At 37.5% G+C, this 72089-nt stretch overlaps 1 long non-coding RNA gene across 1 annotated transcript; it reads left to right on the forward strand.

The window, feature by feature from the left end:
• The first annotated feature begins 29466 nt into the window (after positions 1–29466).
• On the forward strand, positions 29467–50296 carry LOC128778676 (uncharacterized). Its single transcript, XR_008424416.1, has 2 exons — positions 29467–29591; positions 50084–50296. It is a non-coding gene; the product is annotated as an uncharacterized LOC128778676 (long non-coding RNA).
• The last annotated feature ends 21793 nt before the right edge of the window (positions 50297–72089 follow it).

The raw sequence follows: 72089 nt of genomic DNA on the forward strand, positions 1-72089 counted from the left end.
AACTGGAGGAAAGGTGAGCGACGTTCAACCACCAAGAGTTCAAGATATGACTGGGTGGATGGTGTGTTAATAGGTAAGGAAATTCAAGGTACTGAAGTGTATACTATTGCTAATTTTATAGAAACACAGAATATGTGGCTTTGCCTATCACTTTAGTAATTAGTCCTGTAGAATACCCCCAGTTTTTATTGATGATACCATCAGCAGAAAGCAGTGGGTGGGATTTACAAACTGGAACTATTGTATAACATTCATCAGGTCCTTAACTCTCTAAGTTCCTTCATCTGTAAAATAGAGCTAATAAAAATACTTATCTCTCAGCATTCTTTTGAGGACTAAATGCATTGAAAATTATCTTTAAATATAAAGCACTATAGATACATCAGTTGTTTTTTAGTACAAGAAATACCTAGAGAAATATGCAAAAGTAGAAGAGCTCAAAGACCAAACTCAGCAATTTTTCCCTCTAGAATAACTATGGACAATGTATCTTTTTCTTGTAAATACCCTGAATTTCAAACAGCATTCTGTCTTTTAGGAAAATTAATTGAATAATATCAGTAGCTGGAGCCTCTGATGGAAAGTGACAAATGACATGAGAAAACTATAAGCAAAGATTTGAAGAGTTCAGAGAAGCAAGGGATCACTTTTTTCTGAGGCCATTGGGGCAGGTTTCTTTGTGAGGCAGTACCAAGCAATTTAAAGTGGGTTTCTATGTACTGGGTGGATTTTAACAGGTAAAGATGCCAAGAGGAGGTGGGAGGGCATTCCATACAAAAGGAGGAAGCTGAATAGATGATGGTGGTGAGCACAGACTCTTGTAAAAGTCAAAAGAAAGAGAACAATGGTTTGTGATGATAGCAATCCTGAGATTCCTTATTTGGGAATTTTATGGGTGTATTTAGGAGTAGGAAGGAAGGAAAGAATGAAAGTACAAGAGAGGCACATGTGGTAAGAAGTGAGAGGAAAGGGGGGATCATAGGTAAGGGGTGCCAAATAACAAAGCAGAAATTAAAGGAACTTTAAAAAACAAAGTTAAATCTATTTGTCAGGCAGAGAAGAAATTCACTGAGTGGACACAGAGGGGGAAATGTGTTCTAAAGGAAGTTTCAGGTAGTTGTGTTAAAGATTGAAACTAGCACTCTTGGGGCACCTAGGTGTCATAGTCGGTTAAGCGTCCAACTTCAACTCAGGTCATGATCTCACTGTTTGTGAGTTCAAGCCCCACCTCGGGGTCTGTGCTGACAGCTGGGAACCTGGACCTGCTTCAGATTCTGTGTCTTCCTCCCTCTCTGCCCCTCTCCCACTCGTGCTCACTCTCTTTCTCTTTCCCTCAAAAATAAACACTTAAGAATTTCTTTTAAAGGAAACTAGCACTCTGGATAGGGTAGAATATTCTTTGGTCTGTGTGTGTTTGGTTGAAATAGTCCTTTTGTCCACTGGTCAGGAAAAAGTCTTTAAATAAGTCTAGAAGAAAGTCTGAAATTCTGGGGTAATTTAGAGTTTATGGTCATTTGTCAACTTCAGTTTGTTAGAGCCAATTGTGATAATGCCCAACATTCAATTTCGGTATCTTCTAAGCAAATGTTGCTGAAGGCAGAAAATTTGCTTTTGTATGGGTTAGCCAGAGGAAGGATGAGTGAGATAGCTTGGTGTGGAGAGGAACATAATTTTGGCTTGCCTTTGTTCTCTCTTGCCTCATGGTATGTCTACTTTGATTCTAGGCCAGTATCTCAGAATGACCACTGTTAAATTCTATGCTCCATGCATTCTTTTTTAAAAATAGCTTTATTGAGATATAACTCACATACAGTACAATTCACCCATTTAAAGTATACAGTTCAGTGGTTGTTAGTATATCTGAAAGGGTCACCAATTTTAGAACATTTCCATCACCTTGTAAAGAAATCTCATACCCTTTAGCTATCACCTTCTTATCTCACCATCCCACCTTCCTAGCCCCCTACTCAGGCATAAGCAACCACTAATCTACTTTCTATGTCCATAAATCTCACTGTTTGGACTTTTATAGGAATAGAATAATATACTTCTTTGTCTTTTGTGACTCGCTTCTTTCACTTAGCATAATGTTTTCAAGTTTTATTCATGTTGTAGCATTTGTCAGTACTTTATGTGGCCAAATAATATTCCATTGAATTGATGTACCACATTTTGTCTATGCATTTAGCAGTTGATGGACATTGAGTTGTTTCTACCTTTAGGCCATTAAGAATAATGCTGCTATAAACGTTCATGTCCAAGTTTATGTGTAAACATATGATTTCGTTTCTTTTGGATATATATCTAGGAGTGGAATTTCTGGGTCATATGTTAACTATGTTTAATCATTTGGTAAAGTCCATACTATTTTCCAAAGGGGTTGTCCCATTTTACATTCCTACTGGCAGTGTGTGAAGCTTCCAATTTCTTCTCATCCTTGCCAATACTTGTTGTTATTCAACTTTTTTAAAAAAGATTTTATTTTTAAAGTAACATCTACACCCAATGTGGGACTCAAACCCACAACCCTGAGATCAAGTGTCATATGGTTCACTGACTGAGCCAGCCAGGTGCCCCTTTCCAACTTTTTGATTCTAGTTATTCTGGTGGGTTTAAAGTGGTATCTCATAGTGGTTTGATTTGCATTTCCCAGATGACTAATGATTTTGAGGAACATTTTTGTGTGGTTATTAGTCATATGAATTTCTTAATGCAGAAATGTCTATTCAAATCCTTTGCCCACATTCAGTTGTGTTATTTGTGGTTTTTAATTGTTTAATTGTATATTCCTGTACACAAGAACCTTATGAGGTATATGATTTGCAAATACAGTTGTTTCTAACTATTCATGGATTCCATATTTGCACATTTTCCTACTCACTGAAATTTATTTGTAGCCCCCAGTCAATACTTGTAGTACTTTCACATTCAAGGACATGTAGATGTGCAGAGTGGCAAAAAAAAAAAAAAAAAAAAAGAGTTGCCTGGTGTGTACATTCCCAGGTGAGGTGGCATAAAGCGGACTTCTGCTTTCTTGTTTCAGCTCTCATATTGTAAATAAGCTTCCTTTTTTTGATCTATTTAGTGACAGATTTTTTTTCTTCTTTTTTGTGCTTATTGTTGGTCACTCTGCTGTTTAAAATAACTCTCAAGTGTAATGCTGAAATGCTGTTTAGTGTCCTTAAGTACAAGAAGGCTGTGATGTGCCTTAAGGAGAAACTATATGTGTTAAATAAGCTTTATTCATGCATAAGTTATATTGCTGTTAGCCATGAGTTCAGTGTCAGGGAATCAACAGTATATATTTAAAATGTTGTCTTTAAACAGAAACACATTCAAAAGGTTATGAATTCATTGGTTGATAAAAATGCTGTGACCAAAGGCTTGCAGAAAACTAATCCTGTATTTTCCTTAGGAGCAATGATTCCCTATTTGCTAATTCAGTGTTTGTAGTAACTTTAGTAACAGAGTTACTATGAATAATGAGAATAAAATATATTTTCTCTCAGTTTTTTCGTTGCCTTTCACTTTCCTGATGGTATGCTTTAATACATAAATATTTTGTTTAATTGAAATTCAAGTTTGTTAATATACAGTGTAGTTACAGTGTAGTCTTGGCTTCAGGTGTAGAACCCAGTCATTCATCCCTTACATAGGCCATCCAGTGCTTATCCTAAAAATTGCCCTCCTTAATGCCCATCACTGATTTAACCCATCCCTCCACCCATCTCCCTTCCAGCAACCCTCAGTTCTCTGTATTTTGGAGTCTCTTATAGTTTGCCTCCCTCTCTGTTTTTATCTTATTTTTCCTTCTCTTCCCCTATGTTCATCTGTTGTGTTTCTCAAATTACACATATGAGTGAAATCATATGATATCTTTCTCGGACTGACTTATTTCACTTAGCATAATACACTCTAGTTCCATCCACGTTGTTGCAAATGGCAAGGTTTCATTCTTTTTCATCGCTGAGTAGTATTCCATTGTGTGTGTGTATGTACGTGTATGTACATATGTATATATATGTATACATACATCTTATTTATCCATTCATTAGTTGATGGATATTTGGGTTCTTTCTATAATTGCTGTTGTTGATAGTGCTACTATAAACATCGGGGTGCATGTGCCCCTTCAAATCAGCATTTTTGTATCCTTTGAATAAATACCTAATAGTGTAATTGCTAGATCATAGGGTAGTTCTATTTTTAATTTTTTGAGGAACCTTCATACTGTTTTCCAGAGTGGCTGCACCAGTTTGCTTTCCCACCAGCAGTCAAAAGTGTTCCCCTTTCTCTGTATCCTTGCCAACATCTGTTGTTTCTTGAATTGTTCATTTTAGCCATTCTGACAGGTGTGAAGTAGTATCTCACTGTGGTTTTTATTTGTATTTCTCTGATGATGAGCGATGTTGAGCATCTTGTCATGTGTCTGTTAGCCATATGGATTTCTTGAGAAAAGTGTCTATTTATGTCTTCTGCCCATTTATTCACTAGATTATTTGGTTTTTAGGTGTTGAGTTTGGTAAGTTTTTTCTAGATTTTGGATACTACCCCTTTGTCTAATATGTCACTTGCAAATATCTTCTCCCATTCTGTTGGTTGCCTTTTAGTTTTGCTATTGCTTTCTTTGCTGTGCAGAAGCTTTTTATCTTCATGAGGTCCCAATCGTTCATTTTTACTTTTATTTTCTTTGCCTCTGGAGACCTGTCAAGTAAGAAGTTGCTGTGGCCTAGGTCAAAGAGATTGCTGCCTGTTTTCTTCTGTAGGATTTTGATGGTTTCCTGCCTTACATTTAGGTCTTTCATCCATTTTGAGTTTATTTATGTGTATGGTGTAACAAAGCGGTCCAGATTCATTCTTGTGCATGTCACTGTCCAGTTCTCCCAGCACCATTTGCTGAAGAGGCTCTTTTTCCATTGAATACTCTCCTTTTTTGTCAAAGATTAGTTGGCCATGCTATTGTGGGTCCTTTTCTGGACTCTCTGTTCTATTCTACTGATCTTTGTGTCTATTTTTGTGCCAGTACCGTACTGTCTTGATGATTACAGGTTTGTAATACAGCTTAAAGTACAGAATTGTGATGCCTCCAGCTTTGGTTTTCTTTTTCAGCATTATTGGCTATTTGGGGTCTTTTCTGGTTCCATACAAATTTTTTGTTTTGTTTTTAGCTCTGTGAAGAATGCTGGTGTTATTTTGATAGGGGTTGCATTGAATATGTAGATTGTTTTGGGTAGTATCAACATTTTAACAATATTTGTTCTTCCTATCCAGGAGCATGGAATCTTTTTCCATTACTTTGAGTCTTCTTCAGTGTCTTTCATAAACTTTCTATAATTTTCAGCATACAGATCTTTTACCTCTTTGGTTAGGTTTATTCCTAGGTATTTTACGGTTTTTGGTGCAGTTGTAAATGGGATTGATTCCTTGATATCTCTTTCTGCTGCTTCATTATTGGTGTGTAGAAATGCAACTGATTTCTGTACATTGATTTTGTATCCTGTGACTTTGCTGAATTCATGTATCAACTTGAGCAGTTTTTTGGTGGAGTCTTTCAGCTTTTCCATGTAGACTATCATGTCATCTGCAAAGAGTGAAAGTTTGATTTCTTCCTTGCCTATTTGGATGCCTTTTATTTCTTTGTCTTGTCTGATTGCTGAGATTAGGACTTCCAGTACCATGTTGAACAACAGGGTGAGAGTAGACATCCCTGTCATGTTTCTGATCTTAGGGGGAAAGCTCTCAGTTTCTCCCCATTGAGGATAATATTATCTGTGGGTCTTTCATATATAGCTTTTATGATGTTAAGGTATGTTCCTTTTATCCATACTTTATTGAGTGTTTTTACCAAGAAAGACTTTGTGTTTTGTCAAATGCTTTTTCATCATCTATTGAAAGGATTATTTGGTTCTTATCCTTTCTTTTATTAATGTAATGTAATGTATCACATTGATTGATTTGTGAATATTGAATCAGCCCTTTAGCCCAGGAATAAATCCCACTCGATCAAGGTGAATAATTCTTTTAATGTACTGTTGAAATATTTTTTAGTAGTATCTTGTTGAGCATTTTGGCATCTTTTTAGTGGGATCTTTATATGGTTTTGGAATCAAGGTAATTCTGGCTTCATAGAATGAGTCTGGAAGCTTTCCTTTCATTTCTATTTTTTGGAACAGTTTGAGGAGAATGAGTATTCACTCATTAAATGCCTGGTAGAATTTAAATGCCTGGGAAGCCATCCAACCCAGGACTCTTATTTGTTGGGAGATTTTTGATAACCTATTCAATTTCTTTGTTGGTTATGGGCCTATTCCAAAATTCTATATCTTCCTGTTTGAGTTTTGGTAGTGTGTGAATGTCTAGGAATTTGTCCATTTCTTTCAAATTTTCCAGTTTGTTGGCATATAATTTTTCATAGTATTTGCTTATAATTGTTTGTATTTCTGTAGTGTTGGGTGATCTCTCCTCTTTCATTCGTGATTTTATCTATTTGGGTCCTCTCTTCTTTTTGAGAAGTCTGGCTAGGGGGTTATCAATTTCGTTTATTCTTTCAAAAAAACCAGCTCTTAATTTCACTGATCTGTTCTACTGTTTTTTGTTGTTTTGGATTCAATGTCATTTATTTCTGCTCTAATATTTATTATTTCCCTTTTTCTGTTGACTTTGAGCTTTATTTGCTGCCACTTTTCTAGTGTCTTTAGGTGTAAGATTATGTTATGCATTTGGGACCTTTCTTGCTTCTGGAGATAGTCCTGAATTGCAGTGTGTTTTCCTCTTAGGACTGCCTTTGCTGCATCCCAAATGGTTTGGACTGTCATGTTTTCATTTTCAGTTGCTTCCATGTATTTTTTAATTTCTTATTTAATTTCCTATTTAACCTTTTCATTCTTTAGTAAGATATTCTTTAACCTCCATGTATTTGAGGACTTCCCAATTTTTTTTATGGTTGCTTTCACGTTTCATAGCATTGTGATCTGAAAATATGCATGGTATGATCTCAATCTTTTTGTACGTGTTGAGGGCTGATTTGTGACCCAATATGTGATTTATTCTGGTGAATGTTCCACGAGCACTTGAGAAGAACGTGTATTCTGTTGCTTTAAGGTGAAATGTTCTGAATATATCTGTTAAGTCCATCTGGTACAGTGTGTCATTCAGAGCCATTGTTTCCTGGTTTTCTGCTTAAACGATCTTTCCACTCCTGTAAGTGGAGTATTAAAGCCTCCTACAATAATAGTATTATTATCAGTAAGTTTGCTTATGTTTGTGATTAATCAATTTATATATTTGGGTGCTTAAAGTTGGGGACATAAATATTTACAATTGGATAGACCCCCTTAATTATGACATAGTGCCCTTCTTCATCTGTTGTTACAGTCTTTGTCTTAAAATCTAGTTGGTTTGATATAAGTATGGTTACTCCAACTTTCTTTTGATATCCATTAGCAAAAACATAAATATTTTTAATTATGATGAAGAGCAGTCTATTTTATTTTCTTTTGTTGCTTATGCTTTTGGTGTCATATCTAAGAGTCCTTTGCCAAACCCAAGGTCATGAAGATTTACTCCCATGTTTTCTTCTAAGAGTCTTACAGTTTAAGCTCTTACATTTAGGTCTTTGATCCATCTTGAATTTATTTTTGTGCATGGTGTGAAGTAAGGGACCAATTTCATTCTTTGGCATGTGGGTATTTGGATGTCCTAGCACCATTTGTTTGAAAAACCTATTCTTTCCCTATTGCATAGTCTTGGCACTGGTGTTGAAAATCAGTTGACCATAGATATAAGAGTTTATTTCTGGATTCTCAGTTCTTTCCAACCATCTATGTCTATTCTTATGCCAGTGCCAAACTGTCTTATTGACTGTTGCTTTATAGTAAGTTTTGAAATTGGGAAGCATGAGTCCTCCCACTTTTCTCTTCTTTTCTAAGATTGTTTTTGGTATTCTAGTTCCTTTGCAATTCTATATGAATTTTAGAATAAACTTGACAATTTCTATATTAAAGTCAGCTGGAATTGTGATGAGGGCTGCATTGAATCTGTAGACTGAAGGAGTATTGCCATCTGAACAATGTTAAGTCTTCCTGGTCATGAACATGGGATGGTTTTTCCCAAGTAGGTAAATCTACTTTCTGCAATGTTTTATAGTTTCCAGAGTAAAGTTTTATACTTCTTTTCTTATATTTATTCCCAAAAATAAAAAAAAAAATCCGTTTCCTAATTTTTCATTGTAGTCCATCCATTCTTAATTGTTTATACTCTTTTAATCATTCTCTGTTCTTTCATGTCTCTGGACCCTTATAATACTTTTCCCTCAGGTGACTGGGTAGCTTAGTTGGTTGAGTTACCAACTCTTAATTTCAGCTCAGGTCATGACCCCTGGGTCATGGGATTGAGCCCTGCATTTGGCTCTGCACTGAGTGGAGTCCATCTGCTCCTCTCCCTAGCTTGTGTGCGTCCTCTTTATAAAATAATAATAAAAATACTGTTCTCTCTGCCTGTGAAGTCTTTCAACCTAAGTCTTACTATTGAATTCTTGTATATTATTTAAGATTCAGTTCTTCCTCTATAAAATATTCTATTATTCTTTTTGCCACATTTCTTTTTTTTTTTTTTAAAGGACAAGGAATTGGAGGTTGATTATATTTCCTTATCAAATTTGTGTAATAAGATAGCCTAGCTCAGTAGTTGAGAGCACGGATTTTTTGATCAGTGGGTCCAAATCCCACTTCTACCATCACCTTTAACTTGCCTTAGGCAAGTTACTTGACCTCTCTGAATCTCAGTTTTCTTATCTATAAAACAAGGGCAAGGTGTATAACTTCTTACATCATTTTCCTTATTTAGCAGGCTTGTTGAGAGGATTATATGTATTAATACGTGCAAAACACTGAGAACAGTTCCTGGCCTGTAGTGAGACTTTATTATTTATATCTATTCAGTTGTAAAACCCATTCTATTTTCACCAGTCTATATTGTTCACATAAACTGTGGTTGATAAATATTTGTTATTGGAAAAGCTATGGTGTTGGTGATGGTGGTGGTGATGGTGATGGTAGGGGTTATGGTTGCAGCCATTTTAGCTGGAACTCAGTTTTGAAGGAGAACATCAAATGCCTTTCTTTTCTAATGAAAGTATCAGGATAAGATCCAATTACCTCATCATAAGCCAAATGTCAAGCTTTTCCAGCCATCCTCTGAGAGCTGTCTTGTTGGAAATGACTGCCCTTTCATTAAATACACTTTTATGCTACAATTTCTTGATTTTTTTATTGTCAACTGTACTGAGAATCCAAATGGCTATTACAAGTCAGTAAAATCTATAGACCATAAATGCTTTGAGGTCTAGTTCTGTGTATTATTTACATTCCACAAATATCTTAGTACCTAGTAGTACCATGGACACAATGAGTTTAAAACGTGTGATGATGATTTAAGTAAAGAGCCCTAGATATAAAAATTTTAAGAATATTCTCAAGAACATATCATATATAGGTGCATTGGAAAATATACCTTTTAATAAAGGAAATCAAATTTCTTTCATGGTTTTAATAATCACCTCATTTTCTTAATAAACTTAAAACCTCAGAAAATGTTCTGTGTCCCTGTTCAAATGAGCAAGTTGCTGCAAAAATTGTAACTAATTAAGCTCATTTATAAAATGTATTTGATTTACACTGACTATGTTTGATTTATACCAAGATCTATCAAAATGACTTTGCCTCTTTTTTGGACAGCAAATCACAAGGATGTGCTAAAAAGGGTCTTATCAGTTATGTGCTACAAATATTTTAGGAATGACTTAAAACAACTTTGGAATCAAATTTCAAAATAACAGGGCGCCTGGGTGGCTCAGTCGGTTAAGCGTCAGACTTTAGCCTAGGTCATGATCTCTTCATTCCCAAGTTCGAGCCCCACATCGGGCTCTGTGCTGACAGCTCAGAGCCTGGAGCCTGTTTCAGATTCTGTGTCTCCCTTTCTCTCTCTGCCCCTTCCCCATTCACACTCTGTCTCTCTCAAAAATAAACATTAAAAAAATTGCAAAATAGCATGTATTCATGAATTTAGTAAATACATTTAGGTAAACATTTGCCCACCATTTTCCTTTCCTTTCCTTTCCTTTCCTTTCCTTTCCTTTCCTTTCCTTTCCTTTCCTTTCCTTTCTTTTCCTTTCCTTTCTTTTCCTTTCTTTTCCTTTCCTTTCCTTTCCTTTCCTTTCCTTTCCTTTCCTTTCCTTTCCTTTCCTTTCCTTCTTCCTTTCTTTCCTAGAACTTGAATCTTGTGAGTAGTGTAACCAAGATAAGTAGTTTTTATACTTCTGAGATGTTTTCACTACTTCCTCTGGTACTCAGGCCCATTCAAGTATATATTTCCCTACTCTCCATGCTCTCAAAGTATTCTTATTCACCTAGACATCATTTCCTATGACATTTTTTTCCTTTCTAGTGCAAAGGCTAATTTTACAATGGTCAGGTTAAATCACTTCTCAGAAGGCTACTTGTATACCTAATGTCATATCTTACTAGAGTGTTAACAGCAGTGAGCAGCTAGAACATTAGGTTTTGTCTTATAGTTATTCTTGTGTCCTGGAACAAACTCCAGAGAGTCTATGATGCAGATTTTCCTTCTTTCCTACCTCCCTCCTGCCCTTCCTTCCTTCCTTCCTTCCTTCCTTCCTTCCTTCCTCTCATTCAATCATTCTTCCATCAAAAATAATTATTGTTGTATGTTCTGTGCTAGGTATTCTTTAGGGATTTGAAGACACATTAATAAACGTGAGAGAGATGGAGAACCTATTTAGTTTGGTTAGTTATTTACCTCTAGAGGCCTGTTTCCCCACTAGATTGTATATGTTTGTTTTGTTCCTCCTGACTTGTCCTGCTCCTGATATTGTCACTTTTAAATAATTTGTTGATCGAAAGACTTGACAGTCTGTGGAAAATTTCTATATTTAAAGAACTGAAAAATTAAAATGATTATTCTGTAACTTATTTGCAAGAGGGTAAATTGGGCCCAAAATGGAAACAATTTTATTCCTACTTATTTGTTAAACTTCTTAGCTATTGTTAGTGGAAAACTTAAAAGAGAATATTTGAGCTGGGAGTGTCTTAGTAATCAACTTGAAAATCTCTCCCTCCCTTTCTAGTGAGGCTAGAAAAAGTAAGGTCCCACTGTTGTTATACAACAGATTTGGGACTTTAACCTAGATTTTAAGAGTGCCAGATCTTTGATCATTTTACTCCACTGTGACCCTGTGTGAGGATCACCTCAAAAGAATGATTCTGTTTTATACTTTAGACACCAAGGTGAAATTATATCTCCCTAGATAAAGATATTAACTCTGGAGAGAGTTCCTTAAGCAAATCAGGATAATCAAATGTGGCACATGTTAGTTGGCATCATATTTCAAAAACAAATAACTTGAGTTGGCTGAGTCCTGGAGCTTATACTTGTCTCTTGCATGAAAATGTTGCATGAAAATGTATTGGGGCTTTGACATGTGTGGCAACCAATTCTCAAAAGAGTGAGTCACACCTCCTCCTACTCTACAACTGTCAGTGCTGGCTTCTGGCAAAAGGTTAGAAACACTGCAGTCGTGTGGTTTGGTTTGCTAGGAGAAGAGGCCGTGAGCCAGGGGAAGGCAGCACTAGAGGAAAGTCAGGAAGAGTAAGGGACAAAATGAGGGTAAAAATGGAACCCCAGAGAAGGGACATGGAATCCAGGAAGGAATGAGACTAATCCACAGGTTTTTCTAAGATCTGTCAGCTTTAATTCTTGCAAAGAAGAGATAGAGGTATGCTTTTGACGATGTTGAGTATCTATCTAAAGGGTTTTAGAGTGTGTTGCATTATCCAGGAAAATTATATGCAGGCCAATAAGGGGAGAACAGGAATAGTGCAGGCAAACTGGTTCTAGACAGAAAAATGGGAAGTAAGGTAGAGCCCTTTTAGGGAATAATGCTTTGGGTTGGCCTTCATTGGATAGTTCTTAGGAGTGTCTGGCTATCCCTTTGTCACCTGGAGGCAATGAACTTATTCTACTCTTGCCACTTGTGGGGCACACACTGTTAGGCTACTTTCATCAGGTTCCTTATTGGTTGGTTCTAGGTTAGGGTTATGGCAGAGGTACTCATGCCAAATAGCTAAGGTAAGGCTAGTGTTGTAGGAGCTGACAATATAGCTCAAATAATAATTCTGAAGCATTTTGGAGTGAGGTTTCTATGGCTACTGATTTATGAGATCACCTGAGTTGAGATCTTGGGGGAAAGTATGAATTTTTTAAAACATGAAAGATAGCTATGAACAAGGAAAGAAGTTTGTATATGTACAAAAGCAGTAGCAATGGCAATTTAACTGCCATGGAGCAAGGTGGAGTGGGTAAATGCAAGAGAAGTGAATAACCAAAAGGCAATTTCTATTTATATTCAGTGTAAGCTGTTTTCTGAACATATATTTCTGAGTAGAGCCAGTACATATATATGACTTTTGAAGTGAGAAAGGAACCGCAATGATAAGACTGGATACATAACATAAAAGTAACAATTCACACTTGTGTACTTTCTCTCTTTACAATTGTTTTCATATGCTTTCCCTATTCTTCCTCGTACAAAACATGTGAATAGGTATTTTGTTTTTATTTCATAGATGAGGACATTGAGCCATATGTAATATATGATTATGTATGCAAATGTAGTCATACATGCAAATATTGAATTAGAGCATAACCTCAGGTCTTCTGATCCCAAATTCTGAATTTTTCCTCCTAGATTATACCTTCACTCCAGTGAAGTCTGTGCATTGCTCTGGGTGGTGTTGGCTAGGGCCATCGCTGTCTTGGTCAGTGTCATACCCACAGCCCCTAGTCTGATGCCTGGCATGCAGTAGGCACTTCGCACATATGTTTAAGGGAAGAATAAACAAATAAATGGGGTGAGAAATACAGATGATGTTTAGTGATGATGTGAGTTAGGCATCTGTCCCAGTAAATTCCACTCCTAGAGATAGTGCCTTTCTATCCACCACCACTCTTAGCACATGACTCTCTCCCTTTCAGTTACACTGAGAAAGAGAACACAAGGAGGGCTATGGGCAACTAATCCAGAGTTCAGCTAGTATCTCCCTTTAACTTTGAGTTAAATTTTAGCTCATATTAAACCATATGGATCAACATTCTCTTTCCTACTGTATCACTGATACAGAACATCTGCCAGCTCATATAATATTTTTGTTTTTCTCCCTTTTTCTGTCCCAGTGATCTAGAGTAATAGCTTTATTTATTTTACTAATTCCTTTCTTTATTTTGTTTGCATTAAATATTCCTTAATGCTATTGTATAACAATACATATATTTTTAGCATTTTAAAGTTGTTCTGTGTTGAAATCTCCATGGGAAAAGGAAGCTTGTTTTCTGCTTCTATTTCTCTTACAATTCTGAATACAATGCTAAAGCACTTGGTTGGCTTAAAAATTTTTTTTTAATGGTTATTTATTTTTGAGAGAGACGGAGACAGAATGAGAGTGGGTTAGGGGCAGAGAGAGAGGGAGGCACAGAACCCGAAGCAGGCTCCAGGCTCCGAGCTGTCAGCACAGAGCCCAACGCGGGGCTTGAACTCACGAGCTGTGAGATCATTACCTGAGCCGAAGTCGGACGCTCAACCGACTGAGCCACCTGGGTGCCCCTTGGTTGGCTTTTAATAAGTACCTGCTGACAAAGTAATTTTCTGAAAACAAAGTGAATTATTCTTCTTAATTTTGTTCTTGTCTGTCATTGCATAATAAAAGTTGTGCATGCCATAGATGTATGATTTTACCTATCATGGGAGGAACTTGATTTTAGTATCAGACACAACTAGCTTTTCATCCCTACCAGCACTTAAATACCTGTGGGACTTTGGTAAATTTTACAATACTTGGGAGTCTCCAGTTTTGTCATCTGTGAATGGGAATGATATTTCCTATCTTACAAGGGTAATTATATAATTACATGAGTGAACAGATGAGAATCCACCAGAATACTGTACAACATATAGTAGGCTTTCCATCTTTCTTCCATTCTGCTCTTAAATAGTATTTTATGGGGTGCCTGCGTGGCTCAGTCGGTTAAGCGTCTGACTGGCTCAGGTCATGATCTCGTGGTTCGTAGGTTCGAGCCCTGTGTCAGTCTCTGTGCTGACAGCTCAGAGCCTGGAGCCTGCTTCAGATTCTGTGTCTCCCTCTCTGCCCCTCCCCTGCTCGTGATCTCTCTCTCCCTCTCAAAAATAAACAAACATGGAAAAAAATACTATTTTATGGGAAAGATAGGGTTTTAACCTTGGCTCCCACATTTATAAAGTGTATAATTCTGGATAAGCAACTTGACTTCTCCAAATCCAGTTTTCTATAAAATGAGACCAAGAAAGAGAATCAAACAAAATAGTTAATGAGAATGGATTTTATAAATTGTAAATACTTATACAAATGAAAGATATTTACTATCATCCATATTTTATTGACTATGATGAGGCACTAAGAAGGATTGTGTTTTTAATTTTATTTCTTCTTTGAGTAGAATAAACTTGCCCAGTGATTAAAAGTTTTCCAACCTAAATTAATTTTAGGGAACCTGGCCTCAAAATAGAGTATTTTCCTTTATCTCTTGGTTACGGAGTCTAATTATGGTGAAACCCCAGTTATCATATACATTTTTTAGTGGAAATATTAAATACAATATCCTCCCTTGTTTGCAGCAAATACCATTCTTTTTGGTACTAAATATATTTCCAATCTATTTACATAATTCCAGAAGCACGTTTTCTCTCCCTTTCATCATATCTTCTAAAAATGAATTTTGTAGTTGATCATATTAATGAACACATTTAAGAGCTAATAGACACCAAACGTGCTATAAAACACATGCATTTGTAAGCTTTAATTTCAGGAACAGAATGGTCAACACTCACAACAGTCATAAGTAAGAAACATGAAAAGAAGGTGGATACAAAATGTGCATTTTCTTAATAAGTTACAGGGAAGGCTTGTGCATGATGCAAATGCAAGGCTAGTATTAGGCTTAGCTCTCTTTTTGAACTCAAATGGCAGCGTGAATATTTGGCTTCCATTCACTGAACTTGCAGAACCTCCTTAGCAAGATTTATCTTTTCACATGGGGGAATTAATCAAGGCAAATTTCATCACAACTGTTGCCACACATTTCTTGCCATGTGCTGTGTAGTTAGTTTACCCAGATCCTACTTCAAAGGACTATAATTTCAGTATTTCATCACTTCAGTATTTCATCTGTCATTCTGGAAATATTTGATGCCTCTTTTATCCTTCAGGTTTTTTTCCTCCATATAAACTATTAATATATATGAAAATGCATGTGTCTCTCTTAGACTCTCATTACCATCTTGCCTGCACTGCTAGTTTTGCATGCAGCCTGCAGTAAATTCAGTGTGGATGGTCTTAGTAAGTTATGGAAAAGCCAAATGTGATTGGACAGATTCATAAAATGTAGTCGGGTTGTACACTACTGAATATATATTTCTTTCTCTTTCCTCTACACCCACACACAAGGCAGTGTGTTTGCATATATACACACTCTATGGGAGAAGTCTTGGCCACCCATAAATAAGTTGATAAAGTCCAGGAGTCACATAGTACTTACCAGACATTGAGTTGCAGCTCATGAATCAGCTAGAGCTAACAATAAATAAATGGCCATGGGCTCATTACTGTGCTGGTTATGGGCCTTTTCCAGTGATTGGTTTTTAATCTAAAAATAGGGACCAGTGGGCTGTTTCAAATATTTCATGTCAAAGGAGTAAATGTCCATAATCAGCTACCTCTTTTTTTTATTTCTTGAATCAGGACTTACTGTTAATACATAATGGCTAGGAAAAATGGTTGGCTCTAGGATTTCTAAGTTTTAATGTCACCTCAGATGCCAGAGCACAGAGCCTTATGTGACCCTGCACTAATGATTTATCATCCCCGTGTTCCTCTTTACTCATTTTCTGAAATGAATTTGCAATCATGTCATAATGTCATAAACGTAATCTCAGCTAGTTAGTTGATTGGTTTATTTTACTTTTCCCATTACATTTTTTATGATTTGTAATGTCTGCTTTCTTGTGCAGTGTATTTGTCAGACCTTTTTGGTTGCAAGTGGCAGAAATGCAATTTGAAGTGGTTTAAACAGAAGGAGAACTGATTGACTTCCTTCATCTGATGGTATTACAACCAAGAAGACGGTGTTGGAGAGCAGCCACATGACCTCCCTTAAAGAAGGAGAATCTTTCTTACTCTTTTTAAAATTTACCATTTCTCAGTCTGCCAGGTCTTGTTGTGTGTTCTCCAGAGCTTTTATCCTAGAATAGCCCTTTGTATGAGAACTTTCAGATAGAAAAAAACAGATAGTAGTGGGATAAAGATTTTCCTTGCTTCCTTCTGTGGGAGGAAACCAAACTTCTTTTCATGTTCTAATAAAGGCCTGTTGGGTTTAGATCAGTTAAGCTTATTAAGCACAGTTTGTAAGGGACTAAAAGGCTTTCTCTTTCTCTACCCCTTCTATTTTTATTGTTATTTAAAGAAATGTTTATTTACTTAGAGAGTGTACTCACCAGCCTGTGAGCTGGTGAAGGACAGAGAGAGAGGGAGAAGGAGAATCCCAAGCAGACTTCTCACCGTCAGTGCGGAGCCTGTTGTAGGGCTTGATCTCATGAACCATGAGATTATGAACTGAACCAAAATCAAGAATTGGTTGCTTAACTGACTGAACCACCCAGGCACCACCTGCCCCCTCTGCTTTTAAAATGATATAACCAGAATTCTAAAGGACATTCCAGTTCCACAAGACTATGTGGTTACACCTAGTTTTTACATCTATTAGGATTGTGTTCACTGCCTACTTTATTTCCAAAACAGTTCTAAAAACATAATTTGTTGAAAACAATAATTTTGGTGACTGGTATGCTTTGGTACTCTATTACCTTCCTTCCCTTCCCATACCATTTTCAGGTTCTGTTATAATATTATCTGGTTCATCATGACAGATCAATAGATGGAGAATATACATACCACATGCTTTTCTTCCTTGGGCTCAGTATCCTTTGTCAACAAAGAAAAGACCTCTATCTCCATCTTATAGCTCTTAGTGTTAGTCCCCAGCCTGTGCCTTCACATTGTCTCTTGGTCGGGAGTCACCATTTGTAGCTCCAGCTAAGGAATCCTTCTAGTATGAATAGCTTGTTATAGAATTGTTTCATACCCACTCTTCAAACTATAGCTACTTCACATTTGGACTTTATTTCTGAGACTAGATAATCTCAGAGAGGATTTTGCTTCATCTTGAGTTTCCTTAGGTAACTGAGGCCTTTATATTAATCCAAGTAAGGATTCAGATATATCTAATGAACTGGTGGGCAGCCTCCCAGGAGAGTATTTGGATGGATCAGTTTGGATGAGATTTTCCTTTTTGTTGTTGTTGTTGTTGTTGTTGTTGTTGTTGTTGTTGTTGTTGGAAGATACTGAGGAAGTATATATTTGAGGTAGAAGCCTAGGAAATGAAGGGATAAGGATTACAGCACAAGGTCTTTTTTTTGTTGTTGTTGTTAGATTAATCCCTTGGCCTAGTTGCATGGATGTTTAAGCGTTTTGGAGGGCAGGGGTGCGGTGGTGGGGAAGAGAGGGAGAGGGAAGGATAATAAAAGTGAAAGATGAGCCCTTTCCTTGAGGTCCTCTGTGAGACAAATGGGTACATATTTCACTTTAGTCCTCCTGTGGCAAACAGTGTTGGAAAACAGGGAAGAAGCACAGCCCCTCCACTTCTGTAGAAAGCACACAGCTGTTTCAGAATATTGAAGTCTCTGGGGGAAATTAGTATCATTTTCTTCACAAGATTTTTCAGTCACCATTGCAAGCAACAGGAGTCAGTGTCCTTCCATAGACATCAAATCTTCATGGTGAGCTGCTGCTACATTGAATTTAGTAAACTGCCCTTATGTTATTTTTCAAGCAGTAGACATCAGTGAAGGGGGTTAGGATGGGAAGAACATGGTGGAGCCTAGTTGGTTATATGGAGGACTGCTTGTGAACTCCTATAAGACATGGTTGAGGCAATACTAAGAATTATTGAGTGAGACCTGAGATCCTTTGTGAACAATCTGAACCACTAGTGAAATAAGAGGTCTTACTTTTAATCGGGACACAGTTATACTCTATGAGGTTTGGGAAAATAGTGTACTCTTGCAAATATCTTGACTTCATAGTCCTCTTTAAGAGATATGGTAGGAATTGATGTGAATATCTTGAGGGGAAAGCCTTTAAATAAAGGCAGAGATACTGTTGCCACATCTATATTTCTCAAATAAATTTTGTGATCCACTAAACAATATATACATATACATGTGTATACATAGAGAGCAGGAGAGAGGCACAGAGGCAGTTGATTTTAAAGAATGACTTTAGAATGATGCCAAATTTGGACTATTTTGTTGTACTTTCATCCTTTTATTTACTATTTCTTAGAGACATATGACTTACATAATCATAGGTGTTTGGGAATATTGCTTTCAGTATTAGTAGACTTACACTAGAGTTAATTTTTTACTTTCTATACATGAGATGAGCTATGTATGTTCCAAAAAAACATTCTCTTAATGCCCGAGAATGTCTGTTGAGGTAAACCCCATATCGAAGATCTTCACATGACTGGGATTGGAGAAGAAGAGGTTATTTTTGTTATTTCCCCACTGATGGGAGTTAGGACCATTGTCATTCCTTTTGTTTTTGAATCATTAATGAAGAACTTATAGCTTCACTATACTTCATAGCTTCATTAACTTTATTCAATTTATTTTTTTCTTCTCAAATATCTTTTTTTTAATATGAAATTTCTTGTCAAATTGGTTTCAATACAACATCCAGTGCTCATCCCAACAGGTGCCCTCCTCAATACCCATCACCCACTTTCCCCTCCCTCCCACCCCCCATGAACCCTCAGTTTATTCTCAGTTTTTAAGAGTCTTTTATGGTTTGCTTCCTTCCATCTCTAACTTTTTTTCCCCCCTTCCTCTCCCCCATGGTTTTCTGTTAAGTTTCTCAGGATCCACATAAAAGTGAAAACATAGGGTATCTGCCTTTCTCTGTATGACTTACTTCACTTAGCATAACAGTCTCCAGTTCCATCCACGCTGCTACAAAAGGCCATGTTTCATTCTTTCTCATTGCCAAGTAGTATTCTATTGTATGTATAAACCACAACTTCTTTATCCATTCATCAGTTGATGGACATTTAGGCTCTTTCCATAATTTGACTATTGTTGGGAGTGCGCTATAAACATTGGGGTACAAGTGCCCCTATGCATCAGCACTTCTTTATCCCTTAGATAAATTCCTAGCAGTGCTATTGCTGGGTCATAGGGTAGATCTATTTTTAATTTTTTGAGGAACCTCCACACCATTTTCCAGAGTGGCTGCACCAGTTTGCATTCCCACCAACAGTGCAAGAGGGTTCCCATTTCTCCACATCCTTGCCAGCATCTATAGTCTCCTGATTTGTTCATTTTAGCCACTCTGAGTGGCATGAGGTGGTATCTCAGTGTGGTTTTGATTTGTATTTCCCTGATGAGGAGTGATGTTGAGCATCTTTTCATGTGTCTGTTGGCCATCTGGATGTCTTCTTTAGAGAAGTGTCTACTCATGTCTTCTGCCCATTTCTTCACTAGATTATTTGTTTTTCGGGTGTGGAGTTTGGTGAGCTCTTCATAGATTTTGGATGCTAGCCCTTTGTCCGATATGTCATTTGCAAATATCTTTTCCCATTCCGTTAGTTGCCTTTTAGTTTTGTTGATTGTTTCCTTTGCAATGCAGAAGCTTTTTATCTTCATGAGGTCCTAATAGTTCATTTTTGCTTTTAATTCCTTTGCCTTTGGAGATGTGTCAAGTAAGAAATTGCTGTGACTGAGGTCAGAGAGGTTTTTTCCTGCTTTCTCCTCTAGGGTTTTGATGGTTTCGTGTGTCACATTCAGGTCCTTCATCCATTTTGAGTTTATTTTTGTGAATGGTGTAAGAAAATGGCCTAGTTTCCTCCTTCTGCATGTTGCTGTCCAGTTCTCCCAGCACCATTTGTTAATGAGACTGTCTTTGTTCCATTGGATATTCTTTCCTGCTTTGTCAAAGATGAGTTGGCCATACGTTTGTGGGTCCAATTCTGGAGTCTCTATTCTATTCCAGTGGTCTCTGTGTCTGTTTTTGTGCCAATACCATGCTGTCTTGATGATGACAGCTTTGTAGTAGAGGCTAAAATCTGGGATTGTGATGCCTCCCACTTTGGTCTTCTTCTTCAAAATTACTTTGGCTATTCGGGGTCTTTTATGGTCCCATACAAATTTTAGGATTGCTTGTTGTAGCTTTGAGAAGAATGCTGGTCCAATTTTGATTGGGATTCCATTAAATGTGTACATTGCTTTGGGTAGTATTGACATTTTAACAATATTTATTCTTCCAATCCATGAGCATGGAATGTTTTTCCATTTCTTTATATCTTCTTCAATTTCCTTCATAAGCTTTCTATAGTTTTCAGCCTACAGATCTTTTACATCTTTGGTTAGGTTTATTCCTAGGTATTTTATGCTTCTTGGTGCAATTGTGAATGGGATCAGTTTCTTCATTTGTCTTTCAGTTGCTTCATTGTTAGTGTATAAGAATGCAACTGATTTCTGTACATTAATTTTGTATCCTGCGACTTTGCTGAAATACATGAATCAGTTCTAGCAGAGGTGGAGTCTATTGGGTTTTCCATGTATAATATCATGTCATCTGCAAAAAGTGAAAGCTTGACTTCATCTTTGCCAATTTTGATGCCTTGATTTCCTTTTGTTGTCTGATTGCTGATGTTAGCACTTCCAACACTATGTTAAACAACAGCGGTGAGAGTGGACATCCCTGTCGTGTTCCTGATCTCAGGGGGAAAGCTCTCAGTTTTTCCCCATTGAGGATGATATTAGCTGTGGGCTTTTCATAAATGGCTTTTATGATGTTTAAGTATCTTCCTTCTATCCCGACTTTCTCGAGGATTTTTATTAAGAAAGGATGCTGAATTTTGTCAGATACTATTTCTGCATCGATTGACAGGCTCATATGATTCTTATCTTTTCTTTTATTAATGTGATGTATCACATTGGTTGATTTGTGAATATTGAACCAGCCCTGCAACCCAGGAATGAATCCCACTTGATCCTGGTGAATAATTCTTTTTATATGCTCTTGAATTCGATTTGCTATTTTCTTGTTGAGAACTTTTGCTTCCATATTCATCAGGGATATTGGCCTGTAGTTCTCTTTTTTTGCCGGGTCTCTGTCTGGTTTAGGAACCAAAGTAATGCTGGCTTCATAGAATGAGTCTGGAAGTTTTCCTTCCCTTTCTATTTTTTGGAACAGCTTGAGAAGGATAGATATTATCTCTGCTTTAAATGTCTGGTAGAATTCCCCAGGGAAGCCATCTGGTCCTGGACTCTTATTTGTTGGGAGATTTTTGATAACTGATTCAATTTCTTCGCTGGTTATGGGTCTGTTCAAGCTTTCTATTTCCTCCTGTTTGAATTTTGGAAGTGTGTGGGTGTTTAGGAATTTGTTCATTTCTTCCAGGTTGTCCAGTTTGTTGGCATATAATTTTTCATAGTATTCCCTGATAATTGCTTGTATTTCTGAGGGATTGGTTGTAATAATTCCATTTTCATTCATGATTTTATCTATTTGGGTCATCTCCCTTTTCTTTTTGAGAAGCCTGGCTAGACATTTATCAATTTTATTTATTTTTCAAAAAACCAACTCTTGGTTTCATTGATCTGCTCTACAGTTTTTTTTAGATTCTATATTGTTTATTTCTGCTCTGATCTTTACTATTTCTCTTCTCCTGGGTTTGGGGTGTCTTTGCTGTTCTGCTTCTATTTCCTTTAGGTGTGCTGTTAGATTTTGTATTTGGGATTTTTCTTATTTCTTGAGATAGGCCTGGATTGCAATGTATTTTCCTCTCAGGACTGCCTTTACTGTATCCCAAAGTGTTTGTATTTTTGTATTTTCATTTTCATTTGTTTCCATATGTTTTAAAATTTCTTCTCTAATTGCCTGGTTGACCCATTCATTCTTTAGTAAGGTGTTCCTTAACCTCCATGCTTTTGGAGGTTTTCCAGACTTTTTCCTGTGGTTGATTTCAAGTTTCATAGCATTGTGGTCTGAAAGTGTGCATGGTATGATCTCAATTCTTTTATACTTATAAAGGGATGTTTTGTGACCCAGTATGTGATCTATCTGGAGAAAATTCCATGTGCACTTGAGAAGAAAGTATTCTGTTGCTTTGGGATGCAGAGTTCTAAATGTATCTGTCAAGTCCATCTGATCCAATGTATCATTCAGGGCCTTTGTTTCTTTATTGATTTTGTGTCTAGATGATCTATCTATTGTTGTAAATGGAGTATTAAAGTCCCCTGCAATTACCAAATTCTTATCAAAAAGGTTGCTTATGTCTGTGATTAATTGTTTTATAAATTTGGGGGCTCCTGTATTTGGCACATAGACATTTATAATTGTTAGCTCTTCCTGATTGGTAGACCCTGTAATTATTATATAATGCCCTTCTTCATCTCTTGTTACAGCTTTTAAGTTAAAGTGTAGTTTGTCTGATATAAGTATGGCTACTCCAGCTTTCTTTTGACCTCCAGTAGCATGATAGATAGTTCTCCATCCCCTCACTTTCAATCTGAAGGTGTCCTCAGGTCTAAAATGAGTCTCTTGTAGACAGCAGATAGATGGGTCTTGTTTTTTTTATCCATTCTGATACCATATATCTTTTGGTTGGAGAATTTAGTCCATTTGCATTTAGTGTTATTATAGAAAGATATGGGTTTAGAGTCATTGTGATGTCTGTAGGTTTCATGCTTGTAGTGATGTCTCTGGTACTTTTGGTCCTTGCAGCATTTCACTCATAGAGTCCCTCTTAGGATCTCTTGTAGGGCTGTTTTAGTGGTGATGAATTCCTTCAGTTTTTGTTTGTTTGGGAAAACTTTTATCCCTCCTTCTATTCTGAATGACAGACTTGCTGGATAAAGGATTCTTGGCTGTATATTTTTTCTGTTCATCACATTTCCTGCCATCACAGATTTTCTGCCATTCCTTTCTGGCCTGCCAAGTTTCAGTAGATAGGTCTGCTACTACCCTTATGTGTCTACCTTTAAAAAAAAATATTTTTTAATGTTTATTTATTTTTGAGAGAGAGAGAGAGACAGAGTGCGAGCAGGGGAGGGGTAGAGAGAGAAGGAGACACAGGATCTGAAGCAGGCTCCAGGCTCTGAGCTCTCGGCACAGACCCTGATGTGGGGCTTAAACTCACAAACTGTGACATCAAGACCTGAGCCAAAGTCGGATGCTTAACCGACTGAGTCACCTAGGCGCCCCTTATGTGTCTATCTTTTGTATGTTAGGGCCTGTTTATCCCTAGCTCCTTCAGAATTCTCTCTTTATCCTTGTATTTTGCCAGTTTCACTATAATATGTCATGCAGAAGATCAATTCAAGTTATGTCTGAAGGGAGTTCTCTGTGCCTCTTGGATTTCAATGCCTGTTTCCTTCCCCAGATCAGGGAAGTTCTCAGGTATGATTTGTTCAAATATACCTTTAGCCCCTTTCTCTCTCTCTTATTCTTCTGGAATTCCTATGATACGGATGTTGTTTCCTTTGATTGCATCACTGAGTTCTCTAATTCTCCCCTCAAACACCTGGATTTTTTTAAATCTCTCTTTTTCTCAGCTTCCTCTTTTTCCCTAATTTTATCCTCTAATTCACCTATTCTCTCCTCTGCCTCTTTAATCTGTGCTATGGCCATCTCCATTTTATTTTGCACCTCATTTATAGCATTTTTTAGTTCCTTATGACTATTTTTTAGTCCCTTGATCTCTGTAGCAGTAGATTCTCTGCTGTCCTCTATGTTTTTTTCAAGCCCAGCAATTAATTTTATGACTATTATTCTAAATTCTTGTTCCATTATATTGCTTAAATCAGTTTTGATCAATTCATTAGCTGTTGCTACTTCCTGGAGTTTCTTTTGAGGAGAATTCTTCCATTTCGTCATTTTGGTTAGCCCCTGCGGTAGCTCCAAACTGCAGGGTACTTCCCCTGTGCTGTCCGGAGAAACTTGTGTTGGTGGGCGGGGCTGCAGTCAGACTCAATGTCTGCCCTCAGCCTAACCCTGGGGCCACAGTTAGACTGGTGTGTACCTTGTGTTGCCCTCTCCCAGGAGCAGGACTCACTGTGGAGTGGTGTGGCCCCTGTGTGGGCTGCTTGCACACTGCCAGGTGCTGTTTCGATGGGATCTGGCCAAGGATGTATCAGCCAGGGTGGATCCACAAGGTGCACAGGGGCAGGAGGGGCAGGCTGAGCTAGCTTTGCCCTCAGTGGTTCCCTGTGGGAGAGGCACTGCAGCACTGGGAGGGAGGCAGGCCCGTCAGAGGGATGGATCCACAGAAGCACAGTGTTGGGTGTTTGTGCGGTGCAAGCAAGTTTGGTGTCAAGAACTGGTTCCCTTTGGAATTTTGGCCACGGGATGGGAGAGGGAAATGGCACTTGCCAGTGCTTTTCCCCCTATGAGCTCTGTCCTTCCGGGGCTCAACAACTCTCCCTCCTGGCATCCTCTCACCCTGCCTGCTCTCTCAGAGCAGAGCTGTTGACTTTTAACATTCCAGATGTTAAGTCCCGCTGGCTGTCAGAACTCATGGATTCTGGCCCCTCTGCTTTTGCAAGCCAGACTTCAGGGGCTCTCCCTTGCCCGACGGGCTGCCTGCCCCTCCACCGCCCTGGCTCCCTCCCACCAGTTCGTGTAGCACTCACTGCCTTTCCGCCCTTCCTACCCTCTTCCGTAGGCCTCTTTTCTACGCTTGGCTCTGGAGAGTCTGTTATGCTAGTCTTCTGGTGGTTTTCTGGGTTATTTAGGCAGATGTAGGTGGAATCTAAGCAATCAGCAGGACAAGGTGAGCCCAACAGCCTCCTACACCACCATCTTCCTCAAATAGTTCAACTTTATTCAATTTAGAGTACCGTTTAGTTCCACTCACTGTAAGTGCTTGACTTGTTTCACAAAAAAATATGTACTAACCCATCTCGTAGCAGCTCTTTTCTAACACATTCTTGGGTTCTGATTTGGTCAGTCTATTAACTAAAGTCACATTTGCAGTCTGACCACTGTTGTACAATCTTAGCAATGTCATCTTCATTATTTATTTACTATGGAAGCTCCAAGAGAACATGATATTTTTTTTTCTGTGGTTGCATGGAGTTTGTGTTTGGACATATTGAACTAGTTTCTACTTCATTGGCTGTGACTTGCATTTATGTGAATTTTTTTGGTCAGATATTCCAAAGATTTATATAAACACAGCCAAGACAAAGCCTTCCTTTCTTGAAGGACATCCTCTAGGAATAGTAATATTTATGCTTTAGCTTATTCCTTCTCTTCCTTGTTAGTACGCTGACAGCCATGAGAAATGTGTTTTCTTTAGAAGGATCAGATGTCATTCTTCTCAAGTCATCAGAGCTACCTTTTGCAGAACTTTGGGTAGTTTGCTTACTTTGAATTTCCCATTGACATATCATTTAACTCTAACTAGGTCAAACAGAGCTGACTGGGTCTAGACAAGACTTCATTTTTCCCCTCCATTGGTATGCCTACTTTAAAAGTTTTCATTAACTGTTATTTCCAAGTCTTCTCCTGACTCTTTAAACCTAAGATCATAGGTGTGCTTTAAGAGATATAAAAATAAATGGGAGGAATGAAAACAAATACATTCAGTGAAGTTTGGAAGTTAATTAAACATAGAGAGGTTGACATGAGAAACCAAAACCACTCTTCCTTATATTCAGAGATTTTTGCTCATGATAAAATGTGGCTTCCTGTTTATAAGGCTAATTCAAGTGCACAAAGTGGTTACCAGAGGATTTTTTCCAAATTGTGTTTTGGGTGATGTAAATTCAAGTGATTAAAAAATACCGTCATAGAGAATCTTAATTAAATACAGTGCTAGAATATCAAAATATTCCTTGGTGAAATGTATTTGAACAAACTATTTTTAGTGAAAAACATCATTCTAGCAGACTTTAATAGATATTAAAGCTATTAACACATAAGTATTCATTTATTTTATTTTCAACACAATGAACACTAATTTTTCTCAGATTCATTACTTAATGTGTTGAATAATAAAGCTTCTGCAAGAGCAACTCAGTGCTTGTGACAAATGCAGGTTTTGAAAAGTGTAAGTAGAGTCTTTCTATGTTTGCCCCCATGACTGACTCAAAGCAAATAAAATAGTTACAGGTCAAAATAGGGCACATATATTTAACATTATATGTAGAAATCCCATGTTTAATGTAAAGGATACTATATTAATGCTCCAAAGTGCATCTGATAGTCAACATTCATAAATTTACAAATTTGGTTTTCCCATGGTACTTTTATGTTCCTAGGCTGGAGTGAACCTGGGGAAACCACATCCAACTGACCTATGGAAAATAATAGGCTTAAGCATTTTATAGAAGATAGGTGACCTTCTAGGGGCAGGCAAAGGGCTCCTGAAATGTTGGGAGAGATCAGTGTGTCAGGATAATCAGGCTACATAAAGTGGGCTGGACAGCCAGGGGTCTGCAGAGATGGTTAGTATGCCTGTGTACAGTTTTATACTTCTTTTTAGGCTTTATTGGGCTGGTAGTGGGTCCCTAGAACAGCTTTAGACCATAGTAGCAGTGGGAGTGAGGGTGGGTGGGATCTTGCAGCCTTACATTAGGAAGAAAATCTATCTCTCACCCCTAACCTTTTCCCACTCTTCCCTATTCACATGTTTTGTTTTTAGTGAATCTATTTATACTTAAAAAACTCTACTAATCAGCTTTATCAATTAAATAAAAATTATGTATATTTCACTTCTAGAAGAAAGAAATAAGTTACAAGAAAAGAGCAGTTTAAAAAGTAATGATGAGAATATGACCTTGGGTCAGTATAGATTCTTTTTAAAAAAATAAGTTTATGAGATACAACTCATAAATCATAAAATTGACCCATTTAAACAATACAACTTATTGTTATGTATTCATAGAGTTGTACAGCAGTCACCAGAATAAAATTTTAGAATATTTTTTTCTCCCCTTAAAGAAATCCTGTATTCATTAGCAGTCACTTGCCATTCCTTCACATTTCCTCCCACCATCCTTAAGTAACCACTAATCTACTTTATGTTTCCATAGATTTGCTTATTTTGGACATTTAATATAAAGGGAATTATACAATGTGTGACCTTTAATAATGCCTGGATTCTTTTAACTTAGCATAATGTTTTCCAGGTTCATCAATGTTGTAGCATGTATCAGTACTTTTCTTTTTACTGTTGTATAATATTCAGTTGTATGGATATACCACATTATCCATCATCAGATGGACATTTGGGTTGTTTCCTTTTGGCTTTGATAAATGTTGCTTCTGTGACCATTTATGTACAAGTTTATATTTCAACATTTAGTTTGAACTTTAATTAACATCCCTGTTTTTGTAAATAAAGCCTTATTGAAACATAGCCACACCCTTAGAAATGGAGTTCTCTACTTGTTCCAAATAAAGTGAGTCCCTCCAAGCAGGGTTGTAGAGCTCTTTGCCTTTATGTCCTGCCTTTCTAGCTGGCCAGAACCCCAGAGTTACTGCCCTGGAACTAGGGGCAGGGACCTGCTTTTCTAGAGTGACCCCTTCCCCTGAACCTCTCTTAAGTGAAGAGGGGTAGTAACCCTTGGTATTATTGCATGGAGTATCTGTCATATGAGTGATCTGGGGTGGGGTAGCTGGGGCCCTAGTATTCTTGGCTTACTTCTCCTAGGGTAGAGTTTCCACCCTGAGTGGAGCCAGTTGGTAGAAGAGTGACCTGGTCCTCTCAGCTATGCCACCCAGAAAAGAACTTCTTTAACAAAGGGCTGAGGCGTGAGCACCCTGCTTTGGCTGAAATTTTAGCCCCATATTGGGTGCTGGGGGAGAAGGAGTCTGTCTTCTTGGCCACACATGCCTGGAGTAGACCCTTCTGTATCCTGGAGAGGGGGTGGTGCATAATGTGTACATAATGGAATGTGTCAAGGCCCAAACCCCACAGACTCTTGGTGTTCTTACCAAGATTTAATATATTTTCTTGAATTGATATTTCTGTGTTTGATTTATGCCCTTAGGACAATTTCCAGAGACTTTATATAATTTTCACTAGTTTGTTGCTTGCTGAGGAGTGTGTCATCTGAGCTCCTCACTTCACCATTCTGGAATTCCTGCCTCCCTCATTCATACTTAAGTTCAAATATTCAAATATTAAATAATTCAGACAAAATGATAATACTTTTGTATTTCACTCATCATTACTCCTTGGGTTTCCAGTGTTTTTTCTATTTCTTTTTAAATGTGTTTTGATGCATGGAACTGAAAGGGTTTGAATTTGCCTTTCCTATTGTGGGATGAGGAGCTCACTTCAGGCACGTGTATTTGCCAAAGCAGCATTCTTAGTATTCCTTTACCTGTACTTAATCTTTTTGAGAGAAACCATGGCATTTCTACAATTATTTCTCCCACATGCATCATTTGCTCTTGAATAATAACAGATTGTTTTTTTTTAATGGCAAATGATAATACTGTGCATTTCTGTGGGAGGTAACATCTTTTTTTTTTTCTGAAAAGACTGGAAAGTGAAAATAAAATATCCCTTTAATGGAAATTTCTTGTCACTGCTTTAGTCTGAGATAAAAGAACATAAAGACATGTCATGGCTAGGGAAGACAAGATAAATTGTGATTGGTAACATTGTTTGCAAATCTGAATGGTTCATGGGGAATAAGTTGTATGTCAGGGTCTGTGATAGAATCTTTGGAAAAAACACAGACCTCTAAGGAATGATTTTCAAAGTAGTAGCTTATTGACTTCATTTTGAGTATAGAACTTCTATAAGAACCTACAGCAAAATGTGTTAAAATCATGACTGTTCTTACATAACAGCCCTGGGAAGTGGGCTTTAGAAGTGTCCAAATTATAACACCCAGGCCATTATTAAGTATGTGGTATTTTTTCCAGGTACTTTAGTAATTATAAATTTGTAGATTTTTTTCCCCCACATAATGATGTAATTAGTGATTTTGCAACCACAATCCCCTAAGAACCCCTTTTTTTAAGGACCAGAGGGTCTCTGTTTTGGCAGTCAACCACTGTTCCAAACAGGCTGGGCAAGTAATGTTTTCTCTGTTCTTGCATTTGAGATCTTTGCCCATTTCTTTTACTATACAAAAATTAAGTAAATTTCTGCCCATGAACCTATTTTAAAGTAAATGTTATATGTCCCAGTACTTTTTACCCTTCTGAGGAATGATTTCAGAAATGTTTTGGAAAAAGTCAACCTTTTACATCTCCACATGTGAACTTTGTTGCAGAGATAAAGCTGTCCATGGGTTGCCTTTGGAGAGGATTTGCAAAGGCCAATGTGGTGCTGGTGACTACAGCATGAAGAGTTCCAGAATCTCCCTATGTTCCTGGCTTAAAAGGAACTTGGGATCCCAGGAGGTAAAGGAAAATTTTTGTTCTGATTATGTTACTGCATCTTCTTCATTGTCCTTCTGTAACCTGGAAATGCCTATTTATTAAATAATTACTGTGTGCAAAGTGGTGCATCACTTGCTCTCTATATGTACATCCAAATACTATATACAATTCAATGTAATTCTGAAAGACAGTGAGTCAGGGAGGCATTGCTTTTCTGTTAGGAGAAGTAGCCTTACCATAGCCACATAGAGCAGAAGTATCAGAGCTAGGACTAAACTCAGATATCTTCTTCCATGGTGATGCTCTTTTTGCTATGCTTCAGAGGAAGGGTAGTGTGGCAGGGGTAGCAATGGGACATAGGAGATACTACAGAAGTAGGCTCCAGTGGGAGGAGAGAAATGACACAGTTTCTAGGAAATGAGGGGCAATAAAGTAAGCATGCAGTAGAGGAGAGGGTCTTCCTCTCTTTTAGTTTTGAGCATGAAATGCACCTCACTTAGGATCCAGAATTTTAACTTTCTGAATCCCCAGCAAACAAAGATGTAAGTCATTTATTAAGAAAATTTTTAAGTTGCTTTCCTGAAGGTTTTCAACCTTTTAGGTTATGAATATTATAAAATTTTACCAGACTGTGATTTTGAAAAACATTATATTTTATAAACCTAAAGCTAGGAAGTATGGATGGTTTGGGGAATCTTCTTTGTACCTTCTTTTATAAAAAATAAAAAAAATTATCAAAATTATGTGTACATCGTTAAGAAAACTAATAGGATAGAAGAATTTTCATTGTTCCACATTTTCCCATCCCAGTCTGCAGAGGCAACCTGGACTTTTTGTTTTACATCTGTAAGTAAATATGCATTGAGCACAAATTCTGGAGTTTACACCTTTAAACTTTTCATTCTTCTTGCTATGACAGATAATAGATGATATCTGAGGATGTATGAGGATGCCATCTCCCACCTTTATTTCTCCCCATTTTCTTAATTTTTGAAAATTATATCACTATTCAATTTCTCATTTTTTTACCTTTATAAAGATACATTTTCATATAACCTCTACTTATTTTTAGTTGTATTTCTTTGTTTTTAGTTTTAGACAGTGCCTCTAGACTCATCACTTTATATGATGAATATATTAACCCCCTACCCTTCCTTCCACCTGTTCCTTCCTTTTACTACCTCCCAGCCTCTGAAGGCTGCATTTTTCACAAGACTGTTAACATTTTATACCATTCTATAGCTGTTGTTAAGTTGTCTGTGTTTGTGCATAACTCTAGATGTTAGAAATTAATAAATACCATTCAAATTTTGTCTGTTTTAAATAATAATAGCTAATTGATTGCTTACAGTGTGCCAGGCACCGTTCTAATTGCTTTGTATACAATAGCTCAGATTTCTTTACACATATAAATTAGTCCCCCCAAAATATTTTATAGGTATGGGAACTGAGATGTTGGCAAGTTAACTAACTAAAAGTGGTGGTCATGATTTATATTAGTATAGTCTTGCTCAGTGCATTTCTGTCTTCTTTTTTTTTTTCTTTTTTTTTTTTTTTAAGGTAGGCTCCATGGCCAGCATGGAGGCCAACACAGGGCTTAAACTAATGACACTGAGATCAAGACCTGAGCTGGGATCAAAAATCAGATGTTTAACTGACTAAGTCACCACACACCCCTTTGAGTTAGCTTTTGTTATGTACCAAATCTCACCAAAATTTCAGTGACTTAAAACAGCACCATTTCTTTAGCTCATGATTCTATGGGCCAAAAATCTGGTCTGGCCTTAACTGAGTAGTTCTTTGGGGTTTGGCTGGTTTGCTCCAGCATCTGTAGGCACTGAGGTAACTCTGCTTCTGCAGGTTAGATGGATATTGGTTGGGGCAAAGGGGAAGAGTAGCCATGTGTATCTCATCACCCAGTGGTAGTCTGGTTTTGCTCAGATGACTGCTGGTAAGGTTCTGAAAGAGAGAGCAGAAGCAGGCCAGGTGTCATGAGGCCTAGGCTTGGAAATGGCACACTGTCACTTTTGCTGCTTTCTATTGGCAAAAGAAGTCACATAATTGGCCCACATTCAAGAGTAAAGGAAATAGACTTCACTTGTTGGGAATTGCTAGAAAGTTATGTTATAGTAGTGTGCTTATAGAGAAAGGTGGAGAATTGTGGCCATTTTGTATTCTGCCATGGTTCCCTTGACCATTACATGTATTGCTCTCTATTATGTAAGTGTTATTCATTGGAGAGCCAATATGTGCTATGATTACATTTCAGTCTCTACAGTTTCGATGTTATCACTTAACATGAAGAATAAAATTGAAGAGACCTCTTTCATAGACTCCATCAGTTGCTCAATTATTATATTTTATTTTACTTTGTTTTATATTAGGCCATTTCTTTCCCATACATTCCCCCCCACCCAGGATGTATGATTGCCATCTTCCCCCTTAAGAAATAAATGCTTACTTTATTATACCTATGATGATTTATAGCTATTTGTTTACTTTTTCTAATGATTATAATCCATACCTTTTTTTTTGTCTTGAAGATATTCCTGGATCCAAATGATTCTGGTTATAATTTGCACAGATTGCTTTGTAGGTTGTCACCCTGGGATTTCTTTTCATGTATTTTTTTGGTTTGTTGTTTGTTCTTTGTGTCTTACATCATCTTTCTTGGTTTTCACTCATATTTTGCTGGAAGATAGCTTTAAGCAACTTCTACAGAATATAAGTAAACTTTCTGAGGCCTTATGTCAAAAAATGATTTGTTTTCTTTTTACATTTATCTGAAAATTTGTCAGGGTGTAGTTTTTTAGGATTGAAAAACTTTCTTTTGGTATTTTGAAAATCTTGCCCAACTGTCTTCTCGCTGCTACTTCTAATGAGAACTCTGACAGTAGCCTGACTCTTGTTCCTTTGTAGGTGCTGTGTTTTGTTTGTCCTCTCTGTTTCTCAGATGTTAGATTTCTCTCTCCTTTTTGTTTTGAAATTTCATAAAGTTGTGTTTAAGCATGGATCCTCTGTTAATGTCTGTTAGATCCTTTTGAATTTTTATGTCTTCAGTTTTGGGCAATTTCCATTTATTACTATTTTGCTAATAATCTTTCCTTTGTTTTCTCTGTTCTCGCTAGAATTCCTATTCGTCACATGTTTGACTTTTTAGATTGATTCTCTCTATATGTTTATTTCTATCTTTTGTTCCACATTCTGGAAGAATTCCTCAGCTTTTAATTTTTTTTCAATCATGCTTTTAATTTTTTAGACCATTTTCTCATTTTCTGATTTTTGCTTTTTTCATTGCATTCTGTTTTTCTTTTTAGCTCACATGTCTTCTTGAACATTTGTGAGTATTATCTATGAGAGATTAATTTTTTTTTAAATCAGTTTCCTTCAGGTTCAGTTTTTCTATTTGTTCACTTTGGTCTTTATTTTTCATGTAGTTAGTTTTCTTCAAATGACCTCTAATGTATGGGTATCTGTTCATATATTAGAATGAGAAAGTAGGTAGGCCCTCTGAGTTCCGTGTGTACAGGTAGACCTAGTCAACCAGTAGTCTTAACTCTAAAATGAGTGGGTGGGAAGCTATTCCTGATTGAGGGTGTACGAGAAGAGAGTGAGGGGTTGATCATTCATATAGAGAGACCTTTTATTAACCCTAGTTTTTCAGCCCACTTCCAAACCCCATCCACTCATTGGCTGATTTGTATTTCACAGTAACTCCAAGATTCTACTCCCTCAATGACTGAAATTCTCTTCACAAATATTCTAGTCTGTAAATTTCTCCTTTCTATTTCAGTTATTGACATTCTTTTATTTCTTTTCTATCTTAGGTATTTGTTGAAAATTTACTCCCTCAAACTTCAGAGAATATAATTCTCTATTATAGATTTACACCTCTTTTATTCCTTCAAAATAGTTTTAAGAGGTTCTGGAGAAGAAGGAGGGGGAAATGTGTACTCTCAGTTGGACACTTTTACCCAGATTTCTCCATACCTTACTTTTCAAAAAGAAAAATCCTAACTTTATGTATTCTACTTCAGAGGAATATTAAATCTTATTTAATTGATGAAGGGACCCTATTTCATGTGGTAACATCTACGTTTGCTATATTTTTAGGTCTTTTTATCTAAAAGTTCTTAAAAAACAAAGCTGTTTATGCTTTAGTATCTACTTGGTTATAAATGAAAAACTCATATTGGTGTATTAATATACTATCCAGATATCATTATATTATTGAATATTATAGGACTGTTATATTCTCCTCTCCTAGCTGTCCTGGGATTATCTGATATATGGGACAAGAACTGTTAACATATATGTATATAAATATGCTTCATTAACATAGACAGATTTCTTGTCAGTGGTTGGTATATTAATCTGGCAAATCCTCCTTCTCCTATCCTGCCAAATTTTTGATCCCTTGAAAGTCTGCCAATCTAGTTCTTAATGGCTCTGAATATGGGGAATCCTTCATTTAGACTTTCTTGAAGCAGTGGCCTGCCTTCTTGTTGCTCTTATTGTAATTCTTTTGGATTGTTCTATTTCTTGCTCTCCCTGTTTAAAATCCTAGAAAGTCACTTCCTTCCTCACTGGGTTTATTCTCAAACCAAGCTCATATTTTATGAAGTTCTCTTTGAATTCTTCAGGGGATATGGCTTGCATGTCCTCACATTTTTTTCTTCTCTCTTGTGTAAATACATATAGCTCTGTGTCTTCATCATCAGCCAAAGGGTCCCTTTACGTCCTCTTGAGAGCTTTCATATACACTTTCCCTGTGGTGGGAGAGGGGGGTGTTTTCTTTGCTGTTTACTGTAGCCTTTAGAAACACAGATTAGATAAACAAGAAGAGACCTTAGAAACTATTTGGACTTTCAATTTCTGCAATATTAGACCATTTGGGAGGGAATCAAGATGCAAGATTAATATTTCTTAGAAGTCTCATTCTATTAAATATGTATATATTTATTTAAGAATATACATTGAATTTTTTTTTGAATCCATGTATACTTGGTGTATTATGGTGGTCAAAGAGCATATATGGATTCTATTTAGGTGTTAATAAAATAATCACACAAATAGTGTAAGATTGAAAGAACTATTATGAGGAGAGACAGTGCCATGTAAAGTGTCATGGTCTTGGAGGTTGAAGGAAGATCTATTAGGAAGTCATAGTTGACTATGGGAGGAATGACACAATTATATTTGCAATTATAAAGTTTATTCAGATTGACTGCAATGGGTGGGGGGCCAGAAAGGATTTGAGTGGAATAGTGAGAGAAATAGTCCAGTTGAGGTATGATGGTAGTTTGGACTGAGATGGCAGGCAACGCTGGAAATGGAAAAAAGGGGAAAAATGTAAGAGTTATTTAGAAGGTAAAATTGGCAAGACCTTATGATTGGTTACATGGTATCAAAGTGGAAGAGAAAGAAAGGTATCAAGGGTAATTTCAAGGCTTGAGTAGATAGATGGATGATGGTGCCATTCATTATGAGGGCCAGGTTTGGCAGGGAAAGAGATCTTGTGTTGGATTCTGGACAAGTTAAATATAAAGGTTGGTTTCAAAATCTGAGTGGAAAGACCATGTAGACATTTAGTTACAAACAGACAGCTAAAGTTGTTGTTCTTGAATATTTCTGTTAGTCTACATCCTTCTAAGCCTTTAGTGTTGTCAGTGTTCTGGGTCAAAGCTTTTCTAATAGGTGTGTAGTGCTACCTCATTGTTATTTTAATTTGTATTTCTCTAATGACAATGTGGTGTTGGGCATCTTTTCATATGTTTATTTTCCATCAGCTATCTTCTTTGGTGAGGTTATGGTCTTTGGTCCATTTTTTAATCAGGTTGTTTTCTTATTGTTGAGTTTTTAGAGTTCTTTGTATACTTTGGATAATAGTCTTTTATCAGATGTGTCTTCTGCAAATATTTCTCCCAATCTGTGGCTTGTCTTCTCATTCATTCTCTTGACATTGTCTTTTACCTCAGGGTTCATTTTTGATGTAAAATTTTATGTTCTGTGCTGTCTGGCTCTGTGTGCTGAGAAATACTTCTGGAATTTGGAAATTCATGTTGAAAGGTGAAGTAGCTTTTGTGAATTCTGAAGTACTCTCTGGAGTGACATTCTAAAATTGATGTCTTAGTCTACCCTTGAAGGCTCATATTATATGTGTCAGCATTCACCCCCTCAAAGGGAGTTTTATGCTCTTGACATCGGGCAGGTTTGAAGTTTTGGCCATGAAGTCAGAGCTAAATATTGTTTGTATTCTGGGTCTCTCATTGGAGGTAATTTAAAACTTACTTCCACAAAAATTGAAAGCTACTGCAGTAGTGTAAGAGGTAATATAACTGGTGGAATGTGCATGTGATGAGGAGTAAAAACATCTGGTTTCTAGTGTGAGGGCCAATATGTGGTAGCTGATTATTTTGGTTAGATTAAGTCTTACAAAACTTATCTCCTTATCTGTACACTTGCAATAATATTAAATTAATAATAATACTAATTAGTAATATGCATTGAAGTTTCTTCCATGTCTTTTCATGGCTTGATAGCTTGTTTTTTTTAGTGCCGAATAATATTAATTAACTAATAACATTGCAATGATTAATTTTATGTGTCAACTTGGGTAGGCCATGGTACCCTGTTTTTGGTTAAACACCCATGTTAATGTTGACCATGAAGGCATTTTTTAAGATGTGACTACCATTGAAATCAATAAACTTTGAGTAAAGCAGATTACCCTCCATTATGTGGGTGGGCCTTATCCCAACAGTTAAAAGTAAGGGAAAAGATTGAGGTCCCCCAAAGAAGAAGGAACTCTGCCTCCAGATTGCATTTAGGCTTGGGACTACAGCATCAACTTTTTCCTAGTTTTCCAGCCCTGAAGATTTTGGACTTGCCAGCCTCCATAATTGTGTGAGCCAATTTTTAAAAATCTCTGTCTCTGTCTGTCTCTCTCTTACACACACACACACACACACACACACACACACACACACAAACACATACACTCACACACACAGTACTGGTTCTATTTCTCTGGAGAACTTTGACTAATACACCTAATACAACTGTCTAGTCATTATCACAGTATGATAAAATCAATGAATGAATGTAACTGTGCTATATAAACTTCAGAATACTACTCTGAAATATAAATGACATAAAACCCAAATATAGATAGAGACTTTCTTGTGTACAGGAGTGATCATTTCCTTGTACTTTATTGATATTTGTTTGCCATATCCCACTTCTAAAAATTGTTACAAGGTTAAAGGGCAGATCTGGAAGCCAAAAATGAGCTTGGGAGGATCAGCGAAAACTTGGAATGAGGGTCAATGAAGAGTTGGAATGTGCTGGATCTCAGCAGTTTAAAGAAGATAGGTAGTTGGTTATGAGCACAAGGAAGTAGATGAAATAAAGGTTTCTGGAGTCAGTCATTAAGAAGTAGAAGATGTAATTTCTTTCATAGAGTAGGTACTGTAGACCGGTGGTAGCGGATCTCTAGTGTATGGGCAAATCTAAGGTCATACAATGTTTTCTTGAAGGTTGTCTTTATAAAACGTATACTTTAGAAAGTATACTCTAGTGAGCTGTAAGACTCACCCCCTGTAGAGTTATCTCAGAAACATTTACTTTCAAAGAGATATTATGCATCATCAAATGGCCAGGAAAGTTAATCCTTCAGGGTAGAAGGTCTATTTGTGAGTTTAAAAGTGAAGAAGACATTTTACTATCTTATTTCTTTGGTCAAATCTGTCTACAGATTGTATGGGAAAGTTCTTAATAAAGAAGTTAAATACAGAGAGATAAGAACTTTCCTTAATATACTATGCACATTTGATGCTATCAAGATTGGCAAATTTCCCAGATCAAAAGCTGCTATTAGCTCACTCTTTCTTTAGCCAACATATTTTCGTTCAAATTATCTACTGTGCACTGACATGCATGAGAAACATCAATTCCTAATAAAAGGTGGCCCAATATTAATTAATGTGCTATATATCTAAGGATCACTCAAGAATACAATTTAATAGAACTCCTTAAGATAGTGTACTTAATAAATATCCTTTTATTTTTTGCAGGAACCTCACGACCGTATTTGTTTTTAATTGCTGGAATAAATGACTTCTGTTCGGATGGTTTTAGATAGATCCAACTAGAGTTGATTCCTTGATGCAAATGCTGATGTGCAAACAGCAAGAGGCTGAATGGCTGCATAATCAATAATGCATCTAAAGGCTTTCAACTGAGTTCAGTCAGAGTATCTATTAGACCTTGTCTCTCAGTATCTCATCTCTCTAGCTAATTTTTCTAATGTTCCAGGGAAACTGGCTGCAGTAACTCACCTTACTTTGAGCAATAAGAAGAAAGAAATTAATCCTAGAGGGATGGACAATATCTTTCTACAATGGTTCTGTACATATATGAACCTGATGATGCACAACCAGTACATATTTAGAGTCTTTTATTTATTCAACAATATTTATTAAGTGCTTTCTAGATGTTAGGCATTGTTGGAAATAGAAGACAGGTAGGTTCTCTGATGTTTGTGTACTGTATGGTGGGAGAAGACATAAGATAAATAGGTAAACCAATAAACATACAAGACATTTTATAGCTATTACATATCAATTCTAAAAAATAATGAGAAGAGTATTGTAATGTGGGGAATGGGACTGGCGGGACTAATTTTATAGAGTAGTCTGGGGAGGCCTTTTTAAGGAAATGACTTTAAGCTGAAGATTTGGAAAAAAGAGAACTCCAAGGCAGAGGGAACCATAATCCAGAGACCCCAAAGTAGGATTAACAGTTAACCTTGAACACATGGGTTTGAACTATGGGGAACCACTTATATGTCGATTTCTTTCAATAAATGCAGCATAATATTATAAATGTATTTTCTCTTTCTTATGATTTTCTTTTTTTTAAGTTTATTTTTTATTTATTTTGAGAGAGATAGGATAGAAAGCAAGCAGGGGAGGGGTAGAGAGAGAGAATCCCAAGCAGCCTGCGTGCTGTCAGCACAGAACCCAATGCAGGGCTTGAACTCACTAACCATGAGATCATCACCTGAACTGAAATGAAGAGTCAGATGCTTAACTGACTGAGCCACCCAGGTGCCCCTTCCTTATGACTTTCTTAATAACCTTTTCTTTTCTCTATCTTACTTTCTTGTAAGAATACATCTTATAATACACATAGCATACAAAATACATGTTAATTGACTCTTCATGTTAACATAAGCCTCCCCATCAACAGTAGGCTATTAGTAGTTAAGTTTTGGTTGAGTCAAAACTTGTATGTGGATTTTCAACTGCACAAGGGGTCAGTGCCCCTGACCCCTACATTGGTCAGAGGTCAACTGTAACATACTGAAAAAACAGAGAAGAAGCCTGCATGCCACAGTGCAGAGATTAGGGGAAGATTGTGCAGGGTCTTGAAGACTGTGATTGGGAGTTTGGATTTTATTCCAGCTACACTTGGAAGCCACTGGGGTGGCTTTTTTGAGTTGGGGATTGGTATGATCTGCTTTTCCTTCCTTCTGCCACTTTCTCTTTGTACTTTTCCAGCCACTTAGCATTCAGCTTTTCCATGGATTTGGTAAGTCAGTATTGTAAATAATATGTTCTCTGGATAGTTCCTGTCTGTTCAAGTAGTTTCATTCTGTGAAGTGGTAGTTATAGTATTGTTACTTCTTTTTATAATCACATAATTTCTCCAACATTTTTGGTTAAAAATCACATAAAGCATGATACTGTAATATTTCATGAAGTGAAAGAATTAGTTCCTGTTGTATTAGAGTTTGCACACTGATAGCCCATGAGTCATATTCAGTGCATAGACTTGTTTTATTTGGTCTGTCTGGAATTTTACAAATTGGGAGACTTAGCATAAACGTCTGGAGTAATGTGATGATCTTATTTGTATATACCCAATGGCCCATGTTTGGAAAATAGTATTAGAGAAAGAATTTACAAGAAGGAACTTAAGTCAAAACTAAAAGACAAACAGCCTAGGGGTGCAGATTGTACAAAGCGAAAGGAGATGAACATTCAGTGTATATGACTTGTAGTGTTTGGGAAACTGTCATATTACATAGTGCTTAAAGTGGTCTAATAACCCATATTATAGGGGTGCAAACCCCAGTTCTAAAGCTTTTCAAGTGTATGACCTTGGATAAATTATTTTATCTTCCTCTGCTTCCATTTTATTCTGTGTACAATGGGGATAGTAAAGTAGTACATTTTTCATAGGGTGCTGTGAGGATTAAGTTATTAGTACCTATGAAGCATTTAGAATAATCCTAAATTACTTAGTTACTTAGTAACATTCCATAAGTATTAGTTCATTTTACAGATAAAAAAAAAATGGAAACACAAACAACTAATTGATATCATAGAAGTTAGCCAGTAAGTTAGTGGAAGAGTCAAATCCTGAGATCAGGTCTTTTAAGAAACTCCGTTGACGGTATTTCAGGAGTAATTTGAATAGTTTGGCTTGGATACCAGAGCTGCCAGTTTTACCACTGATTAGCTCAATGTTTTATCTAAATCAGCAGTTCTCAATTTTTTGAATCTGAAGATGCTTTAACACTCTTAAAAATTACTGAGGATCCTGGAGAGCTTGTGTTTATGTGGCTTATAGCTATCAGTACCATATTAGAAATTAAAGCTGATAATTTTAGGAGCATCTGGGTGGCTCAGTCAGTTGAGCATCCAACTCATGATTTCGGTTCAGGTCATGATCTCAGGACTGTGGGATCGACCCCCACTTCAGGCTCTGCACTGAGTGTGGAGCCTGCTTAAGATTTTCTCTCTTTCTAGGCACCTGGGTGGCTCAGTCGGTTAAGCATCCGACTCTTGAATTTGGCTCAGGTGTCATGATCTCATGGTTTGTGAGTTTGAGCCCATCATCAGGCTCTTTGCTGACAGTGTAGGGCCCGCTTGGATTCTCTCTCTGGCCCTCCCCCATGCTCTCTCTCTTTCTCTTTCAAGATAAATAAATAAACATTAAAAAAACAAACTCTTTTAGCTTAAAAAAATTCTCTATCTACCCCTCTCCCCTGCTCTCTCATGCTCTGTCAAATTAAAAAAAAAGCTGATAATTTTAAGAAAATTTACTCATTAATTCATTAAAAACCAAACCTGTTATACACTATCATAAATAACATCTTTTTTAATTTTTATTTTTGAGTTTATTTATTTTGAGAGAGAGAGAGAGAGAGAGAGAGAGAGAGAGAGATAGCACATGAGGGGCAGAGAGAGAGGGAAAGAGAATCCCAAGCAGGCTCTTCACCATCAGCACAGAGCCTGACATGGGGCTTGCACTCGTGAATAGTGCAGTCATGACCTAAGCCAAAATCGAGTTGTATGCTTAACCATCTGAGCCACCTAGGCACCCCATAAATAACATTTTTATGCAAAATAACTGTTTCCAAAACAAGAATATTTAGAGAAAGTGGAGTTACTTTTACAAATCTCTAATATCTGGCACAAAGACATCTGGATTTTTATATCTGCTACTACATTTAGTCTGTTGCAGTGTTACTATGGAAAATACCAGTGTACAGGCATCTTGTTATTAATATGAAAGTAGTTTTGACTTGACAGATTTTCCTGTAGTCTCTGGGACCCCAAGAGGTCCATTGATCTAGGAAAAATTAGAGATTTGAGATAGAAAAGATACATACAATCTCTGCTCAAGTTCCAAATATACTTTAGAGGTAGAAACTCAATGACCAAGAGCACAACTTTCTAGGGTACAAACATGAAAATCAAACCTTTGTTACCTATATAAGATTAATATCTGTACTTATATATCATTGCAACAAATGCCCACAGCCACCCCCAAAATATTCATTGCATTGTCTAATTATGAAATATTTTCTCTCCAATCCCCACCCCCACCCCAAGTTGTGTGTCTTGAAAGAGCTTAGGTGAAATAGAGATGGTGTTCAATTGGTCAAAAGTAAATTAATTAGTAAAAGCATGTTCTTTGAATTCTCAGGAAAATGAGAAATATGCCACATACTCACCTGTCTTCCTTTTTGTCCGTCCAAGCTCCTTTGGCTCTTCTGAGTGTTATATTAGTTTACTCTTTGATGAAAGTTGTGTAAATCCAGTGGTTTCTTTCTGTAGTTGGTAAGGTTATAGATGGAGCATTTGAAGGATAATTTCTACTTGGTAACAGATATAATGATCTGTGAGGAATTCAGTTCTCTTCTTATCCGATATATATGATGACTGGCTGTTATTCAGAGGAAGAAAATTATTTATAATCAACCCAGCAAAGCACTGATATTTTAGGCCGGTACATAGAAAAGACTTTGGATGAACTATTTCTTATAATAGGGTTCATTCTGATGAGGCCTGAGTATTTGTGGACTCTTCAACAGGCTATGTATTTCATTTCTTCAGGCAAAGCTTGAAGTCCCACTTCCTCTATAAGTGCCCTCTCTAACATATTTATTCAACATTTGTTGGCTAGCTACTATGCCAAACACAGTGGTAGATACTGGTGACTTAAAGATGAATGTCCAAACTTTATGTATTTCAGGGATGCAAGAGATAGTTATATGAATAAATTATTTAGGAGCACCTGGGTGGCTCAGACAGTTAAGTGTCTGACTCTTGATCTTGGCTCAGGTCATGATCTCACAGTTTGTGAGACTGAGCCCTGTGACAGCCTCTGTGCTGACAATGCGGAACCTGCTTGGGATTCTCTCTCTCCTTTCTCTCTGCCCCTCTCCCCTCAAAATAAATAAATAAACTTTAAAAAGTAAGTAAATCATTTACTTAAATTTACTTAAATTATTTACTAAATTATTAAATATTTACATATTTAAATATGTGTGAAAATTCTGTAATAGAGACATGAGAACACAGTATTTTGGAAGATAAGCAAGGTGGGGGGACTGATTCCCCAAGATTTGTGAAAGGTTTCTCACAAGAACTGGGTCTGGCAGGGATTCGGGGCAAATGAGGAAAGGGCATTATTGACAAAAGTAGCAGAATGAGTAGAGGCTTGGAGTGTGAAAAAGCTTGAGGTGTTCAGGGAATGTCCATGAGACTGGAGTTAGGGTGCAAGTGAATGGAGGCTGGGGCAGGGCTGAAAAGGAAGGCTGTGGTCCCACTGAGACAGATCCTAGGGGCTGAAATGAAAAAAAAAAGGGGGGGGGAGGGGATTTACACTTAACATTTAATCCAGAAGGAAACATCAGTGGGCTGTTTTTTGTTGAGATGTATATTTTAGAAAGATTCTTCTGGTAGTGAATAGGCAGGAAGTGTAATGCATTAGGGAATGGAAGCAATGGTCCAAATGAGATAAAATTGTTTCCTTCACTGAAGCAGTCACTGTGGGAACAGGAGAGAGGCAGTAGGGACAGAATTGAGAAGTATTTAGAAGCTAGAATCAAACATAGATGGGATATGGAGAATGAGAGCGACAGTCTTAAGGGCTGCTTGTAGAAAACTGAACTGGTGAATTACAATTAGAATGATTACTATTATAGAAAACTGACACAATAATAGAAAGTAGTAGAAATTATTATTTTTTTGGAACATGCTGAATTTGACCTATGTTTTATCTAGACGGCATTTGGAAATACAGGTTTCAAAAGAGAGACTGAGAAGTTGTGGTTTTCTTCTAGGAATTTCTGTAATATGCTCAATCTATGCTACACATGAAGTTGATGACAAACATTTTGCTATCATTTCTACATATGTCTTGTGTCTTCAGCTAGAAATAAAATTTTCAAAGGGTTCCAAATATTTTGGGTCTCTGATAGTAAGCTTTCAAAACATAGGGATTGGGGTGTGGGCAAAATAGGAAAGGGATAAAGAGGCATGGATTTCCAGTTATAAAATAAATAAGTCATGGAGAAGCAATGTACAGCATAGGTACTGTAGTCAATAATATTGTAATAACTTTGTATGGTGACAGATGGTAACTAGACTTATTGTGGGGATCACTTCATAATATATAAAAATACTGAATCCCTGTGATGTACACCTGACACTAATAGGATATTGTATGCCAATTATACTTCAATAAGAATAAAATAAAATAAAATAAAATAAAATAAAATAAAATAAAATACAGGACAGGAATGATGGATTCTGTCTTTTTTATTTTCCCAACGTGCCCAATACTGAGCAAGGTACAAGTTAGGAAAAAAGCACCTGAAGTCTTTAATGTCTGAAGACAGAATCAGAGACTTAAAGGCATAAAGAATATTTTAGAAAATTGAACAATTAAAGAAATTCTGAGAATTAAACAACAATAAAAAAAGAAAATCCCTCCTAAGGATTCTTAGTCAGAACTAGGGAGAAAAATGAAGGATATGGACAGTGAAGGTCTTTTATTTTTGGTACTAACATTGATTTGAAGAACAATGGTTGTTAGGAAGGTATTTTTTTAGAAGAGAATTTTAAAAATATAAAATACTTGTAATATTACATAGAGGAAATCTCAACAAAAACATCATTGAAGGTTAACATGCTGATTGAACTTGATTTCAGTAAAAAATCTTGGTCTCTAAACAGACGCTAATTCAACAAAAGTGTTATTTAACTAGAATGAAACAAAGATTGCCAACTTAAATACCTTAAAAATAACGTTCTGGGAGTTTTATACTTCATAAAGTGAGGATACTGGCCATTGATTGACGGAAGGGTATATTCTTACTGTACAGAGACAGATATAAGCTTGATGGAATGTACTAGGTTTTTTTTTTTTTATGGCTATAATGATGAATTTATTGAGTAAGTTTCTATTTTGTTTTATTTTCAGGCTATATTTTGTTTTCTCTGTATCTCCTGTCCGTGCATCATCACTACATCTGTGGTTATTTTTTTAAACACTTTCTTTACTTTGTAACAGATACTGGTTTGCTTCAGAAACTGCTAAAATATTTAAGTTCCAATCAACTTTAGGGAGCGTAGACTTTAGGTGGTTCATATCTGATCCATACCATTAATTTAACGTTGTTCAGATACTATTTTTATTCAAGCAGATATCGCTTAAGAGAACATGCCAGGTGAATGAGATGGTGTTGTATCTCTTTTAAACAAAAGTCTTGCTAAGGCTTGTGCCTGGGGAAAGGCTGGTACAATTAAAATCAGTGACTCTTTCACCTCTCTTTGCTCTGTGAAGCGTAAGAGGAGGAGGCACTGGGAAGCTTTGACAAGGAGAGTGGGGACTTTAATTGAGGGCAAGTGGGGCTCAGGCCCTGTTTCCTAATTGTAGAAATTCCTTCAAACATCCAAATACACTGCAATTTACTAGAGGGCGAAGCCCGCTTAAATAAAGGACCATTTGATTTAAAGAAGTTTAAAAGGCCTTTTCTTTAGTCAGACATCTACATATCATATTTCATATTTCTGGAGAATCTAAGATTCTGAATGTGGAGCTGTGCCTTGCCATTTTTTCCTTGCTTGAATCTATTTTGGTGTGTATATGAATGTGCCTCTATCTTCCTGTGTACGGACCCACGGTTTGCTTTTCAGTATAGAGGAGAGGTTTCTGAGGACCAGCACTCTTCATTTCTAGGTACTATCACATATATTACTTTTATAGTTTCCATCTTGCTATTTCGATGAATTAAGAAATATGATCACAGGGCAACTGGAGTTAATAACCAATTTTAGAAGGATATTGCCTAAATGGTTTCTCAATTATGTTCCAATTGGTTCCTTGTGTTGATAAAATGAAAGCCTCCTTAACAGTAGAGTTTGAATTGTAAAGTTGAGCTGAACTTTGAAGATTCTTGCTATCCTTTAACATTTAATGACACTCAATTTTCTTGGCTCATATTTTTGACATAGTGCTCCATGTTTTATCTGTCATAGACACATTCCTGCTTGGGCCTCTGGGCCAAATGAACTCCACCTATTAAATTTTGTGGTGTACTACTCAATTGTTCTTTTATTTAGTAGGTCATTATTAATTTAATGAATCTGTCCTAGTCCCTTTCACACGTGGTATCATAGGTGGAGAAAGGATTCAAATGTTCCTACAGTATTGATGAAGATTTTCTTGTCATGTGAATGCCATACAAGCAGCCCTGCAGCCAGCATTTCTTGGTGGCCAAATATAAAGTCTTCTAATTAGGAGTATGTGATGCTAAAATGAAAACATTATCAAACCAGCTGTACTGTGTGTACAGATTTTCTGTTTTTATTCATGTGTGTGCATCTATTACAAACATAGCACAAATAGAATATAAAAATAAGTTAACACTCACAGCCAAACCTGTTAAATTTAGTTCAACAAATTGTATGAAACCCTCCATCTGTTTGCTACATTATCCTCACAATGATAATAGGCAAGGCAGATTTGCTAGCTGAGTTTTATAGAGAGAACGGCTTGTTCAAAAAAATATATAATAAGCTCCCCTAAATGAAACCAAACCAAACAGCATTATTTTCTTCTCTGTGGCTTTGAGTGTTTATGTTGTGATATTACATTTACACAGATGTTATTCTTGATCTGTTGTGCCAAAGGATGACTTTGAAGCTCATTTATCAATAATTATTGCTTTGACCAGTATGAGTCTTCCAAAAAAGCAAACAAGTGGGAGGAACAGATCTTTTGATTTCTTTAGTAATGGGTCACGAATAGCTGTTTTCTACCTTTTGTATCTTTTCTCCATGGTTTGCTCTTGGTGTTGCAAATACAACATTTGTATTTTGAACACAGAAGGGCACAACGGTCTTTATCATGTAATAGTTGATAAGTGGAATAATATTTGCATCCTAGGGTTACTGAGGATTGTGTGGGACAAAGAAGTACCTAGTATGAGTGCTAAATTTTCAGCCGATGAAAAACTTAACTTATCGCCCAGCACCCACATTTCATTTAATGGTAATTGTGACTTGTTGGGTACATTTCAGAAATATGGGGACATTTCATGACATGTCAGAATCCTCCTGATTATTGTTTTGTGAATGGCTAACTTAACTTTCAAATCTCTTCCTCAGACTCTTTAAAACCTTTTTCATTTAAAATGAAGAATTCCTATTATGTGTGAAACATCTGGGCGCTGGATATATAGGGGCCAAAGATAAATGAATCATATGATCTGTATAGGTTCAAATGTTTACTCGGAACTCTAGGCACACTTTTACCCCATAAACACTGATTTGCTTTTCAGTTTTTGGGTATTTTGATTACGTGTCTGGAAAAAATTTTAAAACCTGTTAAGAAGGCATAGCTACATCTAATGTTATTCATTGTTTTTATTCCTTTTTATTTATTATGAATTGTTTTCTACATCAGCAGGGTTGGAGGAATTCCATAGAAATGTTTGTAAATCCTGCTCTTCAGGAATAGGTGGGTTGAGAAAACTAGATGCTAAACTCTTCTACCTAATAATGTAAAGGGCCTTCTTAAATGGAGGCAGTGTTGCATTGAACAGGTTTTACTGTTCACTATCTTCATTAGTAAACCAGTTTTCCCAAGTTCCCTAGGTGTTAGGGCCACATTTCCCTTTGCATTGAAATTGAAATTCCTGGTACGTTGAAATGCATTGAAATAGTATAGCTCCTCACAGTCACACCCAATATAACCACAGGAAGGCTTGTCTTTAGGTTTTTATCCCCTACGAATCTGGGAATTCCCGAGGATCACATACATATTCTCCAAATCCTATTTTGGGGGATGCCTGCCACCTCAGACTTTGTTCTGGCTCTCTCAAGTCCCATTTGGGAGTCTTGTGGCAAGGTTCTCCAGGCTGCTGCCATATTCCCTTCTGATTCTGTTCTGTATGTGAACACACACCCTGCATCTGATTCTCTGTAGCACAAATGTAGATTCCAGCATTTTACAAACTCTGCTGAAGGACTGCAGATTACTTAGAAAATTACAACACAGAAAAAATTTTAAACCACACTGTGCATATTATAACTCCTAGAGTTATAGGCCATATTCCTCCATAGAGTGTCTGTGCCTGGTTTTGCTTCTCCTTTGCCAACCCAGTGGCCATCTTTATCTTAACAAGGTGAGTCCTTTGGCTAGGATTCTCCTGTTCAGCACTGTGACACCCAACTTTCTCTTGAGCTGCAAAGAAAAAGGAACAATAAAAAATTTTCTATTTAGGGTCTCCTGGGTGGCTCCGTTGGTTAAGTAGCCAACTCTTCATTTTGGTTCAGGTCATGATCTTACGGTTCATGAGATTGAGCCCCATTGCGGGCTGCATGCTGACAGAGCATAGCCTGCTCGGGATCCTGTCTCTTCTCTCTCTCTGTTCCTCTCCTGTTCACGCTCTTTCTTTCTCTCTCTAAAAATAAATAAATAAAAGCGTTTAAAAATTATTTTTTTTTCCTATTTACCTCTAGGCTCCAGTTCATGCCCCAGTAAATCCATAACCTCATTCTCAATGCAACACTACCTCCGTTTAAGAAGGCCTTTTATATTATTAGGTAGAAGAGTTTAGTATCTAGTTTTCTCAACCCACCTATTCCTGAAGGGCAGGATTTACAAACTCAGATATCTTTGAAACCTGTTAAATGTAAATGGATGATATGGGCTAGATAGAAGAAAAAGTATGCTATCCTCAGTTTTTCTTGAAATAAATGGGTAGACCTCTTGGTGTATGTTTTATTATTCAGCCTTTAATAGTGTCATCTTAAGTGTGATGACAATTGTCATCTGACACAATTAGTGAATAGGGAAAGAAGGGACCATGGCAAATGGAGAGCACATACTTCAGCTGTGCTCATTATACTATAAGAGAGCATGGTGCTGGTGTTCCCAACCCTCCCAGCATTTTTGAAACACACCAGAAATCCATATTTCCAAGTGTTAATGTATTTAAATGTTGTTGCTTTTTGGTTTGTTAAATTCTAAAATTTTAAAAACACTATGAAGATCAGTACTATATATTTTAACTAGACACGTCTGCACGCTGGATCTGACCTTAGGCTGCTATTTTGCAACTTCTGTTGTTGAAAAGAATTTGGGCTTCACCTTTGCAAAACCAAAAGGCAAAAAAGTCAGTGGATGTTTTTTGTTTTTGTTTTTGTTTTGGCCAGCTTATCTACCCATAAATAGCGCTTTCATTTTCCTTCAGAGGGATGGAGCAAAGAGCTGTGACATTATAATAGCATTTTATTCCTGCTGTATAGACAAGATGAAGATTTGGGGAAGAATGGTAGTTAACCTGAGGATTGTTTAATGTGTGTGTAGGAATCAGTGAGAAATAGCTGAACAGACACGGGGAGTTGAGATCAGACAGATTTAGGCTTAAACTCAGCTTTGACTTTGAAGTGTGTAACTTGGTGTAAAGGACTCTGTGAGTCACTTTTCTCTCTATAAAATGGGAATAATAAAACTTACCTTTCATGAAAATTCATACAAATGGCTGATCCATAGTAAGGTTTAAATATGTCATTATTTTTCTTTCCACCTCTTTCTTAATTTCTACATTTGTCTTAGTTCTGATATCAGAACTCTTAAGTTTGTTTTGTTTCTGTGTAGGTTTTGCAAATGTGTAGAGGTGGGATGCCTATCTCAATAAGTTCTAATGAGTTATTAGTTTCATCAGATGGCAGACTGTCTGGTCTCTTGCCCAGGATGAGTTATGGCACACCCCCACCCCGCCCACCAGTACATTTTGTTGTGTTCCGAGTACTGAGTTAGTTAATCCATCTCGCTGTGCTCACTTGACATGTAACGACTGGTCCTGCTGACATAACCTTAGCAGCCTTATTGTGCATCCAGAGCAACCAAGTAGCTCCTCCACCAATTATACCTTTGATTGTTTTACTAGTTGCACGCATTTCTCTGTTATATTGCCATTCATATCATTCTTAGTGGAATTTGGGGCAGAAAAGCTGCCATCTTTTTCTTTCTTTGCTTGTCATTATTGGTATGTACAAGCTAGTATGAAGCAGTCTGGGGAAAACACAGGTTGGGTATCAGGAAAACTGAGTTCCAGTAGCAGAAGGTCTGCTCTTAGCTGTATGCCATTAATCAAGTCACCTGATTCTTGGGTGGTTGGTTATCTCATTTGTAAATCAAAGTTAATAGTGTTTGCCTTGCTTATCTCTCTGGGTTGTCATGAGATAATAGCTATGAGGAATTTCACTGTATAAATGTAATGTGATTGAAAAATAAAGGTCATGATTTTAAACTTTTAAGGAAGAGAGCAGAGGTTCTCAAACTTTGCTGTACATTATAATCACCCGGGGGAACTTAAAAAACTCATCCTCAAACACAACTATTCAATTAAAACAGGTCCTGGGGGTGGCACCGGTCATTGTTAGCTTTTCTTCCTAGGTGATCCAATTTGTAGCCAAGTTTGAGAACCAGTACTTCAGCATCTTGCTCTTAGAATGTGGTTCCTGGACCAACAGTTATTAGCAGCATCCGGAAGCTTGTTAGGACTACAGAATGTCAGGCCCACTCTAAACTTACTGATTTAAAATCTGTATTTTAGAAGGATGTTCAGGTGATTCATTTGCATGTTAAAATTTGAGAAACATTGCTTTAGAGGTTAATTCATGTGTTTTGTTTTGCAGTTGAGGAAATCCAGAGATGTTAAGATTTTTACAGACCTAGTACCTTTGAGAACAGTGTTCATGAGATGGAGACACTGACTGAAAACCACACTTTGAATATTTTGGGAGAGAGTGGAACAGTTAGCAATTTGATTGTGCTTGGTATCAAGTTTCTTATGAAAATCTCCCACCCCCAAAGCACAGATTCTAATAAAACAAAATTATAAAATAAGACTTTCCTGCTCTTCATTAGCTGATGGATTAGTTTCAAAACACCATGGTGTCGGATAAGAATACTAATATACAGCATGTTTAATAATTTTTTTTTCTTACAGTTACCAACTTGAAGTTTGGGGGAAGGGGGAAGCCCTGGGAATTTGGGGATGCAGGTAGTTGTGTAAGTGACCGGCTGAAGATGCGGAAGACAGAGCTTATGCTGGGCTCTGTGCCGTAACTGATCTAGCCAGAGTATGGAGGAAGCTGGAGAGAAAATGCAGGCTGGGCTGTTGTTGATCTGTCCAATCAAAAACCACCGTGGGTGTAGAAGATGTGTGCCATGCACATTGAAATGTGCTGTTTTAAATTTCCTGGGGCAGTACTTGTTAGAGGCAATCAGTATGTTGGACTCATCAGGCTTCTTAGTAATATGTACCTATGTCTCTCCTCCTCTTACACCCGCTGTGCCACTGATTATACTGTAAGTAATGGCAGCTTTGCCTTGGGAAGTTATGGATATGCTACAGATGGGGGCAACCCATCTGTGAAGGTGTGTAAATTTCAAATTGCTAGTTGCAGCTCCTTGCAAGAAGGCCATGGGGAGCAGGAGGGAGAGAACCGCAGTGGGAGTGACACCCAAAGCCACAATAATTTCTGACGATTAACTTCCAGTTTTTCACATCAGCTATTATGTATGTTTTCAGGATCATAGACAAAATGATTGCTTTGCTGGATGGAAAATCTGGCACTCTAAAACTATCTAATTTTCCTCACATGATATCATGATATGTCTGGTAGCACTCTTTGTAGCTAAAACTTCACTCTCTTCCTCCTCCTTCCTGTTTTTTCCTGTATTTGATATCCCTTCCTTTCATTCATTAATTACTAAGGATTTCAGCCTGAAACGAAGATAGTGAGTAGTATGGTAGCATCAGTGGGCTTCACAGCTTCCTGTTTCTGTGGTAAAAAACTTGTGCCTGTGCGGGTGAGTGTGTGTTTGTATCTGTTTGGGAGAGGATTCCTGTAGACCGAGAATGATGTTATTGGGGCTAGAATACATTTAGAAAACTTGAATTGAATGAGTGACTCAGCCAAGAGGGAATAGGGACTGTGGTGGACCAGACAGCATCTAGCCTGTCTTAGGGATCAAGCCACCAGCCAGCTCCACCAATTGTGGCTAGAAAGAGTGGAAGCCCAGTGCTGTGAGAGCTTCTCATTTTTTAAAGAGAAGCTGAAAATCATAATTTTATGTGATTTCTGATATCTAAGTGTTCATAATTAGTTTAGTTTTCTTTTTAACACTATGGATGCCAACTGCTATCAGGCCAAAAGCCATGTCTGGGGCTAGACTGGGCCTGGAGCACAGCTGTTAGCAAACTTGAGTTAGTCTATTGTCATTATTTCACAGAAGAAAAAGGATCTGTGCAAGCTCATGGCATTGATGAGGTGCAGAGTTGAGAAAAGAACACAGGTCAGGCGGCTTTCCGTTCCGCTCACCTTCTGCGACACCTACAGCAGGGTTATGTGGGAGGCACTGAGCCAGGTCACAGTTGGGCTACAGATATGGCTCCAGCCTGCAATGACTCACAGTCTAGCAGGGGTGACAGACAAGCAAACAAATAACTATAATTCCTTGGGAGTATGTGCAACAAAGAAGTAACTACGAGAAATAGCAGCAACACCGAGGACAAGTATCTTTTGTCCCGGGAAAGAATGGCATGGGGTAGAGAGTCAGGAATGGGTCTGCAGAAACGGCGATGCCTGAGTTGGGTATTGACACTTAAACATCTTAATGATAATCATATTTTATTTGCTTGTTTCTTTGACATTGGTTCAACAGCTGGTTTATTACTGTGATTCTGATGAATTTTGGGAGACAAAGATTGATAATGAATTATTCATAATGCCTTTTTGATTTAAAGTTCACATATACCATCCTACCTACTTGAAGCTCAAAAATTTGGGGGGAATTGTTAAGGAATAGGGTATGTATTAACTCTTCTTTTGTAGATGAGGAAATTGCATCCCAGAGAAGCAAAGTGTATGGCCCAGCATTACCTCTTAGTATATGCAGAGACAGAACTGAGCAGAATGCAAGTCTTTCTTGTTTGTGGTTGGTGCTGTATACACTCTGGGTTCTGACTTATTGTGGGCCACTTGGTCTGGGCACATACCATCCATCCTACGCTGCAAACCCAATTCTGAGTTCTTGAACTCCCAGGAGTCTTTGCATCAGCTTTCCTGGGAAATTGCCAAGTCTGAGAGCATAATCTCTATGCTAGTAGTCAAAGTTTCCAGTTTTAGAAATCCAGTTCTTTCCCATTTTTGTGCCCCAAAATTGAGGAGATATTTTCGGAGTTCTTGTTAATGATAACAATGATGCCTAAGCAATTCTTACTGAAAGTAGGATTTGAAGAACTGCCCTCACTGTTCATTGGGGATAAGGTGAAGACAAAGGTTTAGAAAGGCTCTGATTTGGAGTACAGAAACACTCAGACTTCCCTCATATGACCGTGTAGCTTGTGAACTGCAAAAGGGCCTGGGTAAGGAGTCAACTGGGAGATAAAATCCAGGCCCTACTCCTCTCCATAGTAGCTGACCTGCAGGACTATGTGTGTTGGGGATGTGGTTGGGGTGTCTGAATGCTGAAGGTTGAGTAGGGGGGCTTGGAAGATCCTGATTCTTACAAAGGCCCAGCAGAGGCCAGCAGAGACTTTGGGCATGCTGTAGGGTATGGTTGAGCGCATACAAACAACTTCAAATTTACAACAGTTAGAAATTCATTGGGGTATGTTCCAGCTTCTCAGAAGACAATTTAATCAGTAAGAATGAGGCACTTGTATTGAGTATTTACTCTGTATTTGCAACTTTTCTGGATATTTATATATATTATATTTATATACATTTTATATATTATACGTTTATATATTTATATACTATATATATTATATTTATTACATATATCATACATATATGATATGAATATATATCATGCAACTTAAACTTTCCCAGAAAGTCTGAAAGACTGAAAGCTGAAACATCATCAGCTTCATTTTCCAAAAGAAAACTGAGTCTCAGAGATGTTCTATGACTTGCCAAAGGTCATGCATATGGTTACTAAATGGTAGAGCTGGAATAGAATTTGGATCTGGCTAAGTCCAAAGAACATAGCATAAGAAACCTAAGCAATGGAAATGAATTTTCTGTATAATGGAGATGAATTTATTTCATATCATGGTTTCATTTGGAGTGCGTAGGTGTATGCATGTGCACGAGCATGTACATGCATGTATGTTAACAGTATGATGAAGTGGCAGCAGAATGAGAAAGGCAGAGGAAAGGACCAAGTGGGTAAATTCACTTCTAGCCAAGTTTACTATGTTAGCTATTTGCCTTCACTTTCTCTGCATTAATGGAGGCATTAATGGAGGTAAAGAGTCTGGTGGAAAATCTCAAGAGTGGATAAATGCATTATTTGCATTTGGCGTTGGGTGTGTGTATAATGGTTTAGAGAATTACAAAACAAATAAAGAGACCATTTAGTCAATATTCAACTTGGAAGGAATAGGAAAGCTGTACATTTTATCAACTCTGCTAAATCCCATCTCTCTACTATCTTCTTCCACAAAGTAGTTGTCTCATAGGCAAGCACAGGTTATCCTTACAGAAGGAACTGGTTTTTCTCTCTCAGTTTGCTTTTTTATTTTTTTCAAAACTTCCTGGAGAAATTAAGGTAATTAAATAGCTTGGGTGTAACTGAGGAAATAGCCAGCCCTCTTTTCCAATTTCTATTAGATTATAGCCTACAGTTGGGAGTAAGAAAGACTATCAGTTAATTCATCTAACATACTTTTATTGAACACCTACCAAATGCAAGGTATTGCGCTAATTTCTGGGGAATGCAAGTATAAAATGACACAGGCAGACATGCAACTAACTATATTGTGTTTGCATTCTAACAGATAAATAGGCCTAGACTGCACCAGTGGGAGATTCTGAAATATCTAATAATTTGATGTTATTAAAACCAATATTAAAAAAAAGTTTAACATCTATTTAGCAGAGGCAAGATTATTATCAGTCAGGATTTTTTCTTTTCAAGTATACTATCAGCTTTGATGAGCAAGATCAGTTTGTATGTTACCATCATACCATTTTATTCCAGTGAAAGCCCTTTTTTTATTGATTCTGAAGGGCTACCATCCAACTGGCCCAGCCCTTTATTTTTCTTTCTAGAGAAGAATAGCGCTGGTGGAGACAGGGGAGGGAATCAGAGGAGGGAAGACTAATTCTGACAGGAGACTGAGCCAGGTTTCAAATGAATAGTTTCTAAAAGCCAGGAAACTTTGGGTAAGGACAGGATGGGTCTGTCAGGAAAAGAGTGCAGCAGAGAAAAGGCAGGCCCAATCAAACAGAGATGCTAAGACTGCAAACCGAAAGCAAAGTTAAGTCTTCTTTTGCTGATGGCAGAGACAGTCTTGATGAACTGTTTCTTGCAGATTCAAAGGTCTCGTTTCTGTTGTGATTAAGTTCTACTCATGAAGGAAACAAGGTTCAAGTTGAGATGAAGTGGGTGAAGGCCAAGCCAGAGTGCTTGTCTGATTGGTGGTCATGGTCATTCCTTTTAAGATATTCCTGTTCTTAAACACAATTATTCTGGGCCAGCTTCCAGACTACCCTGCCACCCTTCACCTTCCTTTTCTTAAATAGCTTCTCTTGGAAGGATGTACCATTTGGCAATCTTCTGTTACTTGTTTTTCATATTATTGAATTAGGAAGTGGCACATCTTGAGGTTATCCAAGGGCTTAAGCTAGTTTGAGTTTGCTATCTTTTAGGACAGCTATACTAATTCAGCTAATTTAGGAAGTTAAGCAAAGGGCAACAAAGACTGGGCCTGAGGACTGAGAGGAAGTGAGGAGATGTGTCTGTTGGTTCTGTTTGAAGCAGAGGCTTTCTATTTGAGAGACCTCCTAGGGACACCAGAGAAGTTCTTCTTCTAGGCTGAAAGAATGCCTGGTGCTCTAGGAATGCAGTCTTGAGGAGGAGCTCTGCCAGACCACTATTCAGGATGATAGACACTACTTACATAATTATAACTTTATTTTAGCTTCTTGGCCCTCACATTTAGAAACAAACCCATACTTCTAATGTTTCTTGCTGAAGCATTAATGGAACCATAGTTTTAGCTTTATTTCCTGGACACAGGTACATCACAGACACATTAACTGAGGATATTTTGAGAAGAGGACATTTAGAGAGAATATTTAGACATTAGGGTTACATGAAGTGTAACAGCCCAAATATGTGAGAGTTAAGAAGTTTTATATAGTCACCCCATTTTCTATCACCTTTGATATTTTAAGGACATTTTACTAGCTCAATATTTTTTCAAAGGGTATTTGGTAGACCAATAAATCATATTTTTAAAAAATAAAACATTCTGTGGCTAAATAAGTTTGGGAAATGCTTGGGTTAAAAGTTAAACAGATTATTTTTTTCTTTTGTTTTTAAAGTTTATATATTTGAGAGAGACAGACACAGCATGATGGGGGAGGGACAGAGACAGAGGAAGAGAGAGAGAATCTGCAAGCAAGCTCCACGCTGCCTGCACAGAGCCAGATGCAGGGCTCAAACTCATGAAACTGCGAGATCGTGACCCAAGCTGAAACCAAGAGCTTAACCAGACACTTAACTGACTGAGCCACCCAAATGCCCCTAAACAGATTATTTTTTAAGTGCAGAGCTTTTCAGAGCTTTAAGTATGGTAATGAGCTTTTTGAGTTCAAGAACGGTATATGGTATTCATTGTTTTCTATTTTATGACAAACCAAGATTCACTGGACACAAAATGTAAAGTACTACTCTAGATCATAATTTCCACATGTTCTCTTGGAGAAGGCACCTTACTGCTAAACTGTAGTTTTGTAATGTGCAAAGTAACAATGAGAGCATGTGGGATTATATGAAGACTAAGTGAGATCTTCTGAACTATAAAGTGCTGGGCAGATGTTAGTTATTATTAGTCTACAAAATTTATGTATGAAAAATAGAATATTTTAAAATTATTCAATGCAATAAGATTTTAATGGTATTTCACTTGTGTTTTATTGATTACACAAAACAAAAAGGTGAGAATGAAGTTCAGAGAATAAGAATCAAAGTTTGAGCTCTAAGCCATAGTGTTCTATTTTTTCAATAAAGTTAATAAAGGGGGTACTTCTGAGTGTTTCAAGACAAAGTTTATTTAATATAGGAGAATAATAATGCCTTTGAGGGACTGGAGATAATTTACAGATACTGCATCATAGCACGTTTTAACAAAGCAGTTTTAAGGAACCAGAAATACAAAGAAGTTCAGGTATTACCATGCAATCACTCTGCTCACGAATCCAGAAATTTCAGAAGACACATCATTATAAATTGGAGGAATGTAGCATAATTGGTACATTATGATGTACCAATTACTCTTAACTCTCTGATTATTAGTATAAAATGTTATATGCTTAAGCTATTTTATTTATTTAAACATTTTTTAATGTTTATTTATTTTTGAGAGAGAGAGAGAGAGAGAATCCAAGGCAGGCTCCAGGCTCTGAGCTGTCAGCACAGAGCCCAATGTGGGACCTGAACCCATGAACTGTGAGATCATGACCTGAGCTGAAGTCGGATGCTTAACCGACTGAGCCACCCAGGGGCCCCTATTTAAGCTATTTTAGATTGGGGACTGGGTCTTACATCATGTTGTAGTGTTCTTCCAGCTCCAGGAATAGTGCTTAGCAAGTCCTATTTAAAAAAATTAAAGGACAGATTTGGTCCTATGTTTGTGTTCCTGGAAAAACATGGTTTAAATTAGATTACCATTAAGTGGGTTCATACCTAGTTGGCAATGAGATTTGCAATGATTCAGTGTCAATATAAGAGTAGCAGTTGAATGAAACACCACAGTGGTCAGTGTTTGGCAGCTCAGTGGGGATCCATTCAGACTAATTCACTTAAGGAAGGAAAAAGAATCTCGATATCAAGAGTAAATCATTGGGGTGCCTGGGTGGGTCAGTCAGTAAGCATCTGACTTTGGCTTAGGTCATGATCTCACGGTTTGTGAGTTCAAGCCCCATGTCGGGCTCTGTGCTGACAGCTGGAAGCCTGGAGCCTGCTTTGGATTCCGTGTCTCCCTCTCTCTCTGCTCCTCCCGCACTCACACTCTGTCTCTCTCTCAAAAATAAATAAACATTAAAAAATTTAAGAAAGTAAATTATTGTTTTTTAGTAAATATATAAGAAAAAGGAATGAAGAATCATGCTGGGCAACAAAGCTTCCTGTTATAGAATCAAGACATTTAAGGTACAACTAATGGAATAAACAGGTCCTTGTCTATAAAGGTGAACTTCTGAGGCCTTTGGATACATTATTTTATAAGGACATGGGAAACTTTTTCCAGAGCTGCACTCATTTATGCAGTCCTTTTATATTAGGCTAGGATAATGCGTATATTTTGTTTGGCTTTGTTTATAAAGCTAATATGCCTCCATGTCATTGCCCTCATTGGCACCATGGTACTATGTGTAAAATCAAATAATCCAGCTTTTGGAATCAGTTAGGTCTTTATTGGGCTATTTTCTGCATTTGGGGGATACTATAATTAAATAAGATGATTAGGATATGAATGCTGTTTAGATCTGCATTATCCAGTATGCTAGCCACTGGCCTTATGTGTCTATTTAAATTTAAATGTAAATCAGTTAACATAAAAAGTTTAGTTCCTCAAATCTCTGTGGCTCATTTTATTTTTTCTGCTCTTTTAAAAAAAATTAAGTATAATTAACATAGTGTTACATTAGTTTCAGGTGTATTATGTAATGATTCACCAATTCTATACATTTCTCAGTGCTCATCAAGATCAGTGTATTTTTAATCCCCTTTATTTTACCCATCCCCTTACGTACCTCTCCTCTGGCAACCACCAGTTTGCTTTTTGTATTTTAGAACCTACTTTCTTGTTTATTTTTTTTTTTTTTTGTTTTGCTTCTTAAATTCCATATATGAGTGAACTCATATGGTGTTTGTCTTTCTCTGACTTATTTCATTCATCATTATATCCTCTAGGCCCATTCATGTTGTTGCAAATGGTAAGATTCATTCTTTTTATGGCTGAGTAATATTTGAATACACACACACACACACACACACACACACACACATACACATACCACATCTTCTTTATCCACTCATTTAAGGATAGACATTTGGGTTGCTTCCATATCTTGGCTATTGGGAATAATGCTGCAATAAACATAGGGGTGCATATATCTTTTTGAATTAATGTTTTCATTTTCTTTGGGTAACTACTCAGTAATAGTACAATTACTGGATCATATGGTATTTTTATTTTTAATTTTTTGAGGAAACTCCATAGTGTTTTCCACAGTGGCTATTCTAGTTTATATTCCTACTAACAGTGCTTGAAGGTTCCTTTTTCTCCACATCCTCGTCAACACTTGTTATATGTTGTCCTTTTGATTTTAGCCATTCTAACAGGTGTGAGGTGATACCTCATTGTGGTTTTGATTTGCATTTTCCTGATGGTTAGTGATGTTGAACAAACATCTTTTCCTGTGTCTGTTGGCCATCTGTATTTTGTTCTTTGGAAAAATGTCTGTTCAGGTCCTCTGCCCATTTTAATCAGGTTATCTTTTGGGGTATGCTGAGTTGTATAAATTCTTTATATATTTTGGATATTAACCCCTTTTCAGGTATATCATTCTCCCAAATATCTTCTCCCATTCAGTAGGTTGCCTTTTTGTTTTGTTGATGGTTTCCTTCACTGGCAAAGGTTTTTATTTTGATACAGTCCCAATGGTTTAATTTTCCTTGCCAGAGGAGACATACCTACAAAACTGTTTCTATGGCTGATGTCAAAGCAATTACTGACTAATGCTTTATTGTAGGAGTTTTATGGTTTCAAGTCTCACATTTAGGTCTTTAATCCATCTTATTTTTGTATATGGTATAAGAAAATGGTCCAGTTTCATTTTTTCACATGTAGCTGTCTAATTTTCCCAGAGCCATTTGTTGAAAAGACTCTGTTTTCCTCATTATATATTATTGCTTCCTTTGTCATAGATTAATTGACCATATAAATGTGGATTTATTTCTGGACTCTCTATTCCAGATGATGAATGTGTCTTTTTTTGTGGCAGTGCCATAGTATTTTGATTATTACAGCTTTGTAGTATATCTTGAAATACGGGATTGTGATATCTCCAGCTTTGTTTTTTCTTTTTCAAGATTGTTTTGACTATTTGGGATCTTTTGTGGTTCCATACAGATTTTTGGATTATTTGTTTTAGTTTTGTGATCATTGGCTTATTTTTAAAAGTTTTTTAATGTTTATTTTATTTTATGATTGAGAGAGAGAAGTTCAGAGTGTGAGCAGTGAAGGGGCAGAGAGAGAGGGAGATACAGAATCTGAAGCAGGCTCCGGGCTGTCAGCTGTCAGCACAGAGCCTGTTGTGGGGCTTGAACTCATAAACCACGAGATCATGACCTGAGCCGAAGTCGTACATTTAACCAACTGAGCCACCCAGGTGCCCCTATCATTGGCTCATTTTAATTGTTCTGTGGTCACATGTGGTTACTTGCTACTATATTGAACAACACAGGTATAGAACATTTCCATCATTGCAAAAAGTTCTATTGGACAGTATTGTTCTAGAGAATAGCAATGTAAGTATTGAAATATGACTCTGTGTGGGAGGATTTGTAAGTTATTCAGCTACAGGAGGAGGAACCTGGAATAGAGGGTAAGTCAGTAGTCATTGGCTATATGAAGAGCTATAGTAATCATCTTATAACTTCAAAAAGGCATAATAAATTAAGCTCAGGTAAAATTGTAGCAGGAAGAATTTAAGATTAGACTTTTTGAAGACTCTTCTGCCTATGAAGACTAAGAAGCCCTGAAATAAACTGAACGTGCAGAATATGCAAATGTGTTGTAGATTGTTGATAAAAACATGTAGTACAGTATTTCTAACATTTTAATGTCAAAAATATTCACATGCGTGGATGCTATTCTTTTATAAAAAGTTAACTTTTAAAAATATTCACATATCCTTGTCCCTCGGGCCCAACCCTGAGTGTAATGTTGCTTGTAGGGTCTATTGTTGGAGAAACCATTTGAAGAACAAAAACAGCTATGAAATCAGTAACGCTTTGAAATCAGTATCTAAATACAGTTAGGGGAGCCTGGCTGGCTCAGTTGGGAAAGCATATGACTCTCGATTGTGGGGATGTGAGCTCAAGCCCCACGTTAGGTATAGAGATTGCTAAAAAAAACACAAAACAAAACAAAAACAAGCTTTAAAATAAAAAAAATAAACTTTAAATGCAGTTAATAAGTGATATTTTGTGTTTGGTGAGACATATTGCTTAGTCAGTTTCAGCCAACACTTGACACTCATGTGGATTCTTGGACCTCTTTTAATGATTCTCAGCCCTGCCGCCCATAGGTCTATGGTTCATGTCTGGGTACCACCAGTATATACATTGACCTCAGAGTGGTTAAAGGCAGTTGGGCTGGAGGCTGGAAGCAAAGGCAAATGACTTTTCAATGTTCTTTCTGAACCTCATGATTGATTATTTCTGCCCATATGGTGGAGTTTTGCTACCTTTTTTTTTTTTTTTTTCTGGCCTGTATCCAGATTCTTACCGATCTGATCTGAAATGAAATTTTTCATTTGATTTAAAATCAGGCCATTGTAGGCTTTTGAAAGCTCAGTGATAGCTTCTCATGTCTTATCTTTAGTACCCTGAAAGATCATTTTATTAAATCTAAAGCCAGATGATCTCCTTTATCTAAGATGTCCATTGGAATAAGCGATGTGCACACATTCTACAACCCGGCAGGACCTTCAGTTATGAACACTTAAGCGTGAAAATCTTGAGTTCCCTTTTCAGTCATGCAACCTTGAATTCCTTGAGAATGTGATTGTTTCTTTTTTTTTCCCCCTTTTCTTTAAATCTACATTAATAACATAGGTCTGTGAACATCTCATTGAAAAGGATTAGCCCTTAGGAGAAAAGGGATTTGGATTCTTGACTTGTGCTCATCAGCCCAGGATGGGGAGTTCAGGACCATTGGTTAAGGTTATGGGAAACTTGGTCATCCTGTGTGTAATCCCATGTGGACAACAAAATCTGTTGGGGAAGCAATTATGAGGGTTAATTTTCTTTTAATGTTGCTTTATTCTGGAGACTGGATTCTGGTGGCAAGCAAACAGATTCAGCAGTTCAGCTGAGGCAGCCTACATCATGGTTCAGTGAAACCCTAAATCCCTTCAATCGCTTTAAGAACAATGTTTCTTTCAGAAGTGCCAGAGGCACAGCGTGTAGAAATCAACATTCAGGTCATTTTAGCTATAGGAATAGCTCTGTCTATAACTGACGATGAAATACTTCTTTTCCCACAGCTCAGGCCTAGTCTAGGAAAAGAAAAGTTCTTTTACAAATTGGACTACAAAGACATGCTACTGATGAAGATAAGTCAGGTTTTTGGGGGTCCATCAATTCTTATAAATGGAAAGAAAAAATACTTTAAATACAGTACAGGTTAAGGAGCATTTACTGATTAGCAACTTTTTGCCAGGCACCGGGGCTATGAAGCTGTTTAATAAGGAAGTCAAACTAGTGAATATTCAATTACAACATAGGGCAGTAAGTTTGGTGGTAGAGAGGTGCAGAGATTTCCATGGTAACACAGAGGAGAGACATCTAACCCAGCCTGTGTCAATGAGTGGGAGCTAGGATTGAGAAATCTCTCTAGAAGGTGTAGGATCTGAACTGAATCATGAATGATATGTTTTTCATGGTAAAGAGATAGAGTTGGAAGAAGTTGAGGTCATAAGTGAGAGATAGTGTGATATGTATGGAATGCTATAGAGTGTTCTGTTCTGGTGGAAGAAGGTAAATAGCTAATTGTTAAGTATCAGGAGATTTAGAAACAAAGGAGGTCAGCAAACTTCCCCTGAATGTCACACGATCATCTCTTTCTTCTTAGTTCAATGTCCCAAAGGAAAAGAACTGAAGTAAAATACATACATATTCATACATGCACACATTTTTCAAATATAAAGAAAGTGGGTGCTCTGAAAACAATAAAGACAGCATTTGAAAGAGGCTTAGCTGAGGTCAGAATTAAAGCCATCAGCCAAGAAACCAGAGCTCCAATCTTGTCAGAGCCAAGAGCGAAGAAAAAAGTTTTGCTTCTTGAAAACCAGGATTTTTTTCCTGATAGCTTCTCAAATGGCCTAACAACAGGTACTTCTGGCTTGATTACTCATTTCGATGGCTGTAGTGCAGAAACAAGTGTGGAACCAGCAGAAAGAACAGTTGTTCCCTCAATTTGAAGGGGACAAGCTTTCTTCTTTTGATGATGGGGCTTCTGTAGCAGACAGCAAACCATATCCAAGCTCAGCCTCATTTATAGCTTGCTGGCCTCAACTCCAATGTGGTCTTGGCCTGAAACTGCTTCCCGATTCCTTCCAAAAGGCATTCTCTATGTAAATAAAACTCCATCCTGTTACTTAAAGGATTTGGGCATTTTAGTCCTTCATTAGCAAACTCTTTAAAGTATGGGTCCCAACACATCTGTAAAGGGTCCTAGGCTTTTCCAAGGCTATTTTTGGATTTTGAACAAATTTAACAATTTCTACAGCATGAATGTCTCATTGTTTTCTTAAAACCTTAGGATTAAAAAAACATCACTTTAATTTTCCTCTGTTTTAGTCAGAAACTGATTTTCATACTGCCCAGAAAAGAACATTTCCCAGAAGCAACAGATTTTTACAAAGCCATGGATAATTTTTGTTTTCTTTCTCAGCACAGCATGAGGAGAACTGGAAAACTTTTATGAGAACTGATAAAGGGTACAGAGCATGTTCTTTGTTTCTTGGCAAAAGAAGCTTCTTCTGCCCAAGTGCTGTAGTTGAAAGAAACATAAATCCACCCCCAAAAGAGCCCAAATCATATTTGGATTCAAGTGGGAAACCACTTTCCTGGTTACGCTTGGGTGGCATCCTTTGGCTGGTTCAAGTAACACTTTCCCCATAGTGGAAGCCTTATGAGTTCCTCTAAGTGGGTTGAATATGCTATGCTTTTTCATTCAAAGAAACTCAATCCACATATTTTACAGAAGCGGGAGGCTGCCTTTTGAGCTTGCTTGGGAAAGAATGTCTTGTGGCGAATATCAGGCCACCTGAACAAACATGAGCACAGTACGGGTCTCCCCAAGAGAGCTTTCTCAGGGTGGAAGGTGGAGAAGCCACTGTTTTCATCTCTAGAAAAGCTGAGAGAAGTTTACTTTCTTCAGAGAGCTATGACTCCACATGGGCCTGACTTGTGCCCTGTCTAAATCTTTGGAGGGAAAGATCTCACATATATGAGATCTGCTATAGAGACTTAGTTCAGGAGAGATAACAATGCCAGATTTAGGAATGAGTCCATAGACTCTGTTAATTTCTCACCATCCCCATTTCTGTCTCACCATCCACACTTCGGATTACAGAGAGGAAAAGGGGGATGGAGAAGGTATAACAGACTATTACAGTGAGGAAAAGAACATAGACTGCTGTTGATTTGAGCATCTGTGAAAAACTAGACGAAGGAGAAGCAGGCATTAAATAAGACAGACCTTTATATTTGAGAAACTTCTTAGGTTAATGTACTTTCCCACCTAAGATGATAGTGGCATTTAGCTGCCGGCATTCAAATGGAACAACATTGTAACTGTCTGGGGAACAATGCTCTTGGTTTGGGGTTGGGGCTGTTAATGGAATCAAATTATGTGAGAAGGTCCTTGTAATTAGCTAAAAAAAATGTGCCTATGCCTCTTCCCTTCCTAATCCCAAGAAACTATAAATGTTAGCTTATTTGGAAAAAGGTCTTTGTAGGTGTGATGAAGTTAAGGATGTTGAGATGAGATTATCCCAGATTATCTGTGTGGGCCCTAAATGCCATCACAGGTGTCTTTATAGGGACAGAGGTAGAGGGAAATTTTATAGAAGAGGAGGAAGCAGTGTGACCACAGAGACAGAGATTAGGGTAATGTAGTCACAAGCCAAGGAATTCTAGAAGCTACCAGAATTTAGAAGAGGTAAGAAATGGATTCTTTCCTTAGAGCCCCCGAAGGGAGTGTGGCCTTCTCAACAACTTGATTTTGGCCAAGTGACACTGATTTTAGACTTGTAGCCCCCAGAACTATAAGATAATACATTTCTAGCATTGTAGGCCACCAAGTTTGTGTTAATTTTTTTTTATAGCAACCATGGGAAAGGAATATAGTCCTGGAATAAAGCCATTAATAAATTACTGGGGGTGCAGTGCTATCAACATGGAAATGTGTAGTAAAAAAGGAGAAAGGTAACTGATCAGGAGTTGGTCACATTGGTCCACTGCAACCCATGATCAGGGAGCAACAGGCAGAGAAGACTGGAAGAATAAGGCAAGAAGAGAAAGGGGGAGGTACATCTGAGGGATAAGACACATTCATGAGAACATTGGATTCTGGCAGCTTTTGTGAATAATATGGCCTATCCCTGGAGGGTTGGAAGAAGGCCTGAAAGTCACATGCCATCATCTCCAGGAACTGAATGTATAGGGCCTTGTGGAATACAAAATAATGCCCTCTTTCCTGGATTGCCACCAGAAGGATAAGTGTAGCAACAGTGCAAGAGGGAATTTCCTAGGCCTGAAGTACTCATACCTCTTTTATTCTTTATTGTCCAAAGCCTGTCCTCACTATCTTCCTCCACCCATACTTCCAGAGATGAGTGAAGGGGGTAACTTTGATGTCTCAAGACAACTTGGACTGAAACAACTTCATCCATCAAGTGAGCCCCTGATTCTAGTTGCTTATGTTTTTTCCTCTCCTGCTTTCATTTATTTCTCTTTTCATCACTTCATCTGATTTATTGCTACATCAAAGGAGTTGATATCGAATTTTTAAAATTTTTTGACACCCTGAGTTGTTTTAAAGGGAGGCATTGATATTAATATTCACCACCTATCCATTGATTACCTACATATCTATCTATAATGAAGCCCCAGTAAAAGTGAAATCCTTTATGGGACACCTGGGTGGCTCAGTTGGTTAGGTGTCCGATTTCAGCTTTGGTCATGATCTCGCAGTTTTTGAGTTGGAGCCCCGCATCGGGCTCTGTGCTGACAGCTCAGAACCTGGAATCTGCTTCTGATTCTGTGTCTCCCTCTCTCTCTCTCTGCCCCTCCACCACTTATGCTCTGTCTGTCTCTCTCTCTCTCTCTCAAAAATAAATAAAATATTAAAAAAAATGAAATCCTTGGGGCACCTGGGTGGCTCAGTTGGTTAAGTGTCCAACTTCAGCTCAGGTCATGATCTCACAGTTTATGGGTTCGAGCTCTGCGTAGGGCTCTGTGCTGACAGCTCAGAGCCTGGAACCTGTTTCAGATTCTGTGTCTCTCTCTCTCTGTCTCTGCTCCTCCCCTGTTCATGCTCTGTCTCTGTCTCAAGAATAAATAAACATTAAAAAAAATTTAAAAAATGAAATCCTTTAGGCAGTTAATTTGAGGATTATTATAAGTTTGGAAAGGTCTCAGAGGCACAGTCTTGGGAGCAAAAAAACCTTCAAATGAATGAGGTTTATCATCTCCCATTTTGTGAGGCACAGTCTAAGGTCTCTTTTTCAGCTCTAGAGTGCTAGTCACTCTGTTCTTCCACTCATTCCTTGACTCAGGCACCTACCAAGTGCAGGTAATGTGCCAAGTGTGGGCTACAAAGCCCAAGAAGCCTCCATTATGCCCTTGAAGAAAGCTAAAGCAGCTGTGACTTGGTGGCTTGCCCAGTGTTCTCTTTCTTAATTGGAATTTGCATGCTTTCTCTATTTTACGCAGGCCTCATCTCTTCCTACTGTGTTGTACATAGATGTCTTTATTCATTTACATTATTTGCCTGATTCCTGAAGACAATACAGTTTTAGACACCTCACTCAAATTCTGTTTGTGAAGAACAATCTCTGGGGCTGCTCTCATTTCAGACTTTAATTCTTGAATCATTATCAACCTCCCATAGCAACTGGAGACATGGAGTCTGGGAACCAAGACTAGAATGAGTGAGTTGATGGAAAATGCCTGTACACTGACTGAATGAGGATATGGCAGTAGAATTGAATGTCCTGGTTGGAGACTGAAGCCTGGTTACAAAAACTCAGAGTATTGGAAAGTCTGATTCTGGGTCCTGAGAGAAAAACATTATTCCTTAGGGAAGAACTGGGAGTCACGCTTAGTCTTTTAGAAATATAAGAAATCCATGGACAAAAAACTAACCCAAATCCCAGATAGCTGGCACTGGCATCATCACCTGGTAACTACAAGAACAATAAAGGGCCAGTTTCTAAGGATTTTTCATGACCTGAGGCAAGTTGGCAAAGACTTGGAAATGTCAGATGACAAACCCCAGAATATTCTGGGTGTGAAGAAAGATTGGCAGGTTTGAGAATTCGGGTTTGAACCAGCACCTGTTCTGTTCTAATCAGTGCCTAGAACAGTATCTGGCACATAGTGGGTAGTCAATAAATATTTGTTGAATTGAGTCATTTTGTGCACTTGGGGTGGGTGAGATGGAGGTATGGAGTAAGGCAGGCCTATGGTTTAGAGCTCATGCATTTCTTTTTTTTCCCCCTCCTTCCCTCCCTTCCTGCTCTGCCCTGCCCTGTCCTGCCCTGCCTTGCCTTGCCTTGACTTGCCTTACCTTGCCTTGCCTTTCTGTTCCTTTCCTTTTCCTTTTCCTTTTCCTTTTCCTTTTCCTTTTCCTTTTCCTTTTCCTTTTCCTTTTCCTTTTCCTTTTCCTTCCCTTCCCTTCCCTTCCCTTCCCTTTCCTTTCCTTTCCTTTCATTCCATAAAGGCTTATTTTTAAAAGGTAAAAGGGTCAAAGGGAATAATTTAGTCTGTTGTCCCAGCGCTTATGGGTGCAAAGACAAGCAAGTGACTTAACATCCATGACCTTCAGTTTCTCTATGTGTCATGAAGGATAAGAGGAAGTTTCTTGAGAAGTCTGCTGCAAATTATGAGTTTTAAAGAAAATATGGGGGCTGGGGGTAGGCAAAATGTGTGAAAGGAGTAAAAAAATACAAACCTCCAGTTATACAATAAGTCCTGGGGATGTAATACATGGCATGGTGACTGTAGTTAATAATACCATATTGCATATTTGGAAGTTGCTAAGAGAGTAGATCTCAAAAGTTCTCATCATAAGAAAAAAACTGTGTGTGGTGATAGATATTAACTAGACTTATTGCAATGATATTTTCATAGTACATACTTACATCGAATCATTATGTTGTATACTTGAAACTAATATAATGTTATATCCCAATTATATCTCAATAAAAAGTAAAAATAGAAATAGAAATCAGTTCTTCAGGAATGTGTAGCATACTTTAAAAAATATGTGTGTCTTAGCTATAGTATTAGACTTTTATTAGTATTAGAGACTTGTACTTGAGAAATAGTGTTTTTGGTATCTAATTTTCTAACTCCCAATCAACTAAACAATGAGGAAAATGCTCTGTGTGCTATCCAGATTCAATGTAATTGAGTGTTGTTTATTGAGCAATAAAATGATGGAGGCCGATGCAAAACTGGGTGCAAAACTATCCTCAGATAGTCCAAAATCTATAGTTCTAAACAATGTTCATCTAACTGTAGTGTGCAGTAAGTGCTATAGCAGAAAGATGAACTGTGTAAAAAATAAACAAATAAATAAAAGGATCTCTCCAGGGAAAGCTGACTGTGTCTCAAGAGGCCATACAAGGTGGCATTGTTTTGGAAAACATGTCAGAATGTGGTCGTTAACTTGTTGGATCTGTTTATCAGACTGATATTAAACAAATCCACAAAACTACTCTTTAAACCCAAAATGGCAAAAAAAAAAATGGCTAATAAAAGTTATGTGCATTTAAAAGGACAAAAAAAATGTTCTCTCAATTGAAACCTAATAGAAAGCAAATAAAGTTTTACAACTGCCAAGCCATCAAGAAATAGCCACAATTTAATAACAACAATGGCAATAATAATAATAATAACAAAACCAACTTTATGGAGCACGTACTCTAAGCCAGTTGTTATATTAATCTTTTTGCCCACATTCATCACTGCATTTAAACCTTACAACCTTGAAAGATAGGAGTAATTGTTCAACTACAATAAATGTGGAAGTTGGGACTCATGGTAATGAACTATGAGTAATAATTTGTCTAAGGCTACAAAACTAGTAAAATATAACCATATCATTAATGCAGGTCAGTTTTATTTGCTATATGCTTTTCACCCTTCACTGCTTTTCTCCCCACCCCATATTCATAGGCAGGGGAAAAGAAGATGAGCACCTTTTTATATGTGTTGCATAATTTATACAGGGTGATATAGGATCATGTAATCTAAGTCTCAAGACATTCTTGTACAATAGATAGCATAATGTAAATAGATAGTATTTCCACTTAGAGAAACTATGACTCAGAGAGGCAGTGTAATTTCCCTAGAATCATAACTGGTCTGGGATTGGAACTCCTGTCACCTTGACTTCAGAGCCACCCACTTTACATTATACTAATGGATTTTCTACTTATTGAGCATCTCTTCCATGCTAGGTACAATACTAGATGCATTTTTGGAAAGTATCATTAATTCTCATAAATGCTTCATAGGGAAGATATTTTGAGGCCCATTTTGTTGATGAGGACATTTAAGTAAGTGGCTTGTCATCAAAAGTTAGCAAACCCTGGAGTGCCTGGGTGGCTCAGTCGGTTAAGTGTCCGACTTTGGCTTGGGTCATGATCTTGCTGCTTGTGTGTTCAAGTCCTGCATCAGGCTCTGTGCTGACAGCTCAGAGCCTGGAGCCTACTTCAGATTCTGTGTCTCCCTTTCTCTTTGCCCCTCCCCCACTAGTGCTCTGCCTGTCTGTCTCTCTCTCTCTCTCTCTAAAAAATAAACATTAAAAAATAAAGTTAGCAAACCCAGATCTTGCACAATTCTTGAAGCCTCTCATATAGCCATATTGAGTGATTATTCATATGACATGATTTGAAAGGTACTAAAGAGTATTTAAAATAAAGTTAGCAAACCCAGATCTTGCACAATTCTTGAAGCCTCTCATATAGCCATATTGAGTGATTATTCATATGACATGATTTGAAAGGTACTAAAGAGTATTTTACAGAATTTTCTCCACCTCATATACTTGCTACAAGGCTCATAATTCCACCATTAGACATTTGTTTATTTGGGCTGAGCAGTTTCTCTCTAGGAGCAGAAAAGGTTACTATGAAGATAAAGATTCTGATGGAGAACACAGAGAAAGGGATATTTTTGGAAATGGGGTTCAACTTTCAAAGGACTAACCTGAGTGGGGAGCCCCAAATGGGAGCTCTTGGAAACTAGAGTCCAGCAGAAGGCATGGCAGTGTTGTGGGAAAGTGTGATAGCATCTGACTCTGCCAGTGAGGTATGTTGGAGGTCATACTAGGGAGAGCAGTCTTTCTCAAACATGAGAATTACCCTGGAGGGCTTCTTAAGACACAGATTTCTATGCTCCACACACTTTTTTTTTTTAAATATGAAATTTATTGTCAAATTGGTTTCCATACAACACCCAGTGCTCATCCCAACAGGTGCCCTTCTCAATGCCCATCACCCACTTTCCCCACCCTCCCACCCCGCATCAAACCTCAGTTTATTCTCAGTTTTTAAGAATCTCTTATGGTTTGCCTCCCTCTTTCTCTAACTTTTTTTTCCCTTCCCCTCCCCCATGATCTTCTGTTAAGTTTCTCAGGATCCACATAAGAGTGAAAACATATGGTATCTGTCTTTCTCTGTATGACTTATTTCACTTAGCATAACACTCTCCAGTTCCATCCACGTTGCTACAAAAGGCCATGTTTCATTCTTTCTCACTGCCAAGTAGTATTCCATTGTATGTATAAACCATAACTTCTTTATCCATTCATCAGTTGATGGTCATTTAGGCTCTTTCCATAATTTGACTATTGTTGAAAGTGCTACTATAAACATTGGGGTACAGTGCCCCTATGCATCAGCACTCCTGTATCCCTTGGGTAAATTCTTAGCAGTGCTATTCCTGGGTCATAGGGTAGATCTATTTTTAATTTTTTGAGGAAACTCCACACTGTTTTCCAGAGCGACTGCACCAGTTTGCATTCCCACCAACAGTGCAAGAGGGTTCCTGTTTCTCCACATCCTCTCCAGCATCTATAGTCTCCTGATTTGTTCATTTTAGCCACTCTGACTGGCATGAGGTGATATCTCAGTGCACATACTTCTAATTCAGTAGGTCTAGGCTGAGGTCTGAGAATTTTCTTCTTTAACAAATTCCCAGGTGATGCGGAGGTTGCTAGTTTCAGGACCACACTCTGAGAATCATGGCTCTATAGTCTGATACTGAGAATCATGTAGTTAAATGGTGTCTGGAGGGGGAGAAATGCCTGGCATTATGGTGTTTGGTCGTCTCTGCTAGGTACTATCTATAAGGGGTGGTAGGAGAATGGACCTATATAGGGGAAGGAGAAGCAGATAAGAATTATAGACTTTCTTTTCATTAGCACCAAATATTTTATATTATCTATCTAGTGTGTAAGCAGCATAGCTAAAAATATGTAAGGAAAACACAGTTAATGCCTTCTATGATCATATATGAAAACAATGCAAAAACAGAATTGGCATTTAAGATATGCGTTAGAAGCAACTAAGAAGCAACATATATACACCTACCTAGAACTAAAACAATTACTTATGAATTGAAAAAATTTCCAATTTCTTCCTTTTGAAGATGGTCTATATGGTTGACTAAAAGTCAGAAAATGGTAATGCATTTGTGTAAAACATAGATTGGTTATCTCTTTAATTATGTCACTTACATTTAGCAGAATTTGATTTGGTCCTAAATTTCAGACACTTTGACCATGTGAATTTAAGGTACAAACAGGTGACTCAGAATTCTCGGATGTTTATTTCCTGATTTACAGAGAGTCGTGTGGTTAATAACTGATGATGTGTGATGAATTTTCAGTGAATGCCTCTGGGTGGACTGTTCTGACTTGCAGCTCAGAGAGAAGCTGGAACAGAAAGCAAAGGAGAAGGTTGCAAATCCCTTAATGAAATTTTTAATAAAAGCAGCTTTGAATGCATGCCTTTTTCAAATCATTGCATCCGACCACTTTTGAGAGTTGACATAACTGATCAAGAGAGTGAGTATTAAGGATGCAAAAAGACAGCACAATTAAAGAGAGAGGCACAGGGAATATGTGAAGGCCAGAGAGTAGCTTCGAACCTGGATCAGGAGATTTTCTTGGTGGCCAGTTCTCTGGAGATTTTTTGGATGTCTATTTTTCAGTTCCTTAACCTTGAAGAGTAAGTGTGTGGTAGAACTCTGTACTCACCAACATATCACTCTGTTCCCAGAATTGTCGTAGTGAGAGGAAGAAAACCTTGTCCAGGAATACTATATGGCCAGCTTTTTTGCTAGGAGGGCAATGGGAACTGGGAATCAGTGAAGAAGCTGCTGTTTGTAGGTACTTCCTAAAAGCCATATGGTCAACCTCACTTCCTTAGTAGGCTGTTTTTGCTGTTCACTCCACTAAGAGCCTCTTTTCTATGGCGCTGAGGTCAGCTAATGAACTTCATTATTCCTAGTTGGATGTCAGGCTGTCCCAGTCAAAAGGGATAATTAGGAGACAGCAGGTGTCTACTGGAGTTACTTCTGTGATCCTCA

The sequence above is a fragment of the Panthera pardus genome, unplaced genomic scaffold (genome assembly GCF_024362965.1).
Source record: "Panthera pardus isolate Hobbes unplaced genomic scaffold, ASM2436296v1 HiC_scaffold_20, whole genome shotgun sequence".
Taxonomy (NCBI): domain Eukaryota; kingdom Metazoa; phylum Chordata; class Mammalia; order Carnivora; family Felidae; genus Panthera; species Panthera pardus.